This window comes from Lipophrys pholis (assembly GCF_963383615.2).
Source record: "Lipophrys pholis genome assembly, chromosome: 4".
In the NCBI taxonomy this organism is placed as follows: Eukaryota; Metazoa; Chordata; class Actinopteri; order Blenniiformes; family Blenniidae; genus Lipophrys; species Lipophrys pholis.
In genome coordinates, this window is record NC_137637.1 from 3,332,500 (window position 1) to 3,404,588 (window position 72,089).

The following is a 72,089-nucleotide window of genomic DNA, read 5'->3' on the forward strand; positions in this document are numbered from 1 at the left end:
AGTGAGAGGGTGAAGCGTGAATGTTAGGGTGAATAAGGAGTGAAAGGATGAATGTAGAGTAAGAGGGTGAATAGAGAATGTTAAGGTGAATAAGGAGTGAGAGGATGAATAAAGAGTGAGAGGGTGAATATAGAGTGTGGGTTTTAATAAAGAGTGAGCGGGTGAATAAAGAGTGAGAGGGTGATTGTAGAGTAAGAGGGTGAATGCAGAGTGAGAGGGTGAATAAGGAGTGTGATACTTTAGTGACAGGTTATATAAGAGCTGCTGTTGGCTCGGCGGTAAACACTGAGATATTTAAATGTTGTTCTGCTCTGCAGAGATCCGGAGCCTCGCTAACTTTCCTCCCTGTTCTTTCTTTCTCTCTCCGGACTCCACACCGCGGTCCCGGCTGCAGCGGCCAGGCTCGCCGGGCTCCGTGCAGTCACCAGGGGGCACGCACACAGCTTTCCCGGCGGTGTGAAGAGGAATGCGCTGAGGGAAGCCTCGCTCCGGCTCCTGCTCCGGCTCCAGCCGCTCCATCCTCCCTGCCCGCCCGCCGCGGACTGATGGAGCGCTGCGCTGCTTAGCTTCATGAGTCCGGCGGGACTGCCCCTGGCGTTTTTTCCTGGGGAACATCATATTGGATCATATTGTTTGCAGGACGCGGTTCCTCCTGCAGCCCCCCCTCCGCTCCATCCCGGCGTAGCTCTGAAGTGAACATGGCGACTGTACCAGTATATTGCATCTGCAGATTACCGTACGACGTGACCCAGTTTATGATCGAGTGCGATGCCTGCAAGGACTGGTTCCACGGCAGGTAAGTGTCGGGCCGGGCCGGGCCGGGCTCCCCGGCTCTGCCTGTGTGTGGCAGGGTTTTCGCAGTTGTGTGGGGAGGGGGGGGAAACAAACAAAAATGGCGAGGTCTCGGCTGCGTTTGACAGCTTTGTGGCTCTCGGATCGCCCGTCTACATCTGAGGAGAGGCCGGAGAAGAAGAAGGCGGAGTTTGAGGAAGATCGGAGCGGGCTTTGGGCTCCGTTTTGTCGCGATTAAACACATTTTATTCTTGTATGAAACATATGGGGCTTCACGGGACCATTACGCCGTGTGTTAGTGTCGTTTAATGGCTGTTAAACATCCCCGCATAGCTCCCCGGACCGCGGCTCGTCCTTCCCCGCTCCGAGAAGCGCACAGAGCGGCGGAAAGCCTCGGCTCACGCTGCTTCTCTCAGCCGCGTTCCAGCCGCCTGCCGCCCGCTAAAGGCTCCCCGCTCGGAGCGGCTCTGGCGGGCTTCTCCAGGCGGCGGTCCGCTCTCTCAGCGCGGCTGGAAATCACGACAGCAGCCCGGGGAGCAGGCGTCCTACCGGGCACTGGCTGTCGCTGACAATGACCCTTAAGCCCAAGCGGAGACACAAAGAGGCGGGTTGTTAAGAACCGAAGCCCGATTTATTTTGCTGCTTCTGGGGTTGTTTGTCGGTGCTTGAGCGGTGACGGTGGATCCGCCGCCGCTCATCACTTTCCCTCCGCACATCAGCGCTCATGATCCCGCTAGCATTGCCTTATTCGCCTCCCCCCCCACCCCCCTCCCCGGTGCCCCAGGTAGCTCGGCCCTCGGCCCCGGTACGTCGGCCGTGGTTCGTGGAAGTGTTTGGTGCTACCCGCCGTACGTCCCGGCGCTTCTCGGGCCAACAAGCCCTGGCCCCGGAACAGCGGAGAGTATTTACGCGCCTGAACGTTAACCCTTTCAGGGTGTCTGTCTGCCCACTCCCCCCCCCCCCCCCCCGGCACTCCCGGGCTGTCTGTGGCCCTGTCCGGGGATAAACCGTGACCTCGGGCCGCCAGCAGAACCGTGTGACCCGCAGCCAGCAGCCGGTCCTGTTCTGGTGCTCTGCAGGGTCTCATTAAAACCTGGACATGATCTGACTGTGTTCAATGAGCTGCCTGATGTGAATGAAACAAGTAGACAACATCACTCTTTCTCTGGATGGACCCAGTTTGTACAATGTTAGTTCTTCCTCTTCCTTTTGAGCACGTTTGTGGACTTGTGTTGTTTAAAGTCATCTTCTCCTTGACTTGTGTGATTTCTGCTCTGCAATGTTGAAATAATGCAGTGAAACTGGATTTGGAGCAGCACCAGTCAGACATGTCAAACCAAACATTTATTGCAAAATCAGTCTTTTGTGTTGTCAGTCATACATATGGGATGTATTTTGTAGCCCTGATATTCAATGACAAAAAGGAAATTGTCCTACTATTCCATACAAGTGAAAATCTCCCAATAATAATCAAATAGTAGTTGGTCCATTTTCCATTTTTCTGTTGAAGGCTGCATGGTGGAACAGTGGTTAGCACGCTCACCTCACAGACAAAAGGTTGTTGGTTCAAATACTGTGGAGTTTGTTCTCTGCTGGTTCCTTAGGGTTCCTCCCAAAGTCCAAAAACATGTGAGGTTGATTGGTGGTGCGTGTGTGTTCACAGCTTCCAGGGTCCATTCAGAACCACAGAAGTCTGTGATCATCACATGGGGACACTTCATGCACAATGTTTTGGATCAGAACGGCAAATTCAATCAATATTTACTCCGTCTTGTGACTTTTATCGACTGTTTGAAATCACTGTGTTTTATTACCACCATGTCTTATTAGCAGCACGTAATGACTACCTCCTTAGTTTTTAATTCATCCTGATTTTTCATCTTCAATTGGTGGTTACTGCTGGAAACCCATGAAGAAAAATACATTTCGTTGTTCGATGTGTCTGTTTAAGAAAAACAGTAACAAGTCTAAGGAAACACTGCTCTCAAACATAGAATTGTCTTTTCCTCTAGTCTAAATTAAGTCCAGGAGCTACTTTAGTCCAGCTAACAAATCATCTGCATTACTTCCTGCTAAAGCTGGATGCAGATCATGTGATCATGTCACAAAGCATTCTGGGATTGATCCACTGAGTGGGCGATATTCTGGGTGCAGATAAACAATCTGATCTCTCAGTCATGGAAACCAAGGTAAAGACACATGAAAGCAGACTTTATGTTTACAGCTCAAACTAACCCCGTGTGTGGCTACACGGCCCAAAAGAAACCCTTATAGCGCGGCATTATGTAATAATGGTGCAATATGTAATAATGTAATAAATTTTCAACTCATTATGTAATAACGCCACATTTTGTAATGAAATTCTTGAACATTTTCTATTAAACTTTGCCGCATTTCATAACAACTTGCTACATATTACAACAAGAAAATGTAATAATTTGGTGCATTGTGTAATAAATGTTTCCCTTTATCTGTAGACATGGTTCTATGTTTAATAATGAACAGAAATTCTGATTCAGTTGGACTAGAATTATATCTCACCTTTTGCTTTTGCTCATGTCCAACATGTGGTTAGGGTTTGGGTAATTGTAATTGTAATTCATTTCATTATTATTTCGAATTCCAAATTAATTGTTTAATATATTTTATGAGACTGACATAATTGAACTGTCTATCATTCCCTGTTAAAGCAGGAGGTGCCCCAAAGTTTCTGATGCATATCAGATTCCATTTTTATTCAAATAATTAATATCTACCTTAATTATTAATCATTATCGATAGCCAAACTGTCCAAAACCCAACCCAAAAGTAAGAAATCCCTACATAGTCCATATTGGTACTTTAATAGTTGCAGCCAATTCATTCATGTTTACAGCTTGTTGTTTTCTGCACACATGCCTGTGTGGTTGCACTACTAAAACAAGTGACAGCACCCTCCTGTGGCCTGGTAGACTAACTACATTGTTGTCGGCAGTGCTGCAGTGTAAATGCAAGTTTTTTTTTAATGAAATTAGGTGTTGTCATGTGTATATATATATATATATATATATATATATATATATATATATATATATATATATATATAAATACACACATATATAAAACCCTCTCTGCCCCCTTTCTGTTTGCTAACATATGTTATTTCTTAAATAATTGTAGTTTTTTTGATCAATATTTTTTTTTGATTTCTTAATACAACACCACAAAGTAAACAAACACAGAACATAAAACAAGAAAAAGAGAATAAAATAAATAAAATAAAAACAACTTAAAAAAATAATATATGAACCAGTCAATACTTAAAATATTAGGAACAATACAACAAAATGCCAACCCACAAGTGTCAAACCTTTGTATTTATACTTTTGGTAAATACTATACGTTGTGTGTATGTTATGAATCAATATAGATTAAGAAGAATTTTCAGGCAGTGTATTCAATAAAAATGAGTAAGTTCTTGAACTGTCCTATTCTGTTTCATCTGGAAGCCCGATACAAATCACATTTTTCCATTCCATTTTAAAGTATAAAGCGAGGGGAGACCAATTTGTTTCAAAGAATTTAAAGACCCTTTAAATACGTAGGACAGCCTTTCTAAAGGCTTTGCTGACGAGACGTTTTCACGCCACATCTGAAGATGTGGTGTTTCTTTATCTAACCATCTTTGTAAGATTGCATAACAGGCAGCAAAAAGTAGAATTCTCAAAATGTATTCATGTTTATGTGGAGTATTTGTTTCTAGCCCTAATACCAAGCACCAACGGTCAAAGGAATATTAATATCCAATACTTGATTAATCTCTGATTGGACAGAATGACAAAAATATTGACTCTAAGGGACAAACCACATTACGTGACTGTACGTTCCCATACTGGTTTTGCATTTTGGGCACAAGGGGGCGCTCTTTTTTATCATATTTCCTATGTGTCACTGGTGTCATCTGAAGTCTGTGAGTTTTCTTTTGTATTGGGTTTCGTATGATTTCTTTGAGCATGTGACTTTCTTCACATTTAAGGTATATATTTTTCCGTCTTGTTTCATCCAGGCGGGTGCCGAAGTCATCGTTCCAAAGATTTTTAGTTTTCATCGGGGTAGGTCTGAAAAACATGTTTTTATACAAGTAACTTAAAAATGTATTTTTCAGTTGAAGGGCTCTAAGTGACACGGTTTCCAATAAATTGAAATTCTGAGCCTTTTTCTATGTTGGAATAGACAGAATATAGCTTCTAATTTGTAATTAACAAGAGACGTGTGTCTGTGGAAGACCACATCCCGTCCAATGTTAGGAGAAGAACTTAAGGTTCTCACCTGAAAATACATCAAGGATCTTTGTTTTACCCGAATCACACCATATTTTAAAGCCTCATTGCGCGAGGGTAAAGAAATCAGGATTTTCATAGATGAGAGCCTGAAATGAAGGTTGTTCTATAATTCTATAACGTCTTTGCACTTATTTCCATGTTTTAAGAGTATTTTTGACAAGCACATTACATTTATTAGAGAAATCTTCTTTATAAATGGGAGAGCTGAGAGTCCTGTGTTTATTGCCTCAGATCCAAGATCTAAGTAAGGAGATGCACCATCACTTCTAATCATTTCCAAGACATATTTAATTTGAGCAGCCCAGAAATAGTGTTTAATATTTGGCAACACTAAGATGATCATAAATGGATCTGATGTCACTCCATTTAGGAAGGTTCTACAAACTGAGACTTCTGGAGTAGAGTATACTAATTTCACCCAATCCAAAGAAACTTCACCAAAAGAGAATTCCTTTAAGGTTTGAAACAGATAAGGCCATCAGATGTTATCAAATGCTTTCTCAGCATCTAATGTTACTATCAAAAAGCATTAGATTTTTTAAACGTAACACACCATAATATATTTAGTAATCTTCTGGTATTTCACTATGAGTTTCTATGAGCCACAAATCCTGTTTGATCATAATTCATGATTTTTGGTACGAAAGGTTTTATTCAGGTTGCAAGGAGTTTTGCAAAAATGTTACCATCTGCATTTTGAATGTTTATGGGCCTATAAGAGGCAGGATTATTTGGGTCCTTGTTCTATTAGATATTACTTTCATTAATGCCTGTTGAAGTGAAGTAGGGTTTGCTTGTTTTTTGACAGAGAAGGCATGTTTGTACATTTTAGCTATCAATGGCGCCAACGTTTCTTGAAAAATAAAAATAAAATTATATATATATAATATGATATATATATATATTTGGGAAGGCAGGCCATCAGGCCCACAAGTACCAATCACCTTCTCCACTTCTTCACAGGTTCTATCCTTCTCACGGCTCAGTTCATCTACTTCAGATATTTTTGGCAGGTTTAACAGTAAGGATGTCCCGATCACACTTTTTGGCCCCCGATACCAATCCGATTTTTCAGAAATGAGTATCGGCCGATACCGATACTTTCCCGATCCGATACTTACATTACTATTGCAAAGATACTCAATAGTCTATTTTTGGAGCAACTAAGACGTCTGAAGCTAAAAGCACTATTGGCAGAAGCTTTGTTTACCTAGAAATTATTGTAAAACTCATTTGTTGAATCAAAATTCTTCTCAGAATGACTTAAGAACTTATTTAAACTTTATTCAGTCATAACAACAGAAAAACAAATTACACTCTGCAGTCTTGTATCTCTTATTTATGTTAACTTAAACAACTTCACCTGGAGTTTGTAGCAAATACATTTTTTTTTAAATGAAACCCAGTGAATCAGTGTGACTAACATATAGACTATAAAAAACTACAACATAAACAGTATTCGGTAAAACCATTCAGAAGAACCCAATTCCCAATTGCCTTTAGGGGCGCTGTGACTCACCAAACACAACAAAAACGCAGAAGAAGACAGACCACATAGAAATGTAGAAGTAGACTTCAACACATAAACACATAAACCAATATCTATAACTCTAGTTGTATAGGTCTATGGCCCCGCTCCGCCTGCTTTTAGCTTCTGCAGCTCGACAGGAGCTTGTAGTCCGTGATTGTTGGGGTTGTTAGGGGACGTTACGGACCGCGGTGGAGGGGGGGGGGCGATTACGTCATCTTTTTTCCACGGATCATCGTCTTTGCCCCGCCGCATGTTTACTTTTTAGATGTCTTATCAAATTAGTTGTGTTAAACGAAGCTCTGGTGCTCCACCTCTCGGGACTGTGGCGAAGCAGATAGTACAACTGGCCGCTGGACTGGTTTGGTTGTCAACCTTAAAATACCTCCAGACCGCTGACGGCAGTTTACGGCAGGTCGCAAACGGGGCTCGCTTTACGGCAGCTTTTTTTTTTTTAGATGGGCGGGGTGATCGGCTCGGCTGTGATCAGTCACAAATCACCAATATCGACCCCGATCCGATATCTACCGATCTGATCGGGACATCCCTATTTAACAGATAAAAAAAGCGAGACATTATTTCTGAGTATTTGTTATATAGTATACAGAGATGAGTAATATTCATAAAAGACTCTTGTAATGTCATTGTTTGTATAACACGGCTTCCCATTTTGTCTTTAATTTGTGTTATTTCTTTTAGTCTTTATTATTTATGAGATTAGAAAGATATTTCTGTGTCCTATCGGCTTGTATAATCATTGTCATTTTCTGCAATGAAATGCAGAAGTTCAAATAACTAAATTCTGGGTCTGATAATTTGGACCAATTCCAATTCCATGTGCATCTATGTGAGTAATTTTTGATAAATTGTAGTTTTTTTCAGTGTTGACATACACATGGTCACATTTTAAATGACTCCACTATAATATAAATGTGTAAACATTGTATGAATCTCCTCAGTAAGATATTAACAGAGGACCAGTTCAAACAACATTTCTTTAGGGGTTTAAATTACTATTTGAAGTAGCTACTGAATGAATGGTTTTTCTATTTGATAGCCTACATCAATTTGAAAACTAAAATTAAAATCAAAGTTAGGTGCAGTCATAGCACACTCTGCCTTACCATTGTCAATGATGTTTTTATGTTTCATGTTTCGCTGCTTTCTCCTCTCGAGCCGCCTTCCTACTGTTCTATATGAAATTCACATTTTACACTATTTATTCTTTCTACCTGTCTTCTGCCATCTTCAGTTAAATGTTAAGTCAATGGAGGAATGATTTCAAACTGATGTGTTGACTCAGGCAGCAACTTCCTGCCAGTCCATCTGGGACCTTTACTGTGAAAGAACTGGGTTTTCAGTCTGGTACTTTAGTGTGAAATGACTTTACTGAGTTTTCAATCTGTTGCCATAGCGACCAGTGGTATTGGTGCTCCATTGCTGATGACTTTTTATTCTGGTTGTTTTTTCCATTACTCAAGGTTCACATACTCAGAGTTGATGCAACTAATTCAGATCAGCTGTTCTGGAACCAGAAACTCGAGTTTCAGTCTCAGAGTGAGTCGACTCAGAGTTGAGGGAGAGACTAAGAGGTTGTTCAACTCCCTTTCTGGAATACTCCCCTGAAGTCTGTTTGACATTTTTCACCTTGTTGCTCTTTTTCTCTCATTTGGGCTCTCCATTACACAAAGACCAAAAACTCGAACTATGAGGCCTCTGAAAATTGTAAAATCATAATCATTTCATAAGCCCCTCCCAAACAGGACGTAGCATCAGGAAGGAGGTGTGGCTTCCAAATCTTTAATACAGGATTAGTATCTGACAGAGGTCTGAATACATCACAGAAAAATGTAGGTATTACCCGTTTTCTGATGGAGAATCCACCAAATACTTCCATTTGTTAAATCTTTCCCTGCTAGAATCCCAGAGTCAGATCCCGCAGCACACCTTCACAGGTCTGATGTTTTGAAGCATCCGGGTTGATTTGGCTCTAGAAGGAGTCTGATATTCTGGCTGATCAGTGTCACTTTAACTATTTGATATTACTGCTGCTTTTCAGAACAGATTTGAGTTGTAATTCAACATTTGATTGTCCTGCTTCCAGTTTAACCCACGTATGGAAACTCTTTATACTGGAACCAATGTTCAACTCCTAGAAACTGAACCTGGGATGGATGATCGTCACCCCAGTACACCTTCCCACACAAATTCATGCTGAGATTAGAAAGTATTGTGTCATACTTTTGAATATACAGTGTTTACAGATTGATCCACGATTCAGTATTGATCTGGCTCCTGGCTTTGAATCTTACAAATGGCCCTTGGTGGAAAATGTTTTCAAATTACACTCACTAAATATGTGTCCACAGGGGTATCAGAGCATCAATAAGCTTTCCTAATGTGTTGTCTCCTTCTCGTCCTGGACAGCAGTTGGTCCAGGAAATTAAGAGTTCCTCAAGTTTCAGATTCTTTTACAACAATCACACCAGCTTCCGCTAATTGATTTGGCTTAAATCTAAGTCAGAGTTCCACTCCCACTCTGAGGTGTGAGTATGCTGGCAGATGCTCTGGATACAGACATTTTATCAGGGTCTGACCAATTGAAACGCCTGATTATAGCAGCTAGAGAATAATCGATAACCGACCATCAGTTAGCCCATTGATGCTGAAGTTAACTCGAGCTGATGTTAACTACGTAGTCCCTACATTTCACTATTTCTCACCTGCCTGCAGCAGGCTGCTCCCACGGCCCCGCCTACGACCTGCATGCTCGCACCGTGAACATCTCCCGTGTGCAGACAGGCACAACATAGCAATGTACAAAGACAATGTAGGAGTTGAAAAGGAGGAACTGCTGATTTCACTCAGTTCGAGCACGACAAATTCATTTCTCTATCTCCAGAGCTGTGCGCCTCCAGGAGGCAGCGTGTCGTTCATGTTTGCTGTCATTGTGCTCAGCTTTGCCTCAATCTGAACAATATTTTATACAACACAGATAAATATTAAATCTTGGGCAGGCTTCATTTATATATGAATTAATTCTAGGTATTCTGCCCCAGCTAGCGTAGCTTTGCAGAAACATAACAGTTTCACAAGAAAACTCTTATTCAGGATTGTCTGGTTGAAGTTTTACTCAAGAAGCAATGAAAACTGAACAAATTAATTGAGATTACTCTATGATATGTGATTCAAATTCAATTCATTCAACATGTTATACATTTACCGATGAACCAAAAATGATATATCGAACACGTGCTAGCTTGATGCTAATGTATATGGGAAATTTCTTTGATATGCGAGCCATCAACTTTTTAGTTGGAAGGCTTTTTTTATGTCACTGTTACAAAATAAGTTAAATTCAATTTGGCACTTTCCGCATTTCAGACAGACCATATAATGACGGCACTGGCTAAGCTACCAGCTGACTGTCGGTAACAGCTAAGAGCTGTTAGACGAGCCACTGGCGGAATAGTGACCCAGGTGAGGAACAATTCGTTCATACTCCAACATCACCAGAGAAATCAGGGTTAACATACTGTGAGTTTTCACATAACCCGCTTTCTGGAATACCCCCCAGATCTTCTCAGAGAAGGCATCTTGTTGGAGCATTTCTGATGGTAAGCTGATTTTGCTTGTGTCAGTTCCTCCAACTTGGTATTTGGATTTTAAATACAAGACCTTAAATTATGTATGAGTGACTGCAGCTTGACAGAAGGTTTTCCAATTGGAAAAGTGTTCAGATTTCTGTGAGCCAAGCAGGTGGTCGAAGACTTTTCTTACAAAGGCTGAGAGTCGTAGAGGCATTTCTGCATCAATATCAGGTTCTGCTAACTCAAAAGTTTCCTTCTTTGAACAAATGTCTCTGGATAAGAAGCTTTTACCTTCGAACCAGTTGGTTTGTTCTAACTGGATTGCCGGCTGCTGGTCTGCAAGATTGTTGTCTGTCCTGACTAAGTACCATTGCTCAGGTTTTGTTGATTTCCTGATGCCTGTAAATCTGTTTTTTACATACACATGATCCCTTCTGTTTGTGTTACTGATGTAGCCCAGTACAATCCAACTGTCAGTGTAGATTGTGACCTCATTGCAATATCAGTGTCCAGTGCATCTGTAATTAGATCATTTTAACTACCAATACGGCAGCACAAAGCTCCAGACGTGAAATGGTGTATGGGGGTGTGTGGATTTAACTTTAACTTACCCATGATGAACCCAATGTGGGTGTGACCTTCCATCTCCACTTTGTTTTAAATATGCCACTGCTGAAATGGCCACAGTGGAGGCATCAGAGAAAACAGAGTTCTCTGTGTTTGGTGGAGTGCAGAGAGACAGGAATATATGACCTTTCTATTTGAAGCTGTTCAAGTTATTTGACTGAGTCTGTCCACAGCCCCCATTGTTCTTCCTTCACAGCTGGTAGAGGGGCATCCCATTTCAAATTGATCAACAGACAGCTCTCAGATCTAGTCCTTTCCTTAAACTGTAAACAGCTGCGACAAACCCCAGTGGGTCGAAGAGGCCACCTTCTGGTGAACGACTTCTCTCTGGATACACAGCAGGTGAAAGTGCCAGACTGCAAGCTCCAGGTCAGTCCTCGATTGCACTCAAGTGGCAAGGGATTGATTGTAAGCTCCAGATTTACTAGGTATTTAGCTCCTTCTTCTGGGAGAACACATCCATCACAACATGGCTATTAGAGGTTATCTTGTGGATTTTGTTGTTTGACTTAGCTTGCATGCCTTTTATTCCTTTCAAGATAGAAATAGCTTTGTCGTGAGTTTGGACAGAGGCTAGAACGTCATCCACGTAGAAGTTCCTCATGATAAATTGCTTGGCTTCAGTGCCATGTTCGTCTTCCCCATGTGGAGCTGCCTTACTTAAGCCATAGCTGGTCACCGCTGGAGAAGGAGAATATCCAAATACATGAACCTTCATGCTGTATTTATTAAACATGCCACCACGCTTCTTTTTACCTGGCAGCAACATGTGTCCAGCAAGTTTTGTAGAGACTAGACCAACAGCCACCGAGTCAACAAACAGTGAACGCCCCATTGTTTACACTCGTGAACAGCTGTTAACTCTGTGTAGCGCAGGGAAGCTAAGTGGCTCCAGACCCAATGTCTCCCATGAGCTGAAGAGAAGGAGAAGAGGCTGCCACTCAGGGATATTGTGCCAGGATAAGAAAAAGCACTTTAAGCCCACCCACCCATCATCACCGGGAATGTGACATCCATCTTGAACAAGCCGGATGAGCTAACGATGCTAACATAGTATCAAAGGGAGTACAAAAACGTTGCCTGATACTGAATAACAGCGGATTCCAATGTTGCACTGGACGGATTTCAGCTTCTAGGGGCAGACAATACACGGTACAGTGGTAAGAAGAAAGAGAAAATGATAGATGGTGTAACTCTGTGAACATCACTATCAAGGAAAAAACTGTATAGTAGAGACATTGAACTGCTAGACAGCGGCCATATTATCTACCGAGGGAGCTCTCGCAGGTTATCGCGATAGTAGAGTTTGCTCTCCCTTGGCTAACTCCGCCTGTGATGTCCTCCACTTGTCTGTAAGAAGTCTGCAAACACAACATCCACAAGTCCTCCTCTAAATTACCGGAGACTTCAGCCATGCCTCTCCTCGCCTTTTGTGCACCTGGATCAGATCACGTCCAAGTAGAACGATGGACGCAGCTGGGTCTGTTGCTGGGGGTTTATTCCGTCAGGCACAGGAGATGATGATGTCTTGTTACCTCTGGTGACAGAATGTCAGATCTGGCCACTAGTCACATTCGATCATTGTGGGCAAAGAGATCCGGGTTTTGCCATCCGGAGACTCGCTAATGAAGTTGCTGGCAGGCCTGGCTGATGTCTCAAACACTCCTGAGTATTTCTTTAAAGTGTACGATAGAGCTGATCCTTGAAGGACAAAGTGTTCAAAGAATGTTGGCCTGCCTAAGGATTTGTTGCTCTGATCATCAGCGACAGTGTAGGTCTTCAGAGCTCTTTCTCTGTCCAGCCAGAACACTCACAAAATGACACAAATGAGTTGATGTAAATGTGATTTCCTTTGTAGAACGTCTGGAGTCATCAGACGGTGTTCAGTTACATGTGTGATGTTGTCTTTGATGTGACATGTGTAGGTTGTGAGTTAACAAGTTAGTCAAGCAAAGATTAGCATGCAGACCCTTTGTCTGTGTGGCAGAGCTAACGTCGGTTTACAGGTTGATAACCAGGGGTGACTGGTCAGTAGGGGCAGGTTGGGCTGAGCCCCACCTGGTGTCATCAGAAAGGACTGCATGCAAACTATGCTATTAATTCTTTAAGATTATCTTTAATATTTTCTTGTCTGTGAATAAAACTTCCTCCTATATAGCACATAATTACTGTGTGAGGACTGTGCTCCCTGGTTATTGGCCTCCTCTTGCGGTTTCAGGTTGTGTTTCCTCCTGATCCACACTGATGGTGCATTAGTGTAGCTCGCCCCTCTCTCACCATGCAGTGTGTATTACATGCAGTTAACTGTAAGTGTTAAGGATGTCCCGATCACACTTTTTGGCCCCCGATACCGATCCGATTTTTCAGAATTGAGTATCGGCTGATACCGATATTTTCCTGATCCGATACTTACATTGCTATTCCAAATATACTCAATAGTCTATTGTTGGAGCAACTAAGATGTCTGAAGCTAAAAGCACTATTGGCAGAAGCTTTGTTTAGCTAGAAATTATTGTAAAACTCACTTATTGAATCAAGATTCTTCTCAGAATGACAAGAACTTATTTAAACTTTATTAAGTCATAACAACAACAGAAAAACAAATTACACTCTGCAGTCTTGTATCTCTTATTTATGTTAACTTAAACAACTTCACCTGGATTTTGTGGCAAATGAAATTTTTTTTAAATGAAACCCAGTGAATCAGTTTGACTAACATATAAACTATAAAAAAAACTACAACATAAACAGTATTCAGTAAAACCAATCAGAAGAAACTAATTCCACTTCAAAGTGTCTTTGACTGGTTGGGTTGAAAATAAGTCCAAAACAAGTGCAAATACAATAATAAAAATAAATAAATAAATCTTAAACATAAATGCTCTTACGCTACAATGTACCTTCTTTGTGTATTATATTTCAGTTTACCTTAAAGCAGGATGAGAGGTTTGACCTGAATTGTCACAAAACATTTACATTTCAATGTGAATTATAAACACTTAATTCCACTTCAAAGTGGTAAAATCCGTTTGACAAAAGTAGTCTGAACATAGTTCTCTCAAAAACGTATTCAGAATATCCCAGACTCCCTTCAAACTAGTGTAACCTTCTGGGTTATTTTTTTCGCCATATCACTCCCCTGTGGGTACTTATCCTTTTTTTTAAAGTTGAGAGTTTGCTGCTTCGGTGCGGCTTTTTCTTTAGTTGTTGTAAACTGAGCGTACCCCGCCGCATGGTTACTTTTTAGATGTCTTATCAAATTAGTTGTGTTAAACGAAGCTCTGGTGCTCCACCTCTTGGGACTGTGGCGAAGCAGATAGTACAACTGGCCGCTGGACTGGTTTGGTTGTCAACATTAAAATACCTCCAGACTGCTGACATTTTATCCACTCAATGGCTTTAGGCTGCTAACGGCGAGGTTGCTATTTGTCAGTTTACGGCAGGTCGCAAACGGGGCTCGCTTTACGGCAGCTGACGTGAAAAAGTAATTTTCTTTGTTGGTTTTTTTAAGATCGGCGGGGTGATCGGCTGGATTTGCCGATTCCCGATCAGTCACAAATCACCAATATTGGTCCCGATCCAATATCGACCGATGTGATCGGGACATCCCTAGTAAGTGTTCATGCTCAGGCTGTGGCTCCATTCATTCAGTTCACGTGATTTTGATGCCTCGTGGGGCTTGACGCCCGAAGCCCCACTAACAACGTCATTTCGAAGCTCAGAGCTGATTGGCTGGCGCTGATTGAGGCGGAGCTTCACAGAACCGGAGCGAGTCGTCACAACTACCAGCTTGTTAGCAGCTAAGGCTAACAAACAGTTAAGAATCTAAATTAATTAGTTTGAAATGCTTACTTTAACGGAGAAAATTAAAGTAAGTAGTTGTAAACTGTGTGAGGCGGTGAGGAACACTTTTTAAGTATCTCATTAGTTTCTAGTTTTACTGGTGGTCGAGTGGCTGAGCTGTGTCTGTCAACCATTTTTTTTTTTTATTGAAAAAAAGTTTGTTTTTTTTGATCGGCTATTACCCAGGCTCACGCCTATATGGTTGTTATATTGTTGTGGCTAAAAGGTTGTGCACATACTTTACTTTGGAATTCAGTAGTGTCACCAGACCTGAAATAAAATCTTGCCCCACCAAATATTTACATCTAGAAACGCCACTGTTGATAACTACTAATATCATGATCAATACAACTCAATCACAAGTAATAGAATTAACACATCTTCACAAAAGTTAAAGAGTTCAGTGCATAGCATCATGTTTAACTAACCACCTCATGTAATGCCCAGTAGTTACGACATTGTCACTGAAGAAGGAGTTGTGGTTGTTGTCCAGGCCTGGGAAGCTGCTGGCTTCTGTGGCAGGTAACACCTCCTGAGAGCTCTGGTTGGCTGCGTTCTGCAGGCTGGGAGGAAGAAGAAGCTGAAGCGTGATGATTCAGGAGAGTCTGTGCAGCGTCCTGGTTGTTTCCTTTCCAGACCTAAGGATATGGTCACTTGGTCTGTGGTGACTTTCCCTGCCTTTGAGGGAAAAGCACAAAAGGTTCTGTGAGCCGTAGTTTCTCAGGTTGATGGGAGATCATATGCTGGGTGCTGGCCTCCGGTTCCGGGGAAGTTCTGACCCTCGTGGTTGTTCGGGAGAGAAGTTGAGGATTTGAGGCCTCCAGGTTTAGGCCTCTGGTGTTAGCAGGATGAGCTTGCCACTGGATGAACTGCTGCCAGCAGATCACCTCCTCAAAGAGCAGGAGCAAAGAAAGAGGGAGATAAATCACTCCAAAGGCTTTTGATAAGGTGGGGGCATTCCAAGTTGTAGAATCCGGGGGCTCCAACCAATCTATGACTGGCTGAGAGCATGGGGGCAGTCGGTGTCAGCAGTGTTTCATGGCCCACCTGCGGTGAGATGCTCAGTCACAAATGAAGATTGTCTGTGGTCTGCTGAGATCTCAACACCTTTTTGCAAATGTTAGGTTAGTAGTACAGTGCAGAGAATTTACTCAAGTACTACTTCATGGAAAGAAGTTTTCTCCAGTACTGAAGTGAAGCTGTAGTGAATCACTACTGAGTCACTGTAGTGAAGTGTTGTATTGAGTCACTGAACTGAATCCCTGTAGTTAGACAAAGTGGTGTTAGGGTTAGTCACTAGTAAATCAATTCCATATTTACACTTTTGTAATTTTCTTGGAGTGTTGCGCCTGTGACGCCTGTTTTCGTCTGCTGGAGTTCATCAGTCAGTGTTAAGTCTGATAAAGGTCATTCCCACCACTGCATGCATCATAGTCAATGTGTTTTAATCCTTAAAAAATATGCAACCTTTTTACTGCCATCTAGTGTTCAATATACTAACTAGTAACGAGTCACAAATCCACAGAGAAATTAGAACCTCAGCTGGTCATCGTTAATTTTCAAACCCTGAAAGCTTGTCTCCATGCCGGACCCTCACACTATATGTGTGTGTGTGTGTGTGTGTGTGTGTGTGTGTGTGTGTGTGTGTGTGTGTGTGTGTGTGTGTGTGTGTGTGTGTGTGTGTGTGTGTGTGTGTGTGTGTGTGTGTGTGTGTGTGTGTGTTTTGCAGCTGTGTGGAGGTGGATGAAGATGACGCTCCAGACATTGATATCTATCACTGTCCCAACTGTGAGAAGACCCACGGCAAATCCACCAGTGAGTAGTGTGTGTGTGTGTGTGTGTGTGTGTGTGTGTGTGTGTGTGTGTGTGTGTGTGTGTGTGTGTGTGTGTGTGTGTGTGTGTGTGTGTGTGTGTGTGTGTGTGTGTGTGTGTGTGTGTGTGCGTGTGTGCGTGTGTGTGTGTGAGAGTTTGCGTGTGTGTTGATGTGTGTGTTGACATGTGCTTTGCAGTGAAAAAGAAAAAGAACTGGAGTAAACACGATACGGGCCAAAGCACGGACATCAAGGCCGTGCAGAACGGCAGCCAGGTGTTCATCAAGGAGCTGCGCAGCAGGACGTTTCCCAGGTAACACACACACACACACACACACACACACACACACACACACACACACACACACCAGAGCATAAACACCGGTAGTATTACAGCTGTGACGTACTACGTTATTAATACAATTAGAAATGGAGTGCTGCACTTACTCCTTCACCACTGTGTTCACTACCTTACTGATGCCAATATTACTTCCATTAGCAGGTATTATGTTGCTGCCTGGAGCAGCGCAGTGGTGCAGTGGTTAGTACTTGTGGGAGTTTGCATGTTCTCCCCGTGGGTGCATGAGTTTCCTCTGGGTACTCCGGTTTCTTCCCACAGTCCAAAAACATCCCGTGAGGTTGATTGGTGATGATAAATTGCCCCTAGCTGTGAATGTGAGTGTGTGTGTGTGTGTGTGTGTGTGTGTGTGTGTGTGTGTGTGTGTGTGTGTGTGTGTGTGTGTGTGTGTGTGTGTGTGTGTGTGTGTGTGTGTGTGTGTGTGTGTGTGTGTGTGTGTGTGTGTGTGTGTGTGTGTGTGTGCTCTGCGATAGACTGACGACCTGTCCAGGTGAACCTGCCCTCGTCCACAAACCTCAATCAGGTTTTTTTATTTTGTTTATTTTAAGGATCCCCATTAGTCAATGCAGAGACTATGCTTCCTGGGGTCCATTCACAAAAAGAAAGAGAAATAAAGAAAACCATTTACACGATTAAAATAAAACTTTCAGCAATAAGAATTAGTACATCAACAGAGCTCATACAGTCAACTCCAACAAAACAAAAGCTAGACAATTAAACAACAACCAGAGCTCCACTAATTCAACATTATTTAGATTAGCTTTGAAAACAACATGAGTGCTCATTGACCTCATTTGAGGAGGCAGCACGTTCCAGTGTGAGATGCCTCGATATATAAAGGTATTTTTAGGAGCATTAGTTCTTGGCAAAGGCAAATAAAACATTGTATTGGAGGCTTGTCGCGTATTAATGCCATGTCTGTTACAGGTGGGTTGTAGTTTAGCGAAAAGGCTGAAAGGTCTGTGGGAGGTCCAGATTTGATGCAAAGACAACACAGAGCAACACGCCACTCTGTCCTTGACTTTCATCCACGACAGCTTCTGATGCATTGCATTAACATTAGTTGGAACAGGGCGGCGCAGAGCGAGCCTCGCTGCCCCTTTTTGTGCAATCTGAAGTTTGTGGAGATCTTTCTTAGCAGCACTGCCCACAGAGTGGGACGATAGTCCAAACGACATCAAACTAAAGACTCCAGTATGAGTTTTCTGGTTTCTAATGACGTAAAATGGGCATTGCATCTAATCAGTGAGACTTTCTACTCATTTTAGTCACAATATTGTTTATATGCCTTGTCCATGACATAGTTTGATCTAATGTGACCCCCAACAATTTAATCGCAGTCAGACTAATGATTGGTTCGGCAAAAAGATGTTCAACTTTGGGGTTCTCTCACAGAATATTTAGAGCCCAACACCATACACTTTGTTTTTGACACATTTGGTTTCAGCCTGTTCTCCACCACCCACTCATAAGTAGACATTAACTCCTGTTGTAGCATATTATTGACCTGATCTATTCTAGAAGCAGATGCATGTACAGTTGTATCATCTGCATATACTGTCATACATGCCTTACGTAACACATACGACATATTATTGACAAAAATATTATACAGTAGAGGGCCGTGGCAGCAGCCTTGAGGAATTCCGCATATTAAGGTTACAGAGTCTGAAAAGGATCCATTGAAAACAACACACTGTTTTCTGTCAGCCAAATAATTACTAAAGAAACATATGGCTGAGCCTTTAAAGCCATATGCTGATAGTTTCTCAAGTAGAAGTTTATGATCAACTTGATCAAAGGCTGCACTGAAGTCCAAAAATGCAACTCCTACCAATGCTTATTGTCGATTTGTTGCAGCCATTCATCAGTTAAACCTGTGAGTGCTGTGCTGGTTGAGTATCCTTCTTTATATGCATGTTGAGCATCAGACTGAAGATAATTCGCCTCAAAATACTTCTGAATCTGTTTAAACATAACCCCCCCATCAGTTTACTCAGGACCGGTAAGATGCTTACGGCTCTACTGTTATGCCCAGTCAGTAGGTCTTTTGAATTTTCAGCGAAAGGAAATACTTTTGATATTTTCCCCAAATTTGGATAAATGCATTCTTCAAAACATAGATTAAAAATATGACATAAAGGCTTTACAACTGATTTAGCTGCAATTTTTAGAAGTTTGCCATCCATATTATCAATTCCACAAGTTTTATCACAGTATATATTTTTAAGTATTCTTTGAATCTCATCATCCTCCACAAGTTTAACAATAAATGAACAATTCTTGCCAAACATAATGTTTTCTTTTATGATTGTTTCTGACAGTCTACCACTCACTTGGGGCATTTCATTTCTGAGACTTTTCACGTTGTCTTGGTAGTAATTATTGAAATAGTTTGCAATTTCAAAAGGTTTCTTAATAAATGTGCCATCCACCTCAATAAATGAAGACATTTTACTCATCTTGTTTCAACCCAAAAGTTCCTTAATTGTATTTCATATTTGTTTGCTATTTTTACGACATTCATTAAACTTATTTTGGAAGTAATGTTTTTTCTTTTGCCTTTTCATTTTTGTTACTTTGTTCCTCAATGGACCGATAAGCCCGCCAGTCAGAGTTGCCAGACATAACAGCAGTTTTTTTTCAATTGGTCCCTTTCTTCCATAACTTGCCTCAGATGACCACATCATTGATAAAGTCAGGTTCTGAAAAAAAAATTGTACATTCTTTTGTAAATGACTTTTGGTCCAATCCGTGGGATTTTTGTTTTAAATGCCAGAGCAATTATATTGTGATCACTGAAGCCAATAGGTTCTAAAATAATACTTGAGCACTTTTCAACACAATTTGTATAAATATGATCAATACATGTAGATGTTATTAATCCATCCCTGTTCGTTTTTACCCTTGTAGGTGAATTTGAACCTCCATCAGCTGGACTAGAAAATGGTCCAGGGTCCTGAAGCCGCTTCACTTTAGCTTCATTAAATAGAAATATTCACTGTAGAGACTGAGTCAGCTTCCCTACTGAACCTGGGAGCTGCTTCCTCATGGGAGGAGCCTGAGAGCTGAAACCTTTAATCCTGATGAAATGTTCCAGATCAATCTGGATCAATAGTATCAATGCAGCACTGATATCGAACAGAACCAGAACAGAGACCTTTTTATAGATTAACAAACTTTCTCTCCACTCTGTTTGAAATAGGTCTAATTGAGTTAGATGCCCCCAGTGGGGGGCAATGTTTCTCATGCCCCAGCAGGCTGCAGTGTTGCTCCAGCCCCAGAAGGTGGCAGTGTTGTGTAACTGGCTTTGCATTCCCTCAGTGCCGAGGATGTGCTGGTGAAGCTGGCCGGCCCTCAGCTGTGCATGGACTACCTGGAGGAGAACGGCTTCAACGAGCCCATCCTGGTGCAGAAGAAGGACGGTCTGGGAGTGTCCATGCCCGCTCCCACCTTCTACATCAGCGACGTGGAGAACTACGTCGGTGAGCAGTTCCCACTTCTTACCACTTCTACACCTCCACGAACTGAGTGCGCTGTAGCATCCACACATTTCTGTTCATCAGGGCAGGTTTTACAGTCAGTCAATAGTTCACTTTCTTCACCAGCCATCCAACATCTCATGTCCAACATTCACTACATTAAAGAAACACACTCTTGTCCAATAAAAAAACAAAAAACAAGTTAACTCCACCAGGAGGCCACCAGGAGGCAGCATTGTAACATCATTAAAGAACCAGAGCCATTTGCTCCACTGAAGAAGAAGAAGACGGCAAAGCGCACCCAGACCTAACTCTGTCACGCGGTCCCACCGCAGACAGTACGGTAATATGTAGGCGGGGTTTTGAACGAAGCGGGAATGTGTCAGGAAAACAACATGGAAGCGGCTGCCGGCTGCCATCGGAGTAAAAGCCTTGAGCCTCGTTCCCCGCTAAGTTTAAAAGGCAAGTTAAAGCTTAAACTTTCTCATTGTGAACAGCAGCCTTCAGCTCCTGCTGAATCTCCTCCTCTCCTGTTACTGAGAGGAGCGTCTGCACCTCGTTGTAAGACCGCGATGCTGTGGAGTGCCTACGTTTCAATAAACCGAGTCAACAAAACAACCAGTGAGCGCAAAGTGGCGTATGTAAACAATAACAGGAGGGTTTACAGCCGATGGAATATTTAAATGTTGCTGCTTGTCCAGAGTGACGATCGTCACTACCAATCAGCAGACGGCTGCGTTGTCGCTCTTCCTTATCAGAGCCATTCCCCAGCGCTAGGTACCTCAACGGAGGGGTGACGAAAAACTGTAACCAGTGGTTACGGGCTGCAGGAAAACCCATCCAACCTCGTTCCGCACAAACAGGCGGCGGGACCGCAGCTTTACGTAACTCCAGACCACTGACCTATTGGTCCTTGCCGGCGCTGCCATGGCAAGTAGGCGCTGACTTCCAGTAGTGGCAGAAAGCCAGCAGGGGGCAGCATTACAATGAGAGAAAGTTCAGCTTCAAAGAGTCTCTCCAACCATCTGGCTCTTGACAGCTTTGTTCATTCATCCAACATGAGCCATAGCTCAGGTTAAAGGTGTGAAGTGCAATTAGGATTCACACCTCTCAGTCTTTGTTGTCATAGTAACTGATATTTAACACATAAACACTGATAAAGGAACCTTTACTGATGAAACGTGACAACGCTGTTGACGTCACGCAGTCCCCCACATTCTCCAAATTGAACAAAAATAGTCTTGTTTGTTTGTGCTGAACAGTGTGTTAGAAGGGCGCCCCCTTCTGGCAGGTTTCCTGTGATGCCCTCAATACATGGCGCTCCTTCCTGCCCTCACACTGGTTTTCATCGTCTCATATTGAACTTGTTATATTTTAAAAACCAAGCCCGCACTTACGCAGGACAAACAACTGACATCATTTTTATTCATCTTGGACAAAGTTCGGAGCTGCTTGAACTTAGATGTTGATTTATTGTTGCCACTTGGGCACCCTTTAAAATATCATTTAATATCTTAAAAACCAAAACAGCACAAACAACCATTTTCTCGGCACAAACCAGCACAAGTGATTGGGACTATTGTGACTGAGTTTTGCTTGGGGTGGGGGGCCAGCTTCACTTCGGTGTGTTAGAATTTCGGGCCCCTGCTGAGTCCGATCCGTTTTGACTAATGAGTAGGTTTGACGTGGAGCGGTGTTGGTTCCATACCTGAGGGGCACAGCCCCTCCTGGGTCCCTCCAAATCTGGGACGTGGTCTTTGAGGTATTATGGTCTGTTTCATCCCTCTGAGTCAGTGTGACCCCAACATATGTCTATGGATCGTCAGCGCAAATGCACCATAGACATATAAAACTAGAGTCAGTGGATGTGTTTATATGCATTTGTATGTAGTATTGTAAATGTGGATTTGGACACATGAGTAGATCAGTGGCGGCTGGTGGGGCTCTTCAGTATTCCTCCATTTCATCCAGTATTAACAGTGTGTTTATAAACCACTTTATAACAATCTTGCCTTTTTTACATTGCGAGGTCAAACTTACTGAACTTTTAAACAGCTTGTGACTAGAGTAAACTCATTAACGCGACACTTTTATTAACATACTTGTAAACAAAGATGCTTCATTGGTCTCTTTGAGAACGTTCATGTGTTTTGGGGGCTTGTTTACTTGAAAGGAAAGTTGGTCTGAGTTTATTGAAACTAAATGAACTTCCGGTAGATTCTCACCCACCCAATCAATCTTTGAAAGTATTTTAGGATTGTGCCTCAACTTGCAACGTAAACTGTTTCTTTAGGCTCTTAGATTTTCACTCATTTTCACTCATTAGTAAATATGATCATATCTAAACACACGCACACACACATCCCATCCACTTAAAATGATCATTTGTGTGTGTGTGTGTGTGTGTGTGTGTGTGTGTGTGTGTGTGTGTGTGTGTGTGTGTGTGTGTATATGATCATTTTACACACATATACATACATATATATATATATATATATACACATACAGTACATATACACACACACACACACACACACACATATATATATATATATATATATATGATCATTTTAAGTGAACATATAAATCCTTACAAAAGCAAATACTAGGTTGATTCCAGGAGGATTTTGTATGTTGTATTTTGAGTGTTTTTATATGTTTATATGTCTGTTTATACTGAAATACTGCATGACAATAGTTGTGTTTATGTGAGCTGTCCAGGTTAGGATGCATCACGTATAAAGAGAACAAGAGCACAAGTTCTTCCTGCGACGTTCTGCCGCCTGTTTGGTGAATAGAGCAGTTAGTCTGCAGTGGTTTGTTCTGAGCCTGATGCCGTGGTTGCTCTCAGGTCCTGACGTGGGCGTGGACGTGGTGGACGTCACCAAACAGACCGACAGCAAGATGAAACTCAAAGAGTTTGTGGATTATTACTACAGCACAAACAGGAAGAAGGTGCTGAACGTCATCAACCTGGAGTTCTCCGACACCAGGTGACCTTGAGGAGCCCTGATGTGACGCCCAGGTCAGAAAGAAGAGGTCGTTCTAATGAGAGCTTTGGGCTGTGTGTGTGTGTGTGTGTGTGTGTGTGTGTGTGGCAGGATGAACAGCATCGTGGAGAGTCCACTCATTGTGCGGCAGCTGTCATGGGTAGGAAACTACTGGCCAGACGACGCTCTGCTGGGGAAGCCTAAAGTCACCAAATACTGTCTGATCTGCGTCAAAGACAGCTACACAGACTTCCACATCGAGTGCGGCGGCGCCTCCGTCTGGTACCACATCCTCAAGGTGCGCCTCACTCAAACACTTTATTTTTGCTCCACCACATATGGACGTCTTTGGGCTCGTTCACTGCAGGGAAATATGACCAAATTCAGATTTTTTTACACACAAGTGATTTATATCGGACCTGTTCTGTGCCCATGTGAAAGCTCCAGTTCTGATGTTTTCACACCAGACCCAGGCCTCGTTCCTATGTGGTACCAATTCGTATATTTTTCTACACGCAATGGCTTCGTCATTGACGTGTGACTGACATCACGGATAAGCGCTGGAGGAAGCGGCTCCACCAGAATAAAAGCTGTGCCCTTTTTTTTTCCTCATTCTCCTTCTTCTTCCCCTCGTCAGGTTGTCTAGATGTTGTCACATTCACAACAGGTCACATTTGAAACTTCAGAGGTTATGAAAGATGACATCAGCGTATCCTTTTCTGGATTTCCTGAAATCTATGTCCTTTTATGGATCATTGACGATGATGACGATGGTGATGATGGTGACGATGATAGTGATGATGATGATGGTGGTGATAATAATGAAGATGTTGATGGTATTGATGACGTTGATGGTGATGATGATGGTGATGATGATGAAAATGGTGATGGTATTGATGACGTTGATGGTGATGATGATGACAGTGATGGTGATGACGTTAACGACGATGATGTCTGTTTGCAGGGGGAAAAGATCTTCTTCCTCATTAAGCCCACCTCGGCCAACCTGTCCCTGTACGAGCGCTGGAGGTCGTCGTCCAATCACAGCGAGATGTTCTTCGCAGACCAAGTGGACAAATGTTACAAATGCACGCTGAAGCAAGGACAGACGCTCTTCATCCCCTCAGGTCCGACCACAGACACAGCTCACAAAACTGAACCACCATTAGAACCAAAAACAAAACACAGTAAAAATCCAACATTGAACTGTTGGATTTAAATCAAAGTATATTCAAATTCAGGGCTAAATACAGTGGAGTTTAAAATGCTGAAAAAGTACTGTTGCAGGGCAGGCCAACCAGTCAGACACCAAGAGCCACAAAAAATGATGGTGGCACGACAAAGAGCCACTTCATACAAACTGGTCTCACAAACAAACTCCCTCTCTCACACAGACACCAAATAACACAAAGTGAAAATACATACATAATGTATGATACATCTCCATATGGAATTACAAAAGTTAGACAACAGTTGACAAGGCATGGATTTACAACATTAACAAGAATAATTTCACCCTCAGCGACACTCATGTTCAGGGACCGTCTGCAAATTGTAAAATCGCTACAACAGCGAAGACAAACCATATATCACTGTCAGACTAAGTGTTGTAGTGTGATCGAGTGAAAGCTGCAGTGATTCTGGTGACACAGTGGACACCAGTCATGTTATTAGGTATTTTTGTGGTATCTGTTTTTAAATTGTTTTGCAGCGGTTTGTAATTTGCAGACGGTCCCTGCACTCTGGTCACAGCGGCTGCTCATAGAGAACAATGTTGTTTCTGCTGCTGCAAAGATGGAGACTTTGGACAAAATGAGCTGGTAGCATATTGCTGCCCTCACACTGATGGATAAGAGGCGTCGTTTGTGTGTTGATGATGTTTCATTAATGAGTTATTAATGCAGGAACTTTCCGGAGCTGCTCTCAGCAGGTGTGTCTGCGTCTGGGTCTAATCCACCAATTAATTCCAACTTCTTCATGGACCTGCTCTGAAGAGTCTCTGTACTGGAGCCTTGGTTTACTGGCCAGCGTAGCTCCAACTAGCCTCGCCTGCCAGATATAGTGTAGCAGCGGCTGTGGAGGGTGTTAATGCTGTGGAAGTGTGTGAACACAGTGGAGTGTGTTAATGTTGTGGAGTGTGTTAATGCTGTGGAGTGTGTTAACGCAGTGGAGTGTGTTAATGCTGTGCAGCGTGTTAATGCAGTGGAGTGTGTTAACGCTGTCGAGTGTGTTAACGCAGTGTAGTGTGTTAACGCTGTGGAGTGTGTTAATGCTGTGGAGTGTGTTAACGCAGTGGAGTGTGTTAACGCTGTGTAGTGTGTTAATGCCGTAGAGTGTGTGAACACAGTGGAGTGTGTTAGCGCAGTGGCATGCGTTAACGCAGTGAAGTGTGTTAGCGCAGTGGAGTGTGTGAACACAGTGGAGTGTGTTAGCGCAGTGGCGTGCGTTAACGCAGTGAAGTGTGTTAGCGCAGTGGAGTGTGTGAACACAGTGGAGTGTGTTAACGCAGTGGAGTGTGTTGATGCTGTGGAGTGTGTTAACGCAGTGGAGTGTGTTGATGCTGTGGAGTGTGTTAACCCAGTGGAGTGTGTTAACGCAGTGGAGTGTGTTAACGCTATGGAGTGTGTGAACCCATTGGAGTGTGTTAACGCAGTGCAGTGTGTTAACGCTGTGGAGTGTGTTGATGCTGTGGAGTGTGTTAACGCAGTGGAGTGTGTTAATGCTGTGGAGTGTGTTAACGTAGTGGAGTGTGTTAATGCTGTGGAGTGTGTTAACGCTGTGGAGTGTGTTGATGCTGTGGAGTGTGTGAACACAGTGGAGTGTGTTAACGCAGTGGAGTGTGTTAATGGTGTGGAGTCTGTTAATGCAGTGGAGTGTGTTAACGCTGTGGAGTGTGTGAACACAGTGAAGTGTGTTAACGCAGTGGAGTGTGTGAACACAGTGAAGTGTGTTAACACTGTGGTGTGTGAACACAGTGAAGTGTGTTAATGCTGGTAGAGGACAGTGCAGAGGATTATGAATGTTACTTCACGGGACTTTATTTCAATGTTAAACGTAGTTAAACCTAATAGTTCTGTATTTATATGAATTCCTCATCCTCTGTTATCGTTCCTTTATTGTTCTCCCATCGTTATCATCTTGTTCAGGCAGGTTTCGCGTTAAACTGAGACAACAAGTCGCGGTCATGGTGCTGTGCTCTGAGTGATGCGTTTGGGTGCGACTTAAGAAAATCCGAACTCTGAAGTTTACGCGATAACTATTTATAACTGTAAGAGCCGCACTGTGATGATTTCAGTTAATGGATCCAACACAGACAGGCAAAGAGCTGCGGGTTGGCCACCCCTGTACTCTTGTTTGCCAAAAGTAATCCAAATTAGTCACGTTAACTCAAAGTTAGCATTAAATCAAGTCACCGCTGATGGAAACAGAAAAAAACAGAGCTCACTCTAGTTGTCTAAATGTTAATGACTGGAAGTAGATCATAGTAAGTGAAGCATGAAAACACCTGAAATCCATAAACTAAATGATGACATACTTAGAATAATCATTTCATTAGCAGTTTAAAGCTGATCAAATATGGTAAAATATGGTAATAAAAGCTACTAAAATGACTCAATTATTAACATCATAACAAAATCATTAACTCAGAACTTATTATTCCAAACAGGACAATCTACGTGTAAAAGGAAAGAACAGTGCCAGACACACTTCACAATTTCCAGACCTGTTTCTTTTCTAACACATTCCTCAAAAATCCTAGAAAAGCTCTTCAATGACAGACAAATTACTATCCGTATGTATTCAGAACATCACCAGCATTGACTGAACTCATTGAAGAAATCACTAAATCCATATTCAATAAAAAAAAAATTCACAGCTGGAGTTTTCATTGATTAAACAAGCGTTTGATACGATCGATTATGACATATTAATCAGTAAACTTGATCAGTGTGGAATCAGGGGAGTTGTGTTGAACTCGATGAGAAGTTATTTGGAGAACAGGAAGCAGTTTGAGAAGATGGAGACGGTCACTCGGAGTATTTGGATATTGTGTGTGTGGAGTACCTCAGTGTTAGGACCTAAACTGTTCATAATCTACATCAATGACATTTGTATCTGAACTTGTAACATTTGTATTATTTATAGATGTCACAAATATTTTAGGGACTGGTGAAGACTTACAGCAACTATTAGACTTAATGACTTTAGAGATAAAGGAAATGAATTTATGGTTTAACAAAAGTTAGTTATCATTAAATCTCTGTATGACAAAAATCATGATTTGTGGAAAATGGTGGTTGTTGTGGCTGTGGTTCTGGTTGAGGTTATGGTTGAGGTTGAGGTTCTGGTTCTAGTTGAAGTTCTGGTTGAGATTGAGGTTGTGGTTGTAGTTGTGGTTCTGATTGTGGTTGTGGTTGTAGTTGTGGTTGAGATTGAAGTTGAGATTGAAGTTGAGATTGAGGTTGTGGCTGTGGTTGTGGTTGTGGTTGTGGTTGTGGTTGTGGCTGTGGTTGTGGCTGTGGTTGTGGTTGTGGTTGTGGCTGTGGTTGTGGTTGTGGTTGTGGCTGTGGTTGTGGCTGTGGTTGTGGTTGTGGCTGTGGTTGTGGCTGTGGTTGTGGTTGTGGCTGTGGCTGTGGCTGTGGTTGTGGTTGTGGCTGTGGTTGTGGCTGTGGTTGTGGCTGTGGTTGTGGTTGTGGTTGTGGTTGTGGTTCTTGTTGTGATTGTGGTTGTGACCACATGTTGCTGCTCTCTCCTCAGGGTGGATCAATGCCATCCTGACTCCGGTTGACTGTCTGGCGTTCTCCGGACACTTCGTCCACAACCTGAGTGTGGAGATGCAGATGAGGTGAGTCTTCTGGGGCCACACCATGTTGGCGTTCAGCTGCTGTGTGACGTCATAAGAAGCTCCTCCCCTTCCTCTCAGGGCGTACGAGATCGAGAAGCGGCTGAAGGTCAAAACTCTCACTCCTTTCCCCAACTTTGAGACGGCGTGCTGGTATGTAGGACGCCACCTGCTGGAACGCTTCAAAGGTGAGCTCCTCCTCCTCCTCCTCCTCCTCCTCCTATTCCTCCTCCTATTTCTCCTCCTCCTTTTCCTTCTCCTATTCCTCTTCCTCCTCCTAATCCTCCTCCTCCTGCTCCTCTTCCTCCTCCTGCTCCTATTTCTCCTCCTCTTACTCCTCCTCTTCCTTCTCCTATTCCTCCTGCTTTTATTCCTCCTCCTATTTACCTTCCTCTTGCTCTTGCTCTTCCTCTTCCTTCTCCTGCTCCTCTTCCTCTTCCCTCTCCTCCTCCTATTCCTCTTCCTCCTCCTCCTCTTCCTTCTCCTCCTCTTATCCCTCGTCTTCCTCCTATTCCACCTCTTCCTCCTCCTCCTGCTCTACCTCTACCTCCTCCTCCTCCTTCTTTTCCTCTTCCTGCTCCTTCTCTTCCTCTTCCTCTTCCTGCTCCTCCTCTTCCTCCTCCTGCTCCTGTGTTGAACATTGTCAGCAGGATGGGTTCATCCAGTCCTGCTCCTCCTCCTCCTCCTTCTCTTCCTCTTCCTGCTCCTCCTCCTCCTCTTCCTCCTCCTGCTCCTGTGTTGAACATTGTCAGCAGGATGGGTCCATCCAGTCCTGATCCTCCTCCTCCTCTTCCTCCTCCTCCTCTTCCTCCTCCTCCTTCTCTTCCTCTTCCTGCTCCTCCTCCTCCCCTCCTCCTCCTCCTCCTCCTCCTGCTCCTGTGTTGAACATTGTCAGCAGGATGGGTCCATCCAGTCCTGATCCTCCTCCTCCTCTTCCTCCTCCTCCTTCTCTTCCTCTTCCTGCTCCTCCTCCCCCCCCCCCCCTCCTCCTCCTCCTCCTCCTCCTCTTCCTCCTCCTGCTCCTGTGTTGAACATTGTCAGCAGGATGGGTCCATTCAGTCCTGATCCTCCTCCTCCTCTTCCTCCTCCTCCTTCTCTTCCTCTTCCTGCTCCTCCTCCTCCCCCTCCTCCTCCTCCCCCTCCTCCTCCTCCTCCTCCTCCTCCTCCTCCTCCTCCTCCTCTTCCTCCTCCTGCTCCTGTGTTGAACATTGTCAGCAGGATGGGTCCATTCAGTCCTGATCCTCCTCCTCCTCTTCCTCCTCCTCCTTCTCTTCCTCTTCCTGCTCCTCCTCCTCCCCCTCCTCCTCCTCCTCCTCCTCTTCCTCCTCCTGCTCCTGTGTTGAACATTGTCAGCAGGATGGGTCCATCCAGTCCTGATCCTCCTCCTCCTCCTCCTTCTCTTCCTCTTCCTGCTCCTCCTCCTCCCCCTCCTCCTCCTCCTCCTCCTCCTCCTGCTCCTGTGTTGAACATTGTCAGCAGGATGGGTCCATCCAGTCCTGCTCCTCCTCCACATTAATATTCCATTATTGTGTTTCAAGGAGAGAGAATCCCTCCAATGAGACTTTAATCTTGTGAACCAGCTCCAGTCTGTGTTTCACATCCTCTTCATTTCACTCACAATTTTTAAAAGTTCTCTCTTCTCCCGCTCCAGTGGACTCATAGTGCTCATAGTGCTCATAGTGGAATTAGTTGTACAAACTTAAGCTCAGTTCCCATCAGTGCTGTTTCGGCTTTCAGCCTGCGAGCTTCTTACATATCACACCTATTAACAGCTGTTTTCATTTCACACTTTTAATGTGAAACAAAAGCTTAAACTCATCTTTGAAGGAAAGGATTTGTGATTTTTTTTTTCAGGCAAATTATGTTTATAGATTATATTTTCACGACTCATATGTTCCTTCTATCTAGTTCCCCAGCTATATTTTCCAGACGGCAAGTCACTCCTGAGTTTACGTCCCACCAGTCAAGAAAATGCATCTATCTATCTATCTATCTATCTATCTATCTATCTATCTATCTATCTATCTATCTATCTATCTATCTATCTATCTATCTATCTCTCTGACCATACTGTTATTTATTATTTATCTGTTTATCAAGTTTGTTTAAAATTTCAACCATTTGAAGTTACTGTATTTGTTTTAAGTCTTTTTTCAATATTCTTAATGAATGCAGCTGTTTTATCTCATTTAGTTTTTTTACTTGTCCAGGTGGTTTCAGCTCCTTCCTGTAACTCTGCAGCTTCACAGCCATAATTCATTCATTCATTCATTTGGTCTTCTGCAGGTTTACATAAAGCCAATAAGCAGCCGGCTCCTTACCTGATCCACGGTGCCAAAATTATCAACGGGGCCTTCCGAGCGTGGACGAAGAAACAGGTAGGAACAGGTTCCGGGTGCTGTGGGTGTCTCTTCTGCAGCCAGTCTGTCTTCATGGCATTGTTTGTTCCAGGCCCTGCTGGAGCATGAAGACGAGCTTCCAGAGAACATGAAGCCGTCGCAGCTCATTAAGGATCTTGCCAAAGAGATCAGACTGTCAGAGGTAACCGCGATCTATTAATGGGGCTTTTAGAAAGACTTTAATGTAGTGAATGTAGAAAGGTGGTAAATATGACCTATTTCCATCTTCAGTCTTTGTGGTTTGGTTCTTAATTGTTTTAATCTATCGGTTGTTGGCTAGCTCAATGCATTAATGCAGTCACTTCCTGTCTGACCACAGGGTCAGTTTTCTGTCAGTTGGTCCCGTTTACATGAGCCCTGAGTAAAGGGATCAGATAAATGTCATCCCCTCCAGTCAGTGGATCAATCCCACAATGCTTTGCATGACGTTGGCCCCACAGGAAGTGTAGACGTTTTGTTGGCCTGACTAATCGACATTGTTCCTTTTGAACCTCCTGGTCAGAATGCAACTAAAGCCATTAAGAGCGAGCCCAGCTTGAAGGTACCGGTGGAGGAGGCCCCGTCCACCCACTCCGAGCCCGAAGAGCCCGTCTCCCCGGCTCTCGTCGCCTCGCCCAGCCGGGACAAGTCCCGGAAGAAGACTTCCAAACCTCCCAAAACCCCCAAACCCCCCAAGATGCCCAAGGTGCCCAAACCTCCCAAGATGCCAAAGGTGAAGGAAGGTGGAAAGAAGAAGGCCAAGAAGACAAAAGAGTTGTCACCGCCTCCTAAACCCTCCAGCTTTGCAGCCCTGGAGTCTCACGCAAAGGACATCCTGAGCAAAATGGAGCAGCCAAAGAAGACCAAGGTCAGTCCGACTTCACTAAAACCAGAGCTTTTGTTCTTCAAGGGGAAGATTCACAGTTTGAACTCAGGATTTGTGGACTTATTTGGAAGCTATTTGGAAAAAACACATTTCCAAGCACAAAGACATTAACATGTTTATTTCTCACAAATCCTATTGTTATTGCATGTTGACTCTATGTGATGCAGCTCTGCTTTGAATAGTCACAGAAAGCTGTGAAGTCACTGTCTGTCTGTTTTCAGGCTGTGAAGAACATCCTGAGCATGTCTGAGAAAGAATCGTCGAAGCAGAATAACATGGAGAAGTTTGAAATGAGAGAGCAGAATAAAAACAAGACCGAGGCCAAGTGGAAGTACAAGGTAAGACTGCAGGCCCAGATCACATGGAATCATGTGTCTGTGATGGGAGGAACCCGGAGGATGACCCTGCACAGGGAGAACATGCAAACTGCAAACCACCATTTCTATTGCAGTCTCACTTTTAGTCCTGGTTTAGTCACACCTGTTAGTTTGTCTCACATTTAGTCGGCTTCGTCCCGTTTAAGGTGACTGAGAGTCCACCATCCACCACCATCCAACACATCCATCATCATCCATCCAACATCATCCACCACCATCCATCATCATCCATCCAACATCATCCAACATCATCCACCACCATCCAACACCACCATCCGCCCACATCCACCCACCATCAAACACCATCCAACACCATCCACCAATCATCCACCACCATTCAACACCATCCACCACCATCCACCCACCGTCCACTCACCATTCAACACCCTCCACCCACCATCCACCACCATCTGCCCACCATCCAACACCATCCACTCACCATTCAACACCACCCACCCACTATCCACAACCACCATCCACTCACCATTCAACATCATCCACCCACCATCTACCCACCATCCACTCACCATTCAACACCATCCACCCACCATCTAGCCACCATCCACTCACCATTTAATACCACCCACCCACCATCCACTCACCATTTGACATCATCTATCAACCATCCAACACCATCCATCCACCACCATCCACCCATTATCAAACACCATCCAACAACAATCCACCCATCATCCACCACCATCCACCTACCATCCACCCTAGAAATGACTGTGTTGTATGTGGTGCTATATAAATAATGTAGAATAGAATTGAAATGAATCCACCACCACCCACCACCATGCTGAAGGTTTGCATTAGTGTAGCATTCCTGTAGCTTTTTACTAATATGTGGTTTCCTTGTTCCAGAACAGTAAACCCGACTCGCTGCTCAAGATGGAGGAGGAGTGTAAGTTTGACAGGACGCCACTGTCAGGAAACAAAGACCGCTTCAGTTTCACCATGTCCCACAGGAAAACGCTGGGGTAAGAAACAACGCTGCCATGTTAGCATGTTAGCATGTTAGCATGTTAGCACGTTAGCGTGTAGCTGCCGCCTCACTGTCCCGTTGTTTCCTTCCAGCTCCAAGACGCTCAAACCTCAAACCAACTCCAGTGTCTTTGGATCGTTACAAAACCTGAAGGAGGACAAACCCAAGCCGGTGAGAGACGAGTACGAGTACGTGTCGGACGAAGGCGAGCTGAAGATCGACGAATTCCCTATCAGGAGGAAAAAGAACGCGGTGAAGAGGGATCTGTCCTGTGAGTGACGGAACCTCCACACGTCTAACGTCCCCAGCAATCGACCCGTGGCTAACACCACAGTCTGTTCTTATCCACAATCTTGTAGCACTAAAATATGTTTTTCAGATAAATTCCATCTGTAGCCACAAAACATTTTAATCTTTAAATGAAGATTACACACTTCACAAAGTTTAGTTTTCCTTTATTATTCTCTACTAAATTTGGATTTATGTTGAATTCAGAGAACCGTTTTTAAAACCTGTTGACATTTTATTACAGTTTCATTTTAGCATTTAGTTTTTTACATTTTTATCCGTTTTAGCCATTTTAGCCATTTTAGCAAGTTGGCACATTTTAATAGTTTTACGTGTTTTTATTTAGCAATTTCTCAAAATTTAGTTTGACTATTTTTTGTGGTTTTAGGTCCTTTAAAGATTTGTTTTTTAATATATTAAGCAATATTATGTACTTTTATCATTTTGTTAACATTTGTTTTTTTGAATCCCTTTTGGAAGTCTTTTTGTTTTTTGTTGCTATTTTGGCATTTTTAGTGGTAATAGTTTCAGCTGTTGAAAAACTGAAAAAGTTTATTAATTTTACTATTTTTAGCAATTAGCTTGTCTCTTTTTTTGGGACAGTTATACTTAATTTTCAGTACTTGTAGCTATTTTAGTTTATTTAACCACTCAGATCTATTTACATTTTTTCACTTGTTTAAGACTTTTAGACTAATTTGAGCCATTTTGGTCATTTTTGTTGACACGTCCATTGCAGCCTTTTGTTCCTCAGTTTCTCTCCATACATCAACAGGTAAATCTTATACTGACATTTAAAAGGATTAACGAGTTTCTCAGTATAATAACTGACCACATATCAAAGCAAAACAACCTTTGAGAAAATACATACAATTTCTAGATCAGCTGTGTGATGCTGTTACTCGTTGATAATTGAAGTTTTTCCTCCTCAGTTTTGTCCGACATCAGAGAACCCATTCAGCCAGCCAAAAAACCAAAGCTTCAACCCCTGGTGTCCAAGGTACGTATCACACCTGTGTACCGATTCTAAAGCAAGCGATCTCCGCCAGGGCCGGTGACCTTCAACACTCAGAGCAGTTTGGACCCGTTTACCACTGAACACACTGAACACAACACACTGGAGCCACAAAACCCTTACCACATTTCTACGCTGCGCTTGAAAAACTACCGTGAGCACCCACTGTGGGTAGCCAACAATAAAAGAAGAAGTAGGTGAAGATGAAGATGAAGAAGAAGGTGAAGAAGACAAAGAAGAAGGGGAAGAAGAAGAAGCTTGGACTGTGGCGGAAACCGGAGCACGCTGTGGAAACTCATGCACACACGTGGAGAACATGCAGACTCCCCACAGAAAGGCCCCAAGAAAACCATGTCTTTGAAATGTCTTGAAAAACCTGTTGTCTTAGAAGAAATCGACCCCTTTTCCACCGAGCTGGTTCTAGGTCCAGTTCAGAGCCAGAGCCGGACTCAGCACCAGTTCTTTACTAGTCCAGAGGAAAGCCCCGACACAGCAGCAGCTGGGGGTGGGGTTATCCCGACCGCTGGGGGCGTGGTTATCCAGACTGCCCGAGGCGGAGTTATCCAGACCACTGTGGGCGCGGTAATCCAGATTTTAGGTGTGGGGTTATCCAGACCGCTGGGGGCGGAGTTATCCAGACGGCCGGGGGCAGAGTTGACTTTTAGGGTGGGGTTATCCAGATTGCTGGGGTTGGGGTGATCCAGACCGCTGTGGGCGGGGTCATCCATACTGCTGGGGGTGGCGTTATCCAGAATGCTGCAAACGCACAGTGGTCATGTTGGAAACAGCAGGGGGTGCAGATACATTTCACACTATACATAGACACTAAAATTAACCAGTTAAGAAGTTATGAAGGACTGTAGACTCGTTATCCGGTAGTTACAGGACCAACAGGATATGAAGACGATAACGGCTCGTAAACCCTCTTGGTGGAAAGTTTGAGTAAGAAAAGCCAGAACATTCGACCGACATAAAGTATTACACTCACTCTGCAAGAAGTTTTCTTTTCACAGAACCACTTCAGATTAAAATCCCATATTAACATGAAGATAACGTTAGTCTGGATTTTGCTTTCAGCAGCAGCACTGTAAGGAAGAAGCGGTCCGCTCTCCTCTCGGACAACGTCAACTAGTTATATGGCTAAATCGTCAAATTGAGGTTGAGCAGCAGTCAGACTTTTCAAAATAAAAGCAGGAGCAGGTTCCAAGTCTGCTGTGGATCTGAGAAGATTCTAGCAGCCCTGTGGTCATTGGACGCGGTAGCGCCCCCCCATGTTGAATAAGAGCAGGGAAATGGGACGTGGCCCACCGGAGCTGCAGAGCGCCATAGACTGATGACATTGTGAGCCGAGGAGGAACAGGGGCTCCTGAAGTCACTGGAAACAAGTCTCAGAGCCACTTAATCCACATTCTGCCACGTTGTTACACACTGATCAGTGTGAGCGTTTCCTCGTTGTATATTTACTGGTTTCCTGTCACAGGTCTTGAATTAAAAACTGTAAAATCACAACAAAAAAAAGATTTTCTGCACAATCGAACGGAATTTCAGCACATCCAGTTGCCAGCCAAAGAGAAGACCTCCACAATTGAAATAAAGAGAAGAAATTTAAGTTGTTTGTATTTTCAGACGAAGTGTCTTCACTGCTCCAGAACAATGATAATAAACACTTTGAACCATCAATTTTGAGGAAAAGAAAAACCACTGAAAACGACTTCAGGCCCACTTTTATGTGATTATTTATGGTTGTAATTATAATAATAATCATAATTATAACTATAATAATAGACTTAATTTTAGAATAAAGCCATCTATAACATTTTGAAAGTTTTCAGTGACACGCTGTACTGACCAGCATGAGGTGAAAGGGAAGAAAAACCTCTGTCTTCTCTGCACCTTCTCTCCAGAGCGTGGAGTCCTCCGACGAGGAGACACTGCACATAGACACAGAGGCCAAACCAGAGGTCAAAGGTCGCAACTCCAAGGTGAAGAAGAAAAGCGGCAGCGCGGCGGGGATCCTGGACCTGCTGCAGGCCAGCAAGCAAGTGGGTGGGATGGACTACAGCACCAACAGGTAGGACACGCTCACGACTTCCTGCCCCCCCTCCGCCCCCCCACTAACACAAACACAGCTCTTTCTCCGTCCCTCCCTCCGCTGTCCGCGGCTCCTCCTCACTGAAACAAGCAGGGCTCACCCGGTCCAGCCTTTCGTCACTCATTCCTCTCTTTCTCTTCACCCTGCAGCGCGCTGACCCTCCGTGTAATGGCTGTGTTGTTGTGTATTTCTGATTGACGTACTTACAGTCAGCCACCTGCGTCTCCCAGCACACAGGAGGCCATTCAGGGCATGCTGTCCATGGCCAACCTGTCGTCTTCAGAGAGCTTGCAGCAGCCGTGGGGCAACAGCCAGGCCAGGGGCAACTCGCACGGCGCGCAAGGGGGCAAGAAGGCCGGCGGGGGAGGAGGGGGAGGAGGAGCCAACAGCAGCAAGCGGCCCACCAAACGCCTCCCAAAGAAGCCGCGGAAAAGCAGCAGTGTGGAGAGCCTGGACTACGACGACGAGCAGGACCACATGGACGCCTGCTTCAAGGACTCCGACTACGGTGAGCAGAACCACACCTCATCAAGACTGTTCAACACTGTAGTGCTGGTGCTCGTCCTGTAGAGGCGCTGTGACCTTTGAGGAGCTCAAGACCAGAGATCTATGTGTAAAACGACCCCAGCTAAACACTCTAGGGGTCTATACTCTGACCTGGGCTAAACACACTATGGGTCTAGGACCGGGGCTAAACACACCAGAGAAGAGTTAAAGTTGAGTAAGTGCTGTTCGCAATGAGAAATTTATGCTGTGTCATGGAGAAAAGAGGCTCAAGGCTTTGACTTGGATGTCCGGCCGCTTCCGCGTTCTTTGCCCGACACATACCCACGTCGTTCACAACCCTGCGTACATAGTGTATTCTAGTTGTTGATGTCCATCTCTAATATGTTGTCAATACCTTTCTGAAGGAAATTTGTCTTTACGCTCAGACAAACACATATTTTAAGTGTTTAAATTTTGCAGAACATCCCCTGGTTTGTTGACATCTTAGCGTCACGGAAACTTCCCGAGGCGATTTAGACAAGATCCTGTTTGTTCGCCCGATCTCGTGATCCCTCGATTTACACTGGTAAAACAATCGGCGATCAGTTTCACAACATTTCAGTCTCTTCTCATGGCTTGAAGACTTTTTCTTTGAGAAAGTCTGCCTTTTTTTCACCCTGAATCAGTCAAATATTGATATTTTGGCTTGAGCTCTCGCAACACATTCTTTGATATCCCAGAAACCCTTGCAGCAGGTTTCCCAAGATGACATGAAGATTTTTTCTGGTAGATTAATTTTAAGTTTTAGTTGACAAAATTAACACTGCCGTGACGGCATGATTTGTTGTTTGGTCCACAATTTCACGTTTCTGCAGCTCTGTCAGCGGGATCATTATTTTTAAAGACCTTACGAAACCAAGACATTTTTGAAAAAAAGCAATAAAAGATTTTAAGTGTTTTCATAATAGAACATTTTTGTCATACTTCCATCATACGCTAGTAAACAGCTACGAAAAAACAAGTTAGATTGAGTCGTGATTCTCGATTGCCGCAGAGCGAGCTTTCTGAACCGCCTCCGTCTTTTTGTGACATCACAGGAGTAACAGTTGCAAGTTAATGGAGAATATAAACCAGAGTTAATCCTTGGATTTAATTCATTAGAGAAATCTAGAGTTAATCCTGAAATTAAACCAGAAGAAAAAGCCAGAGTTAATCCAGAAGTTACACCAGAAGAGAAAGCCAGAGTTTATCGAGAAGTGAAACAAGAAAAGAAATCCAGAGTTAATCCTGAAGTTAATCCAGAAGAGAAAACCAGTTAATCCTTGTAATTAGAGTGTAATTAGCTGCTGGTTGGCTCCTCTCACCCACCAGCAGCTCCTCTGAACATTTATTCCGATCTTGATGGTCCCATCACGAGCCGTGAAGAGAGATCATTGGATGATTGTGTGTTTTCTTTCAGTTTACCCGTCCTTGGAGTCTGAAGAAGATAATCCCGTGTTCAAGTCCAGATCGAAGAAGAGGAAAAGCAGTGACGACACCCCGTACAGCCCCACAGGTAACGAGTGTCCCACTCACTCACACTTCCACTTTCCAGCTCCATTGACACTAGCGAGGGATGGAAATTGATAAGGTCCTAACGATTCCGATTCCATTTTTGATTCTGCTTAAAGGATCCGGTTCCTTATCGATTCTCTGATTGATACGTGCTGCCGGTTGAGAATCACTCTGGAACGGATCCAAAACGCCACATTCATTCAAAGTTCTCGCCGCTGTGTGAGAATGTTTCTGCATGTTGGTCCTAAATCCTCCTTTTGACAAGCTGACCTGACTGCAGGACCTCCAGTGTCAGTACAGGAAAATTCAGCGTGTGCAAATAGTCACCAACGTAACAATAAATACTAATAATTTCCTGAATGTAGAATACATTTTTCGATGTAGCACTTGTGGCCTAACATCGGTATTCATACAATCATTTATGCTGATACGTGATCGTATATCATACATTCAGTAATGGTATCTTCCAAGCAGTATTGATTTTGAATACGGCCCATACAGTCTTACAATATAAATTAATACACAATCAGAGCTCGAGACTTGAACAGTTTATGATTACAATGTGAAGAATCTATTCTCTGGCATTTTCAACTTGAATTCAGTATAAATTTCATTTTTTGTTTTGATCATGCACAAGGTCAAATATACAGTAGCAGCAGAACAATATAATGTGGTTAGATGTCTGAAAAGCAGCGTGAAGAAGAACATGTGGACATTTTGTGAGAACCACGTGTCTCTACAACGTTCACGAGCTGAGAAAAACTGGTTTTCTACTTCATTGGAAAGCCGCTTGCAACACACTTTGCACACTCTTTAACCCAGCGGATATACGAAGAATTACTTTACGTTATGTTCTGAAGAAAGTTAATCCTTCCAGTGGTCCTGCAGTGGGAGTAGCTTCAAGGTGGAGGTCCTGCAGTGGAAGTAGCCTCGTGGTGGAGGTCCTGCAGTGGAAGTAGCCTCGTGGTGGAGGTTGCCTTCTTTTTTTCTTTCTCCTGACATGGAACCAAACCTTGGAGCTTTTGTGCCACTTGACCGCCAAATTTGCCAAACGATTCCATGGAATTGAAGCACTGGGAACCGGTTCTCAGCATGGTGGAGTTAAGGTGTGATTCCTCTGCAGCTCGTGTTGGACCTTCGGTTCCTCGACAGGAGCGACCGGCCAGAGACGGAGCCCGAGTGGCCTCCATCGAGACGGGCCTGGCAGCAGCCGCCGCAAAGCTTTCCCATCAGGTAGGCTGCAACACAACGTGACAAGATGTACTGCACATACACATACATACACACACACACACACACACACACACACACACACACACAGACGTTTTCCTACAAACACTAATGTGTCAGCTTTAATGGAAAGTATACAAACGAACTGCTGATGAAGTTTGTTCATTGAAGACTAAACTATGTAGTAGTGGTATGTCGTCGTTTGTACCTATTTTCATCTTACTGTAAAGAGTACAAACTACCAGTATGAAATGTATTAGAAAGTACTATTATATACAGTAGATGGGCTTGATCTCCTCACAAACATGTTGTAAAAAGTACAAAGTACCAATCTGTGAGGTCTTAGTTTTTTCAATCGTGTTGAAAAGAGAACTACCAGTACTTAGTTCTAGTACAAACCACTGAATCCAAACTACAAACACTAATATGTATCAAACTAAACTTCAAAATAAAGACAGTTTATTCTTTTAAAATAATATAAAAAAGAAATACATGGAGATGACTGTGAACTGCAATCATCTATAAGTGAAATAATTGTATTCCTGAGTACAAACGTCTGGACGTGCAGGACGATGTTCGACCCAAACAGTAACGCCTACTGCTGCTGCTAATACTCTGAAGTTCAATTCAACAGGACAGTTCAGACAGACAATAAACTTTCTATTACACATTTCAACAGCAGGAGCTTGTGTTCGAACTTCAGTTAAATCTAACTTTATCTAGGACATTTAAAAAAAACCTTTCAGTGTTGAATCATCTGTGAAACGTAGATCAGCACTGAGAAGGGAGCCGACTTTGACCTGATGGACACAAGTTCAACTCCTGAACCAGGGAGGAGAGGGCTGGTGGAGGAGAGGGCTGGTGGAGGAGAGGGCTGGTGGAGGAGGAGCTGCGTGTGGACATGAATCTGAAGTATAAAGTGCTGGAAAATATGACAACAGCAATGAGGGATGTATTTCAGTGTGTAACAGTAGAACTCAAGATGGAAAGAAAAAGAATGTAATTATGAGCTGCATCTACAGACCTCCGGGTTCTAACAGACATCTTCATGGAATGAGTGGAGGAAACATATACAGCTTCAACTCAGAAGGTCTTGTTTATCTGAGGATTTTAACATTGATCTGATAAACCCAAATAATCACAAACCAACAAGAGTTTACTGATACGGTGTGCAGTCTCAGCCTAAAATCACCAGACCAGTAGAATCACGTCTCATGGTGCCACATTAAAAGAGAACATATTTACAAACCTGATAGACAATAAAACAGTAAGTGCATTATTAATTAATGATTAATAATTATTAAGTGACCATCTACCAGTTTTTGTAATATTTGACAGCTACTACAGGAAACAAGAATGGATTACAGGACAACAATTTAAAAGAGGGAAGACAGAAGATATAATAAATTAATTGAAAGAAGATCTGTGTAAACAGAACTGGGAGTCAACTTTAAGCGAAGATAATATTTACAAAGCCTATGAAACATTTATATATACCTTCAATATTATTATACAATAGAAACTGTCCAAAAAAGAAATACACTAAAAGAAATAAGTATTTAGACAAACCATGGATCACAAAGGGATTACAAAATGCCTGTAAAAAAAGAAAAAAGAACACAGTCTGTAGAGAATTCATTGATTCTAGAACAGAAGCAGCAGACAACAAATACAAAAATATAAAAATAAATTAACAATTATTTTAGGGATGTCTCAACAAGAACACTATAGCAAATTATTAGATAAGAATAAGAACAACATGAATATCATTTGGAATATGTAGAATAGTGTCATTAGAAACAGCTCAAAACAAAGAACTTATCCTCCATATTTTACAGGTAATGATAAAAACATTGATATATAAACGATGTGGTTAATGACTTCAACAGGTATTTTAAATGTTGGACTGAATCTGGCAGAAAAAAAATCCAGAATTCCGATCAGATGATGGATAAAAAGAACAATTATTTGATAGAAATATAAACTCAATGTTTTTCAGGGCAGTGGAGGAGAGCGACATCATAGATATTGCAAATAAATGTAAAAATAAGACATGAACTGACTGTGATGGTATGGATATGACAATAGTCAAAAAAGTTATTGAAGGAATTATTCAGCCTGATAAACATCTACAATCTGTCTCTTCCAAACTGGTAAATTCTCAAAAGAAATGAAAACTGATAAAGTCATCCCATATTATATAACTGGTGACGATTCAATCATTACAGGCCCGTTTCTCTACTGCCACAATTCTCCGGAATCTTAGAGAAACTTTTCACTCACAGATTGAACAAATGTATTGATAAACCCAAACTGCTGTCTGAAAGCCAATACGGATTCAGATCACTAAGGTCCACCTCAATGGCATTGATAGAAGAAGAGCTGTACTTTATGAATCCCCTCGGGGAAACGTCTTTACCAAAGAAACGTCTTTACCAAAGAAACGTCTTTACCAAAGAAACGTCTTTACCAAAGAAACGTCTTTACCCACAACCTTCTCACTGAGGCGAGAGCACAAACACTGTGCCACCATGCCGCCCGTAGAATCGATAGAAGAAATCAGCAGCTCCACAGACAAAAAGAAATGTGCAGTGCCCGTGTTCATTCACAACAGCATTTGACACAATAAATCATGAATTAATCAAGAAAGTGGAGCTGGTATTGGGACCAAAACTATTTATTCTATGCATGAGTGACATATGTAAAATCTGTAAAATACTGTATTTTGTTTTGTTTGCTGATGACACAAATATCCTCTGTACAGTGGAGAACCTGGAACGGCTCACAGAGGAATTCACCTTAGAATTAAACAAAATAAATAAGTGGTTTGATATCAATAAATCTGGACTAAACAAAACGTATGTTGTTTGGTAATTATAAATGGAATAATGATGTAAACGTTATAATAGTGAGTGTAAAAGTAGAGACGATGAAAGGAATTAAGTTTCTGGGTCTGATGATGGACCGAACATCTGCTGGAAACTTCAAATTAAACACGTTCAAACCAAAATCCTAAACTGTTTCAGTCCTCAGCAAAGCAAAATACTTTTTAAACAACAAAGCACTGTTATACTGTTCATTAATATTGATCACTAATATTATCATATTTGAGTTACTGTGTGGAAATTTCTGTCAACACCAGCAAATCCTCACTGTATGTATGTATATAAGTATGTGTGGGTATATTTAAATATAGAAGATCCATTTTGTCTAAATATATTTTCATAAAATTCAAATTTCATGAATTATATTATCGTCAAGGGGTTTGTATATGGATATGTACATGTATGTGTATATATGGGTTATATGGATATACTTGCATCAGTGTATATATGTGATTGCACAGGTTTTCATATTTATGAAATTAATTAATAAATAAAGTAGTTTGTGAAACTTTTAATTGTATTGAAAAGAGTACCAACAATTATATCTGTAGTGTAGACTACTGCAGAGTGAAAACTACTTTATGTAGATGTACAGCAGTGTGTTCTCCTTTCCAACATCTGGAAAAAGTACAAACTAACAATACATAGAGATTTTTCCGGGGCGCAGGAGACAGAACTGAGTTTCTTCAGGTGATTTTTATTAAAAGATCCCACGTGATGCGAGTCTGAAGCAGAGCTGAGAGAGCGGCGAGCTCAGCTGCAGAATCTCAGGAACGAGGCAGAACGTGAGTTCAGGCGGGACCTCCAGGACGGGTCTGCAGCTCCGAGTGTTTGCAGACGGGCCTGAATCTTTGTCTTCGCCTACACGAGCCAAAACAATCTTTTTTTCTCTACAAAAAAAAAAATTCTGTCCACACGTCACTATGAACACGGCTCAACACTAAGGGCATGTAGTACATATGCCAGGGCTTTAGGGGCGCTGTGACTCAACAAATACACCAAAAACACAGAAGAAGACATGGAGCACATGCTCCTGCTCCTCCTCCCGCTCTATCAGTAGCTTCTGCAGCGCCACCTGGAGCATGTAGTTCGCCATTGTTGTGGTTATTAGGTGACATCGCACACCGCGGTGGGCAGGAGAGGTGGGGAGACTACGTCATCTTTTATCCACAGATGATCGTCTTTGCCGTCCACACCTCACAGCCGAGCCGAGGTTTTAAAATCTCCCCACTCTGGGACCCGTGTTTACAAAAAAATGTTTTGGGGTTTCTAATACGCTGCCTCGTGTGGATGATCGGCCAAAAACGGTGTGTTTATGTGAACTGGCGTTCCCGTGTGGACGGCTCCCTTGTGATGGAATCGTGGAGGTGAGAGACTCTCCAGGTGAGGACTTGCAGGTGGGTAGACTGGATTGTGGGGAGCAGAGCTGGATGATTGGAGTCGGATCACAGATGGAGTCTGGAGTCCTGGTCAGAGAGCTGATTTGAGCTGAGCAGGTTGGATCTTCACACTGAAGGCAGAAACAAGCAGAATCTGTCAGGAGCATTCAAACGACAAAAAAACTGAATGAGTACCACGGTCTGGCGCCCAGTGGAGTCTGAAGCCCAGTTAGGTAGTGTGGTCATCAGGTGAGTGGAATCAGATTGTTCTCCAGCCAGCGCTCTGCTCCCACAGCCACAGCTGGACACGCCCACCTGCTGGCGACTGGAGAAGGAAAGGGAGAAAAACCAAAAGCGAGGAAACAGTGGCCCCATGTGGCAGTCGAGGTACAGAGCGCGACAGATATGTAGTTTGAACTCTTTTGGATCATATTGTTTGTCCTGTGATGGACTGGAGACCTGTCCAGGTGGACCTGGATGATGGATGGATATTGTGATATAAAATACTTTCAATCTAACTGGAAAGACTACAAACAGCAGTATGCAGGTTCAAATCCTTTCCATCATATTAGAAATAGTACAAATGATAAAGACGTGGGAGGGTTTTTTTTTCCATACTTTGAGTCGTACTTCAGTGAATCCTCACTACAAACATGAATACGGAAGGGAATCCAATTGGGTAGGTTGATGTGGACTAATGCTGATGAAACTGTTTGAACAGGAGGAACAACAGAAAAGCAAGAAGAAGAAGAAAGGCAGCAGAAAGAAGGTTCTGGTGCTGGAGGAGCCCGTGAAACTCTCTCAGGACAGCAGCTCTCCAGAGCACAATGTGGACTCGCAGGACGGCAGCTTGACCGACCACGAGTTCACGGCGGGATCGGTCAAGTCACCGGGGGGGCCGACGCCCATGGCGCCAGGAGTCTTCCTCAGCCACAGACGGCCGTCCATGTCCTCTCCCAACAACAGCACCAACTCTACGAGCACCAACAGCAGCAGCAGCATGGCCAAAGGAGACCGCACGGCCACCGCCGACGCTAAAGGTAAAGCCAGAAGCTGCTCGTCTGCGCCGTGGCCTCAGACACACTGCAGGGTTTCAGTTAGCTTGCATTGTACAGGTAGTCATGCAGTGGACTGACCTTTAACCCCGAATCAATGGTAGGAATGATGTGTGGTGTAGCTGTGAAGCTTGACTTCCAGTCTGGTGTCTTGACTTCCTGTCTGGTGTCTTGACTTCCTGTCTGGTGTATTGACTTCCTGTTGGTTGTATTGACTTCCTGTTGGTTGTATTGACTTCCTGTCTGATGTATTGACTTCCTGTTGGTTGTATTGACTTCCTGTTGGTTGTATTGACTTCCTGTCTGATGTATTGACTTCCTGTTGGTTGTATTGACGTCCTGTTGGTTGTATTGACTTCCTGTCTTGTCTCCACAGCGAAGCGGCTAAAGAAAGGCATGGCCACGGCCAAACAGAGACTGGGAAAGATTTTAAAGATCCATCGCAACGGGAAGCTCCTGTTGTAGCAAGCAGCACGCTGTTGTAGGACTGACAACTTATGAGCTGGGTCCATCCTGACATTACCCCCTTCTGCCCCCTCCTGCCCCCTGCTGCCCTCTCCTGCCCCCTGCTGCCCTCTGCTGCTCCCTAACCTGCTCATTGGTTAACACCAAGGACGAGATGTAAAAAGAAAAAACAAACTGAAGCAAGAAGAAAATCCTACTTTTTTTTTTTTTCGATTTGTAAGAAGAACATGAGTCACATAGGTTTTTGCCTCTACTTCTACTTTATAACTTTCAGATATTAAAGTGTACAGAAGCTACGATAAATATTTTTTAAGAGAACATGTCTCATTTTACTACAGCGTTTATCAGGGTGAAGTAGAAGTACATTGCAGTCATTCCAACATCTGTGAAAGTATCCCCTGCATGTATTCGGTTGCATGTCCGCTTGTTAGTGGTGGGTGGGGGTAGGGGTGGAGGGGAAAGGGGGGGTGGGGGGGGGGGGGGGGTCCTATTATATGGATGCAGCTTATCATTGAGTTGAATTGGTTAACACTTAGCTTTCTGCAGAGCACTATCAGTGGAATAAGTTATTTATTGGTAATGGGAATTCAGGAGCAACCGTAAAGCACAAACCATGTCAATTGTGGGGGGGGGGGGGGGGGGGGGTGATAAGCCTCATCCATGTCGGGTCTGCAGTTACATGGGGATACTTTCTCTCTTCTTTTGCTTTCGCAGGCGGCACCGACACAGACTCATCTCTTTCTTTCTGCTCCTTCAGCTCCAGATAGAGAATGTAGCCTGTACGTAGCCACGTAGCGTACTCCTCAAACTACCACGTCACCAGGGTGGAGGATTTAACACTCAGTACATTTCCAAATGTTGTCCAACCCTCATCAAGACCAGCTGCTGTCCGTCACACCTCTGTTAGCCTCACGCCTCTGTTAGCTTCACCCCTCTGTTAGCATTACGCCTCTGTTAGCATCATGTCTCTGTTAGCATCACGTCTCTGTTCGCATTACGCTTCTGTTAGCATTACGCTTCTGTTAGCATCATATCTCTGTTAGCATCATGTCTCTGTTAGCATCATGTCTCCATTAGCATTGAGCTAATTGTCCAGACCGGGTGTGTTAGCATCAGGTGTGTTAGCATGGAGCTAATCATTCAGGTCTAAAAAGAAAGTCATTGTGGTTTGATTAGATTGAAATGTGATAAAGAAGAATAAAGTCCAAAATTCACAATTATAGCAAAAAAAAAAAGAAAAAAAGAGTGAAATATAAATTAAAATTAAATAAAAGGTTGATTATTTGGGCATTTTGAAAGAAACTTTTGTGGTTTGCAAGATATATTTTTAAATAAGCATGAATAATGTTTTGATGTAAATTAATAGTAAAGATTGAAAAAGATGAGAATAAACGGAAAGTATCAAGTTGAATTTTGAAGAAGTGAAAATATGGCGATAATATCTCAAAGTTTGCCGCAAACCTTCAGAAAGACAACACGTAAACTAGAATTACAGTGATTGATTAAATCACAAGTTGATGCCTCATTTGCTTTTTATTCAGGTTCAGGGATGACGGATGGTAGTGTCTGATAGTGACTGACAGGTATAAGGGCGGGAGGGTACGCTGCGGCAAAGCGCACCCAGACCCAACTCTGTCGCACGGTCCCACCGCAGACAGTACACTTAAAATGTAGACGGGGCTGTGGAAGAAGAACGCAGCTCCGCAGCCGTCCAAGTAAAATGAGCCTCAATGATAGTGACTGATGTCTCATACCACCAAGTCAGTCTCACCCGTTAGACTGTAGTGGCCCTCCGAGCTACAACAACATGCATCCATCCATCTTCTGTCCCACCTGTCCTGTTCATGGCGCTGGAGCCGATCCCAGCGCACAGTGGACGAGGACAGGTTCACCTGGACAGGTCGTCAGTCTGTCACAATGCACACACACACATAGACAAACAACCACACACACACACTCACATTCACACTTTCTCTTATTTTCATTAAATTTTCTAAAGGACTTTTGTCTCTTGGCTAAAATAAATAGACTTAAAAAGGGACAATAACTAAAAAGGGGATGGAAAACAAATGCCAAACCACAGGAAATGGGAATAAATGCTAAAACCGCTTATAAAACAAACAAAAATGACAAAAAATTAGTGAAGGAATAAAAGCCAGAAAATACAACAAAGAAAGAAAACATACCAAACTTCATAAAAGAGTCAAACGAGTTAAAACTGCAAAAATGTCCAAATGTATGGAAATGTTAATGTAATGAAATGTTTCCCTCCATAGTTCAAACTTCATGAATGCAGCATAAAAGAGAGTTTTTACTAAACCTTCTATGAAACTTATTTTAAAGGTTAAATTAAAAATGTATTTGGTCGTAACGGTTGCAGACTTCTGAGTGAAACTATTAACTTTACCAACAAATATCGAACATATTTTAACAACATTTATTTCCGTCGATATTTCTGTGATCAGCAGCAGTAAAATACTCAAACTGACTGTGACTTCCTGGAGGAGGGGTGGAGGAGAGGTGGTGGTGGAGGAGAGGTGGCGGTGTTCTCTTCAGTAGAAATCCATCCAAGACCGATTGATTCCAGTGTAAAATCCTCCACAGCAGTTGTTCCTGGTGAAAGATGGAAGAATAGATATAAAACCAGTAAAGAGTTTTTCTTCTGGTCGTCGGTTTGACGGTGCTGCCTGCAAAACAAGAGAAGATTTACTACATCTTATTGTCATATGGCCTTACGTACACAACGCTAACTGTATTGTGATTCTGTTTGAACAAGAGACGAAGCTTTGAGGGGAAAATGGATATAAGATAAATAAAATGATATAAAAAAAAAAAAAAGCTACATAAAAATACTTAAAAAACAACAAAAAAAAAACAACAACCACTTAAAGTTTCTCTGACCAGCCTCTTGTTCACTTCTAGTAACCTGAAGGGTTCGGGACTTTTAGCACCTTGTGAAGTGTTTCTGTGTCAGTGATGTAATTTATTAATGTTTGTAGCTTTTTTATACTTGTACAATTCTTCAAGGTTTTGTTTGTTTTGGTTTGAGCCCTGGAAGTGTTGGTTTGGCGGACTGGGTGGAGGCTTCTAGGTTCTGCCTCACGTCTCCGTTCGTACAAGTCGTGCTTTAGTTCCGTCTGTCCGTCTGTCCGACATATTAAAGTCGTCGCTGTGCCGGGACAGTGAGACTCTGTTGTAGCTGTCTTCCCTACTGTTCTTTACAGTACTAGTAAGTATTTACAATCCTTTTTGAGCTGAATCTATATTTTTCTGTATTTAGAGGATTTTCTGTTTGAGGTCATGGCTCACTTTTTTAAAGACGTGGTCTCCAAGGAACAAACATATTGTTGTTGAATGATATGATTGTCCGCCTTGTTTACTTTTGCAATACAGTAAATGTTGAAAACGTGGACTTTCTTTTTTTTATTATTCCTGTCACGTGTTCCAATCCAGCAGCACAATCAAGTCAGAGTTTTCAAACTTCTGTGATTCTTCCACACACCAACACACTCCAGCCTGAAGCTACAAGGCTTCAAATGCTCCTCACGATAACATTCGGTACACACAATATATCAGCAGTTTGAAGTCGTCCTGATCATTTCTTCATTGATCGGGTTTCATTAAAAGATCAATAAGAACTAACAGGAAACATCTATCGATTGTTGTGTAATTACTGCTTCATGTGTCCCGTTCTCTGATTAAACGATGATTTTAACGCTGCACTTTGTACATTTTAGCACGTTGGCGCAGGAGTCGGCTCCAGGGAGTCCGCCATTTTCATTCTTGCTAATGCTAGCTGGTTAGCATGCTGGCTTCTGCATCTTTTACTCAAAAGCGAAATACTGTGGACAACAACAATTTAAAATGTGAACTTACAAATAAGCTGCATTACTACAACAAAGTCCTGGATAGAGAGTAAAGGACAAGATGGTGAAAAACAAATCCATTAGGGAGCGTGAGGTGAGACGAGCGTGAGACGAGCGTGAGACGAGCCAGCGGCTACGTTGATCCGCCTCTTGTATCCAGGTAACGTGGACTGGCCAGGTCTAACCTCTATTGGCACTATTGGCACTAGTTCCTCTTCAGCCTTATGCCACTTGACTCGACTCGCCTTCGACGCTTTTCCGTTACGCGTTAGTCCTGCTACCAGCTACCAGCTACTTCAGGGCTCACAGAGAGGACGCTGTCTGATCGCCGCGTCTCCAGTCAAGAGTTTTGTAAACTCTCTGCTTATCAGCAAGATATTCACTTTCACAGAAAAACTTTGGACCTTCGACAGTTTTAAAAAAAATTTTTTAAATGATTCACGCGGGTTTGAGTGGTGCTTCTACGTTCCTGTGGCGACGCCGCTCACTAACCTTGCTCAGTCTACCAACTGCAAGTTTATCGACTGCATGGGAGCAGAACCTCCATTCTATCCTTCAGGTCCGCCAGTCGCAGCACCGCCACTGTTGGAATGAATGCACCTGGAAACACCTCCACACTGCTGCATGCTGAGTGGGACAGAAAACCTGCAGTGGATTCCAGGCTGCTCAAGCCTCTTCAAAGATCCTACAACATCTCTCACATCAAATTGGAACTTTTTAAAACACAATCACTGATGAATCAATCCTAATCCAAGCTTAAATCAGCATGTTCACACCCCCACCCACACCAAGGGACACATCCTGGACCTGGTTACCTCGGATTTTACCTCCATAACAAACCTTCAAGTATACGACCTCGGTGTCTCAGACCATAAAGTAATTTCCTTTGAAGTACCATTTCTGCCCCTCTTCTCCAAGCCTAAACGCCAAATCCATTTTCACAATGTTAAAAATATCAGTCCCGATATTTTTTTCATCAGAGCTCCTGCATCTAGCCTCTGCCAGCTTGTCTTCAATCAATGAATCAGTGGACTACTACCGTAAACCTCTCTGGATCTTAAAACCAGAACTGTGTCTTTTTCACGCTCAGTGCCCTGGTACTCTAGACGTCACCACCTTCATCTCCTCCAGGATGGACTACTGTCCTCCTTGTCCAGACCTTAATCTCCTCAAGTTAGTCCACCTAGTCCCAGTTAGTCCACCTAGTCTACCTAGTCCCACTGAGTCCCAGTTAGTCCACCAGGTCTACCTTGTCCCAGTTAGTCCCAGTTAGAAATAAATTCGTTCACATTTTCAAACATTTTCTTCTGTGTTTTTCTCTAAAGGTTTTAAATATCTGCAGACTGAAGCTGATCTGGTTCTTGGTTCTGGTTCTGCACAGGTCCGATTTTCTGCGTGATTTGTTTCTGCTTAATATCATTTTTTATTTTTTATTTTTTTGGTTTCAGGGGTAAAACAAACAAATTCAATTAAAGCTGCAAGCAGCTTTGATCAGGACCTCGCGCTCTGGACTCTGGCCCGTCTGGGTTGGCCCAGCCATGGCCTCTGGCCCAATCATAGCTTCTGGCCAAGCCATGGCCTCTGGCCCAATCATAGCTTCTGGCCCAATCATGGCCTCTGGCCCTTTTAAGTGTTGATAAAATATTAATTTTTCAAGGTTTTAACAAAAAAGGACTTTTACTTTGAAAATTTTCGGGGCTTTTATTTTGAAAGCCAACTAAACTCTATTGTAGCTCAACTCTAAATATCAATTTTTGAGATTTTTGGGTGTCATTTTAAAAAAAAACATGGACTTTCATTTTGAAGGAGTTTTGGGCTTTTATTTTGAATGCCAGCTCACCCCTAGTCTAGCTAACAACATAACATGAATTGCTAAGATTTTGAATGTCATTTTAATAAAGAAGGACTTTTATTTTGAAAACAATTGGGGTTGTGGCTGTCGGGGGTAATGACACACTGCTCCACTAGATGGCGGCAGAAGCTCAAAAACTTTCACCTTCGACACGCCAGAATCACCACAAGGGTCTCAAACTGCACAAGCGTTGAATGGTGATGGATGAATGCTGACCTTTGACCCGACCCTCTGGTTTGACACCTTTTCAGAGATTGAAAATCACTTCTGGTGTTGGAGGTGCTCGGCCTCATTTCCTAAAGTCATGACACAAGATGGAGCGAGAAAGAGGAACATTGGCGTTGTGACAAGGTGAAACGTCTATCTGGACTTTTTGTTTGGACATCGTCTTTGCATTTTATGACTTTGTGCTCAGAAGACAAGACGTGAGCCTGAGAAGTGGGGACAGTTTTTTTGGCTCCAGTCCGGAGAAGAACCCAGAATGTAGAGCGTGAGCTGATGAGGATATTGTGGCTTTGTGTTTTTGGAAGGAAGTGGATGTTTTGTAGTTTCTTCATGCTGCTGCACATGTTTGTGAACGAGCTTCACCTCAATCATCTACTTTGGTTTCTCTTGAAGTGGAAGTCATTTTCCAGATGTTTCTTAGCAAATTAACATGCACCTCCACCCAGCTTCACCCAGCTTCACCCACCTCCATTCACCTTCACCCACATCCATTCACCTCCACCCAACTTCACCCACTTCAATTCACCTGAGAACAGCAGTAGCAGTACAGTACGATATAGTACGCTCTGTGGTAGAACCGTGCAACTGAGTCACTTTGGGTCCATTTTGTATTCCTGTACCGTCCCATTCCAGCAGTGGAATCGCAGCTTTAGTTCCCCTGTATAACAGGGTCCAGTATCAGGTACCGGTAACGGGGTCCAGTATCGGGTACCGGTATCAGGGTGCCGATAACGATGTCTAGTATCGAGTACCAGTATTGGGGTCCAGTATCGGGTACTGGAAACGGGGTCCAGTATCGGGTACCAGTATCGGAGTCCAGTATCGGGTACCGGTATCAGGGTCCAGTATTGGGTCCCGGTATCAGGGTCCAGTATCGGGTCAAGTATCTGGGACAAAGCTTGCTGTCTTCAGTGACGGTTTCTTTGGTGCTCCATAGTTCAAGTGGGATCACAATTTAACCGTCAGTGTTCCAAACAGAGCCTGCAGAGTGTTTCCGTCTCACTGCCATGCAGATGTGCCCTGAGGGGGGGGGGGGGGGGGGGGGGGGGGGGGCAGTCTGCTGGAACGTGCCTTGTGAGAGGTCTGTTAATTACACAGGAATGTCAGTTTAGGCTGTGGACATGTGGACTCTTCAAACTATCTAAAGTGTTAATTATGCATGATTTACTCCTAAGAATCTTTTACTGCTGCAATTAAGTCTGTTCCCTCTTTATTTTTCTACAATTGCTGCATAAATCTATTTTTCAAATTTAAAAGTTAAATAATTACATTTTAATTCATACATTGAAAGTAAATAATTATATTTAAGTTTTTCGCAATAAATTTAAACACAACACAACAAAAGTTTAACAAAATATTTATTAATCTTTTCCTAATTTTTAATGAAACAATACCTTTTAACTTCATGAATTGTAAAGGAATACATTATTGTGAAAGGCCAAATTGTCATTTTTTGTATTTGTACTGTAGGAAATAATCCTTCAACAGAAGCGGGTCCTCATCCAATATGGCGTCCAAACACAACACATCTGAGCGCCAGGGCCACAGAAAAATCAGAAATGGAGTAAATACGAGATCATCTGCAGAACTTATTATTATCTTTTTTTTTTATATATATTTTCTAATTTTTTGGGGCGAAATTTAATGCAACACATGATATGATGCTAACGGTTTAGGCCAAAACCAACTGAATCAACGCTCCTCATTCTGCTTTAAAAAGCCTCCAAAAACCTTAAAAAAACGGAACAAACGTATGATTGTGGTAAAGTGTTTTTAGATTGAAGGTGAAGAAGTCATATTTCAAGTAAAAATACTCAGTCTGGACTCAGCCATGCAGTAATCAACCTCTGGTGCTGATTATTTTATTTTGCTGGGGAGCCTGAGGGTCCCACTTCCTGCCGCCCGTCACCAGAAAACTCCTCAGAAACTTAAGAAAACACGTCCGCGGCTCGACGCTGCCCAGTTTCTTTAACCTTTGGCAGGAATCAAACACTCCTCTGTCAGGAGTGAAGCTGAAGCCCACACACACACACACACACACACACACACACACACACACACACACACACCCACACACACACACACACACACACACACACACACACACACACACACACATTCTAAGTATGTACATATTTGCTATAAATTCCACATCATGACGTGTGTCTGTCCCCACCTGCTCCATACCACCACCACCACTAATAAATAATCTATTTGAATTATGTTCTTTATGTTTGTTTTTTGTGTGCGTATCGCAGACTGCTAATAGGAAAGAAAAACAAGTGAATAAAATAAAAAGTTGATTGCTGATGTGTCTGAATGTTTGTCAGAAATAAAGACATATATTATATTTGAAGAATTGAAACATGCTGGCTGAGCTGTTCTTCTCCGCGGCCTGCGGCTCCCGAGACAAAGTGATCTCTCAACAACTAAAAGGACCGAATCACTTCAGAGACGATCCATGAGTACAGACGGCGCTGAGCTCTAGCGCTCACAGAAAGTCCTCCAGGAACTGTGTGGGAGATGTTTGTGGATCTACGGAAGAGTTTTAGGGCCACTGAAGAAAAAAGAATTCAGAGGCTACAAAAAAAAAAGAAAACCTTCGAGGCCCCAGAAAAAGTCGAAAATCAAAGTCGAGATTTTTTTTTTTCACGGTGGAAATAAAAAGTCCGTCCATCCACATTCTTCCAAATGCATCAGGCGGTTTAATGAAGTGATGAAAACACGGTGCAGTTATCATCAGTATCAGGACCAGAAGAGACGGAGCAGCCTGCTGCCTGGTTCCGTCGCGGAAGTTCGTCGAGTACGAAGGACAAAGGCTCGGATCCTGGGCTGCTTATTTAAATGTTCTTATTAATCAAGGAAATCCTGTGTAAAATCACACGTCCATAAGCAGTAAGCAACCCGATATAGTCACAATTAAGTGATTTAATGTGAATTCACATCTACAGGCAAATGATGAGGGAGAGATAGACGTCTCTCCGTGAAAAAAATAAATCTGGACTTTGATTTTTGACTTTTTCTGGGGCCACAAAGGTTTTTTTTTTTTATTTTAGCCTCCGAATTTTTTTTTTTTCTTCAGTGGCCCTCAAACTCTTCCGTAGTGGATCAACTTATTCCTTCTTAACAGAACTTGTTTTCTGACACTTTACATTGAAACTGAAAACTACCGTTATTCATGAGATTTCAATTCCTCTGAGAGGCTGACGTGTCACTTTCAATGATTATGATGTTATTATTTTCAGGAGTTATCTGATTTCTTTAAAATAATTAAAGCTCTTGAGTTTCAAAGAAAAGCTGATGACTCACAAAACAAGCGCTTCAAGATATGAAATTATAAATCCTTGTTGTGACATGACTGATGATATTTTCCTATAATTATGATTTTGCTCAGTGTTCCGCCTCATAGACAAGACGTCTGCGTTCTGAGCGGCTCTGACCTTCTGATGGACTTTAAATGTGTTGACTGAGAGATTAAATTCAAAATGTGAGGACGACAGACATGAAGCAGAAATGACATTTTTGAAAAATGACGTGAGCTTAATTCTGCACACATGTTTCATGTGAGGTATTTTTAAAGCTGCAGCACATTAGGTACTTCACTTCCTTCCTCATCATGATGAGCCTCAGACCGCCAGACTGCTCCATCAGGTCACATGCAAAGAATGTGAAGATCCCAGCTGAAGGAGAGGAAGGAGCTGATGAAACTGATGGGGATGATGGAGATGGAGATGATGGAGCTGATGGAGATTATGAAGATGATGGAGATGATGATGATGGAGATGACAGAGATGATGAAGATGATGGAGATGATGGAGATGATGGAGATGATGAAGATGGAGATGATGGAGATGATAGAGATGATGGAGCTGATGGAAATGATGAAGATGATGGAGATGATGATGATGGAGATGACAGAGATGATGAAGATGATGGAGATGATGAAGATGGAGATGATAGAGATGATGGAAATGATGAAGATGATGAAGATGGAGATGATGATGATGAAGATGACAGAGATGATCAAGATGATGGAGATGATGGAGATGATTGAGCTGATGGAGATGATGAAGATGATGGAGATGATGAAGATGGAGATGATGGAGATGATAGAGATGATGGAGCTGATGGAAATGATGAAGATGGAGATGATGAAGATGATGGAGATGATAGAGATTATGAAGTCGATGAAGATGGAGATAATGGAGCTGATGGAGATGATGGAGATGATGAAGATGGAGGTGATGGAGAAGGAGATGATGAAGATGATAGAGATGATTAAGCTGATGGAGCTGATGAAAATGATGAAGATGGAGATAATAGATCTGATGGAGCTGATAGAGATGATGAAGATTAACTTGAAAGGTTTTGTGGTGCTTGGCAGAGAAAAGCCGTTTTTCCATAAAACATCTGGATCACTGAGAAAACATCTGGATCACAGAAGAAACATCTGCATCACTGAGAAAACATCTGGATCACAGAATAAACATCTGGATCACAGAGAAAACATCTGGATCGCAGAAGAAACATCTGGATCACAGAGAAAACATCTGGATCGCAGAAGAAACATCTGGATCACAGAGAAAACATCTGGATCGCAGAAGAAACATCTGGATCACAGAGAAGACATCACGATCGCTGCGGAAACATCTGGATCAATGAGGAAACATCTGGATCACAGAGAAAACATCTGGATCACAGAAGAAACATCTGCATCACTGAGAAAACATCTGGATCACAGAATAAACATCTGGATCACAGAGAAAATATCTGGATCACAGAAGAAACATCTGGATCACAGAGAAAACATCTGGATCACAGAGAAAACATCTGGATCGCAGAAGAAACATCTGGATCGCAGAAGAAACATCTGGATCACAGAGAAGACATCACGATCGCTGAGGAAACATCTGGATCACTGAGCAAACATCTGGATCAACGAGGAAACATCTGGATCACTGAATACACACTAATATATTCTCAAAATGCAAAAGAACACCTCCACCTCCACAGAGGGTGGAGCTCATTACACCTCCACCCCCACAGAGTGTGGAGCACATTACATCTGACCTCCACCTCTGCTCTGAGTCAGTATGGACTTCAAAATCTGACTTCTGGTCTCCGAAGCTTTGCGAGGGAACGTAAGCTGCGTTTACACAGAACGACAACTCGTCAGGAATAACGGGAATCTCAATTCCTGACCGTGGATCATAATTTGAACCTGAATTATGTTGATGATTCAGGGCCGAGGCGTCACGCGTCGTCACGGACAGCCGCAACCTGTTATCATGCATTTACAAGTAAGAGCAGGAAACAGTGGCGGGTCATCACGAGTCATTACACATCATCACTTTCTCTCACCAATCTGTCAGGAATGTGACGAATCGGGAGAATTTGGTATAAACAGTGGTGAATTCTGCTATGAGCGATGTGAGCATCCGCCCAGGGCACAATCTGTGAAGGAGCGCGAGGGAGGAAAAGAGAATCACCGTCTCAGATGCGTCTCATGGAGGCGCTGGTGTTCCCCCAGAGCATAAATCAAGCCAGGTCCGCCACTGGGTATATATGGCTCCACACACACACACACACACACACACACACACACACACACACACACACACACACACACACACACACACACACACACACACACACACACACACACACACACACACACACACACACACACACACACACACACATAGTTGATCAGAGAGGAAGACGCTGCAGGGGAGCGAATGCTGTCACACTCTATTGTGCATCAACACACATCACAACTAATCCACATGCTCAGTTATGAATTCATGTATTGAGGTGAGTCTTGTTATTCATGGAAGATTTTCTGGCAGCCAAAAACATGTTTCAGTAATATCAGGAATGTCACGCAGCAATACGTCCATTTAAGAACCTTATTCAGATGCATTATGTCACATAAAGAATGTCAGGAATGATGGGAAAATGATATTAGTTCCTCATTGTGCCGATCCGTAAACACACCTGTAGGAGGTTTTATAAAAGTATTTCCTACATATTTCTACAAAAGGCTTGAGATTAAGATTGCTTGCTTTAATGTGTTTCTTGTATGTCTTTTTAAAGTGTTGTGAATTGCCTTGTTTCTGAGCGGTAATTTACAAATAGATTTGCCTTACTGCTGGTCCATCCAGACCTGCTGATCTCCTACTGCTGGTCCATCCAGACCTGCTGACCTCCTACTGCTGGTCCATCCAGACCTGCTGACCTCCTACTGCTGGTCCATCCAGACCTGCTGACCTTCTACTGCTGGTCCATCCAGACCTGCTGAAAGATTGTATCACCATCTGGTGGGGGCAGTACTGAGGCAGACTGGAGGAGACTACAGAAGCTAATCACCGCTTAGACCCTGGTTTCCACTGGTGTGACCTGTTGCCCTCTGACAGGTACTTGAGGTGCATCAAAACAAAAAGTTTCTTTACCAGAACCATAACAGCATAAATTCATACATTCGCTGAGTCACACACATGCTGCACTTCACAACAACTGAATCATGTACTGTTAACTACAAAAAGATCTATTGCATATTGCACTATTCTGTTGTGTTGCACTATACTATTACATTGTACTATTCATTTATATTGCACTATCTTGTTATGTTAGACTGTACTGTTATATTGCACTATTCTGTTGTGTTGCACTATACTGTTATATTGCCTTCGTCAACACCGCATTCTAGCATGTTAGCTGTTAGCTCATATTGATGCTAATGTTGGGCCTTAGGATTCCATTCGACTCCTCCAAGCAGTTTCTCTGACAGGAGAAACACCAGGAACAATGAACAGGCCATAAAACAGCAGGGAAGAGGCCAAAGACCCCAGGAAGTCTCCAACCCCAGGTTGGCGGCCAATGGCAATAGTCGAACCCAACCCGGACACCGCAGGGGTCCAAAAGTCAACTTGGTGAAACTCCTTTCCAACCAACTGTCCTCTGCTTCTCATCCCAGCCACCGAGAGGGACACATGTCTCTGCTACCTCGGGATGGTAAAGAGAGCACCAAGTGGACCCAAGGCACTGAACCAATGTCAACCCGCTGGACGAGCAGGACACAGTTTGGGCTACTTCTTCTCTTTTCCTTTTTCCTTTTTTTGGGGATTCTGGAGACCCGACCCAGTGTCTCCTCTCCCCATTTCAGCTGCCTCGCTGTCCACTCCTGCAGCTGAAGCCAGGCCTCTGAATTTAGGACGCTGACAGAACTGTCAATGCCTCACAGAACTGCACAGCACCACGGACAGTGCTGTCCAGTACAGCGCCACCGGACGATGAGAGAGCTTTGTCTGGGCAGAAATTGTTAGACTAGCGTGAAGCTAGCATGCAATGTGTTTCAATGTGCCGCTGATAAAGCCATCGCGGCCCATATGTTTGTGTACGCACGTTCACGCGCACCAAGCAAGTCCAGGATTCGGGTTTCCCACCTCATAAACAGAGAATCAAGTGAGCTCCAGGCCCACTGTGAGCTCTGTGTGGAGGAACCAGGGTTCAGAACCGAACTTCGCCAGAATTCTCTGTCTTTTTTTCATCCCCCTTCTGTCACTAACCCGCAGCCCTGCACTCGTCTTATCTGAACAAGATAAGCTCACACACACAGCCACATTTAGCAACCAAACTGCTATCTGGTGCTGCTAAAACCACCTCTGCATCGATCACCAGAGTTCTAACTGCATGTCCCGACATCCACTTAGAACTCCGGCGCTCAGAACCGGGCCAACGGAATCGGCCGTTCATTTTACAGTAGGTAAGACCGCTCCGCTTCGCCGTGCGACGGACGTGTTGTTTATCTGCCCCCTAAGCAACCGCTGCGTCCCCAGAAAGAGCGAGTCAAACGCCTCTAGTGGTCACGTAGGTCATCGCAATCCATCTTGATGTCCACCTGGTAGACGCATGAAGTCATTGCACTCTCCCTCTGCGCACCGCCACATGCCCCTAGTGGTCGTCACGGTCACCACACTGACCTGCCAACGTCTGCCTCCACCTGGTGGATGTTCGAGGTCATTACACCCATTCCACTCATCACTCCAGACCACACACACACACACACACACACACACACACACACACACTCTTTGTACATAGTGTTTGCTGTTTAATAGATTAGATCTCCGTGTTAGATGTCGTTTGCTACTTGAATGTGTTGATTTATGAGATGATTTCAGAATTATTTATGAATTAATACATTTTGTTAATAAACGGCTGTTAGCTGAATTGAACGCTTCTTGGTGATTATTGTGTATTTATTGTTGACAATTCACTGGTTTGTAACAGTCTGTGCTCGGATCTCACATCTTCTCCTTTATTTAAGATTGTTCTATTTTTACACAGAAATATTAACTAACTTAAATAAACCTTTTACAAACGAGACTGATATTTTGGCATTAGCTATTTCCAGTTTATCTGGTGGTGCCCTAATTTATTCTTGATAGATAAAAAACAAATTTATTCAAATTAATACTTTTTCATTAATAAATTATTTTTGATAATTCATTAACTTTTAAGTAATTACTTAGTTACTTTAGAAGTTGTTAATGAGTAAATGAACGTTTACTTCATTAGTAATTAAAAGAATTTCATAAATTACTTCCAGTGATTTATTACTTTCAGTAATCTATTACTTACAGTAATTTAACGCTAATAACCAACCATAAATCCCAACACTAACCTCCATGTCAGATTGCAACATCACTGTGAAACACTGAGCGGAGCACACAGATAAACCACTGCCCAAGTCAATACGCTCACTGTTTCTGGATACTTGCAGAACCGAGATATAAACTGGAGAGTCTCCATGACAACAGACATTGATCTCCTTTGAAGTCCTCCATGAGGTGCCTCTCCCATCCGCTTGTATGGGATTTTCCAGTTTTTCTGCATATATTCAGAAATGGTTTTGCTATTGATGTCCCAAAAGCTAATGGATTGGTCCTTAGATGATGACAAATCATCCCTAAAGATTTCATGCAATTCCGTTAATAGTTTTTGCGAAAAGTAGTAAAATACATACATACACGCATACATGCATACACACACACACACACACACACACACACACACACACACACACACACACACACACACACACACACACACACACACACACACACACACACACACACACACATACATACATACAAACCAATTAATGTATACACAGAGACAAAAACATAACCTTTGCCCCAACTTTTGTTGGCGAAGTTAATCTATTCTATTCTATTCTATTCTATTCTATTTGACACTTTAGCAAGAAGCTATCTCACCTGTTGTCTCCTTTTGAGCACTTATAGCCACGTTAGCAGTTTTAGCTGAGGAACATCAGTTTGTTACCTCACAGAGGGAAACAAAATCTTTACTAAAAGAGAAAGGCCTCTTTTACAAGGTGCAAGTGAAGAGCACACACACACACACACACACACACACACACACACACACACACACACACACACAGGGTCTGCCGTTCATCTGTGTGTAATTATTAGAACCACCCTCCCGCCCCCCCAACCAGCGCCTTCACTCCAGCTTCTGCTCGTTCTCTGCTCTTTCTCCACTTCCAAATTGCAGAAGATCGTCTTTCTCCGGCTGTGTAACAGATACCATCTAAATCATTAGAGCTCGTTGAGCACCATGTGACCCCGGGGTCAAGCGGCCTGGACCCTCCTGACCCCCAGCACTTCCTCCCCATATTAACGCAGTAGTTATGTCGTCAAAAGCCCTGATACAGAACATGGCTTCATTAGGGTGAAGTGTGCTGGTCTGCTCAGGTTGGCAGAGGAAGCGTGGAGGCGAGGATCACTGGCACCACACCAGCCAGGCTCTTCAGCCACACAGGAATCTGGAACAAGTTTCCAGGCCTCACTCACTCTCAGATATTAAAGCCAATTTGTAAACAAACACACTATCAGTTTTCTTTGTTTCAACTACACAGTTTAATTCAATGTTTTCATATTGAGTAGAAAATGACATCAACAATTTTGATTACTTCATTGGATTACATGAGATCAGACTTTATTGATAAATTCAAACTTCAGACTTTTACATACATTTTTATCTCAAGAGTGATCTGTGACTGGGTTTTTTTTCTGAATGAGAAAAGAAAGAAGCTCAGTGTAGGTCCTCCATCAGCCTGAACCTCCATCAATATGAACCTCCATCAGTCTGAACCTCCATCACTCTGAACCTCCATCAGCCTGAACCTCCATCAGTCTGAACCTTCATCAGTCTGAACCTCCATCAGACTGAACCTGCATCTGTCTAAGCCTCCATCAGTCTGAACCTCCATACCGAGATAGTACCTCCCTCTGTACCTTGGTCCTCTAATACAGAGAAGAGGTCCTCAAATACAGAGAGAAGTTTCCTCAAGTACAGAGAGAAGGTCCTCAAGTACAGCGAGAAGGTCCTCGAATACAGAGAGGAGGTCCTCAAGTACAGAGAGGAGGTCTTGACCTGCAGAAAGGAGGTTCTCAATTTGCCAGCCCAGTGTTCAACTATCAATCTGGCCCTAAACACCACAAAAACCAAAAAGACCATAGTGGACGTCAGGAAACAGACCAGACCGCTCCAGTAGATCAGTGTGTGGAGAAAGTCCTCAAGTCTGCTGATCTCACCTGGTCATGCAACACATGAACACTGAAGACCTTCAGGAAGAACATCCTGTCCACAGAACTACTGCTGACCTCCTATTGTTGGTCCATCCAGACCTGATGACAACCTCCTGCTGGTCCATCCAGACCTGCTGACCTTCTACTGCTGGTCCATCCAGACCTGCTGACCTCCTACTGCTGGTCCATCCAGACCTGATGACAACCTCCCGCTGGTCCATCCAGACCTGCTGACCTCCTACTGCTGGTCCATCCAGACCTGCTGACCTTCCAGACCTGCTGACCTTCGACTGCTGGTCCATCCAGACCTGCTGACCTCCTACTGCTGGTCCATCCAGACCTGCTGACCTTCTTCCGCTGGTCCAGCCAGACGTGCTGACCTTCTACTGCTGGTCCATCCAGACCTGCTGACCTAGTGCTCGTATTAGTGCTAGGTCTAAACTGTGTGTGTACCCAGTGTGTGTACCCAGTGTGTGTACCCAGTGTGTGTACCCTGAGCTAACCTTTTGTAAAGCTCTCCGACCTCGAGTTCATAAATACTCTGCGAGGAATCATGGCCGCTGCTGATGACACACTAACAGACTCACACTGTAACACACTCACACACTAACAGACACACAAAGTCTAAACTGGCGATTCAAGGGAAACAAATGAGCTGTCAGAGCAGCAGGTATTTACAAGCTGCACATTTGAAGTGATTAGAAGTGAATTAGTTGCATTTCTGGGTAAGTGGTAGCAGAGCGAGCTCTGACAGGGGGGCAGTGGTGTGTGACGGGCTGATTAGCGGCCCCCCGCTCTGTGTAAAGAAAAACGCCCACAGTGACCACGTCTCAACAGGGAGGAAGGTTCAAGTCATCCGCAGGGTCATTACACGCACCGAGCCTCTGGTTAGCCGCCTTTGTTTGCCTGTTTGTTCGTGATCTTTTCCGCCGGGGGGATTTTTCCTTAAAAGAAGAGAAAATAAGAGAGTTTAGAGAGAGGCGCAGCTCATCTGAAATGAGAGCGATCTCAGTGTTTGTGTGCCAGATGATTTACCGACAATCATGTGATGATTTACAGTCTGCTGGGCTCCTTCATGTGGCAGAGCCACAAGGATTTCAGCGTTGATTACAGAGCGCCGTGAAAACAATGCCGAGAGAAACTCCTTATAATCACAAACTATTTTTATCCTCACTGAGCTCTTTCATTTGAAGGAACTGGGCTGTTTATCTGGAGCCTGGTTTATCTGGAGCAACACCAAGAGGCAACTCCTTCATCACCTCCTGGTCCTCCTCCATCACCTCCTGGTCCTCCTCCATCACCTCCTGGTCCATCTCCATCGCCTCCTGTACCTTCTTCATTACTTCCTGGTCCTCCTCCATTACCTCCTCATCCTCAGCCATCACTTCCTGATCCTCCTCCATCACCTCCTGGACCTTTTTCATCACTTCTCGGTCCTCCTCCATTACCTTCTCATCCTTCGCCATCACTTCCTGATCCTCCTCCATCACCTCCTGCTCCTCCTCCATCACCTCCATCACTTCCTGGACCTTCTTCATCACTTCTAGGTCCTCTTCCATCACCTCCTGGACCTTCTTCACCAAACCCTGGTCCTTCTCCATCAAACCCTGGTCCTCCGCCATCTCCCCCTGGTCCTCCTCCATCACCTCTTCATCCTCCTCCATCACTTCCTGATCCTCCTCCATCACCTCCTGGTCCTCCTCCATCACCTCCTGGAACAGGAACTGTTTGGCTGTGGACAGGAAGGCCATCCACAGAGGATATCGACGCCAGTCGATCACTCCACCCACCAAGCAGACTCTTTAGGCTCCTCCCATGAGGAAAAAGACTCCGCCCACGCCCACCCGACCTGGTCCTTCTCCATCGCCTCCTGTACCTTCTTCATTTCCTCCTGGTTCTCCTCCATTACCTCCTCATCCTCAGCCATCACTTCCTGATCCTCCTCCATCACCTCCTGGTCTTCCTCCATCACCTCCTGGACCTTTTTCATCACTTCTAGGTCCTCCTCCATCACCTCCTGGTCCTCCTCCATTACCTTCTCATCCTTCGCCATCACTTCCTGATCCTCCTCCATCACCTCCTGGTCCACCTCCATCACCTCCATCACTTCCTGGACCTTCTTCATCACTTTTAGGTCCTCTTCCATCACCTCCTGGACCTTCTTCACCAAACCCTGGTCCTTCTCCATCAAACCCTGGTCCTCCGCCATCACCCCCTGGTCCTCCTCCATTACTTCCTGATCCTCCTCCATCACCCCCTGGTCCTCCTCCATCTCCCCATGGTCCTCCTCCATTACCTCTTTATCCTCTGCCATCACTTCCTGATCCTCCTCCATCACCTCCTAGTCCTCTTCCATCACCTCCATCACTTCCTGTACCTTCTTCATCACTTCTAGGTCCTCTTCCATCACCTCCTGGACCTTCTTCACCAAACCCTGGTCCTTCTCCATCAAACCCTGGTCCTCCGCCATCACCCCCTGGTCCTCCTCCATTACTTCCTGATCCTCCTCCATCACCTCCTGGTCCTCCTCCATCACCTCCTGGAACAGGAACTGTTTGGCTGTGGACAGGAAGGCCATCCACAGAGGATATCGACGCCAGTCGATCACTCCACCCACCTAGCAGACTCTTTAGGCTCCTCCCATGAGGAAAAAGACTCCGCCCACGCATTTAACAGACTCTTTAACAATAACAAAGTTTGTTTGCATGTGTCATAGAAATGACAATAAAGAGCTTGAACCTTGAAATACATGTACAAGGAGCTATTTGAAGGCTTGGATCACATTCTTTTATAAATAAAGCTCAAATTGTTAATAATGATAAAAGGCCAACAACAATAAAAAAGTTAAAACAACTACAAATGTAAAGAAATGTTATATATGCAATATTATTGAAAAAGCTAAAAATATTTTGCCCCCGGGAAACTGAAAAGGCTTAAATTGCTCAATCATCGCTCATCGCTTGGATTATGTTATTTTTTTTATTTTTTGTAACAAAATTCTTTTTTAATTTCTGATTCCAAGTAAACAAACAGGAATTAAACCATTTCCAGCAGATTAGAAATGTATAAAGCACTAAAACGTCTGCTAGAAATACTGGCGTTTGTGCATATCACTCATGCTGTTATTTTGATTCAATCACCTGCAAAATAAAACTAGAACTGGCACTGGGTAGAGCGCATACTTTCGCCAATGCCACATTTGTCACCATGGAAACCAATGGATTACAAGGTTATTTGATGAACCACGCCACTGCTTCCATCATTTGTCGTGGTTGTTTGATTTGCTTCATGTTGTTGCAATGTTAAGGTTCAATGATATTCTGTTGATTCCCATTCTCTTGTGTTGAACGTTATGTTAGCGTGAGCTGGCCTGTGATTGGCTGAGAGTGGAGAAGGGGGGCCGGGAGAGGAGTTAGCAGCATGCTAGCAGAAAGCTAATAGCGGAGCTCCAGTGTGTCGACAATGGAGGAAATGTCTTCCCTTCCCAGGAGCTGATCGATCCCAGAATCAATTGGATTGATCCTTGATGATGACAAACCGTTCATGCAAAATGAGATAGTTTTTCAGAAAGTTACCAAAATACATACATACAAACCAATAAATAAATAAATACACACGGACAAAAGTATAACCTTCGCTCCACCTGTCATTAAAAGTAAAAAGTGCAGTCTGGTTGCGTTAGCATCCAAGGTAGACAGGATTGGCTTTTTATAGTCAGCTTCACCTTCATGTAAACATGGCCACTTGACCGTGTGTGTGTGTGTATGTGTGTGTGTGTGTGTGTGTGTGTGTGTGTGTGTGTGTGTGTGCGTGCGTGCGTGCGTGCGTGCGTGCGTGCGTGCGTGCGTGCGTGCGTGCGGGAGTTGTCTTTACAGGGAGCGGTGTGTTTATTTCTGGTGTCTCTGGTTTCAAAGCGTGGGCTGAACCAGCTGCACGGGAACCCATGATGATTCCAATGAAAGCGTCCCGCGGTCCAAACATTTGCTCCTTTTCTGGAGGTTTTAACGAGCTGCTGGGACGGACGTGTTGCAGGAAATGCACTTCGGGAGCAGGCGGCTCCTCTAGCCTCCATGTGACACACACCAAGACCAGCAGCTGACGTGAAGAGTCGGAGCGCTGCGAGTCAGCGAGGCCACACACCGGAGGAAACCTCGCTCATGGAGCAAGATGGAGGGGCGGAGCCCCGGCGTGGCCCTGATTGCAGCCATCTTGAACCAATCAGGCGGGCTCGGGCCTGACCGCAGGGCCGCTTTGGGTTTCCATGAATGAGTGCCGTGATAGCTGTAAGGAAATCCTCTGCAGACCCCCGCGCAGCTGAGGGCTCCGCACACTGCAGCCAGTATGTTTGCAGCTCTTTAATCCTAATGCAAACAGTCAAATGGGCCTCGGTTAACACATTTCACAAACTATCCTATGTTAGCGGGATTAATTGCTCATGCAGACGTTAATCATCAAACAGCACTCCTGCTCCCCCGGCTGACAGAAGGGCCTCTTTGTGCTCCGTCTCCACTGGGATGAAGCTGTGGGACAGGTGTGCGCATGCAGTCAGAGCCTGTTGGTAAACAGTCTGCTCTTTCTCAGAGGGTGGAGGAAGTCACCACGGTGCAGACTGACCTCGTTCAGCTCGTCGCTCCGCTCGGGCTCGTCGCTCAGGCCCTTTCTCTCAATCTCGTACACTGGGCTTGGCCTTGTGCGCTCGACTGGGACGCAGCGATCAATGATGGAGTGAAATGAAGCCTGAGCTCTGTTGTGTTTGTTCCTGAAGACGATTATCTGCAAGGATCTCAAACAGCCCGGATCTGTTTACACCAGCTCTATCATTAAATTGCTCTTTCATTAGAAACGGATTAGCCCCCATTAATTCTCTTTCAGAGCAATTGTGCTGAAGTGAAGCGTGCATGGGAACAGATGCAGTGGATTGGTTTGATTATTGGAATTATTGTTGATTTGTACAACAAGCAGCGAGCGTAATCTGTTCTTACTGTCGGTGGGCAGGATGAAGGATGACGTACGCTCAGAAGCTGCAGCCTGTTGTTTTCCACTGGGGAGGGTTTGCAGATGTGCACGTCTGTGTGAGTGCATGGCTGCTTTGGAGAACCATTTGAGAAACATCCACAAAATTCAAGCAGTCAACCAGATGTTCAAACTTAAGACTGGATGGTGTAAACCTTCAGGTTAAATGAGCTGCTTCTTACCTCTTCAAGCTATTCTAAATAGTCCTTTTTTTAACAATAAACTAAAATGGGATGAGATGGGGTTAGATCAGGGGTCAATCTTTATTATAAAGTCGCTCCGTAAAGCTTTTAATTGATTATCGGAAAATAATGTATTTTTTATCTGGTGGACATTTTTTAAAGGAACGTTTAGAGAATAAGGAACCAGGGAACCATATCTCAAAAGAGAGTTCAAATAAATAAAATCCTTTTGTGTGTGTGTGTGTGTGTGTGTGTGTGTGTGTGTGTGTGTGTGTGTGTGTGTGTGTGTGTGTGTGTGTGTACACTATATATATATATATATTGTATTTGCCTTTTCCTATTATGGATGCCATTTTGGGAGTTTCATAACTTTAAGCCACTTAAAGCTTTTTTTATTTTAGTTTATCAATCTAGTTTCTAGGTTTTGTTTTTAATGTTTGTGCCATTTTAACCACTTTAGCAATTTTTGTTGTTTTTATCTATTTTAATCAATGTTGTTGAACCTCCTTAGCTCTTTTATGGGTTTTTCCATTTTGTCAGTTGTTAAATGTTTTCTATTTAATTTTATTTTTATCAGGATACAAGAGTCCTGGAAAATGATGACAGTTTATAGATCTCTGAATAAACAAGTTACTGCTGACAAATAAGTCCCCAAAAACAATGTAAGAGAGTTTTCTTTTCAGTCTCGAGGCAAACTCTGTGAAAAACCTTTGTTGAGACGACATTTTTGCCTTCTGGGTAAATTTATTCTTCTTGGGATTCAGAATTCTTCACAGTGAGCAATATGTAACCTCATAGAAACAGTGAGGTTTGGAGTAAGGATCTTATTTGTGATGTGAGTGATTAATATAAAGTGACTAATATAAAGTACAAAGAAATACGTTTTTTCACCATGTGCTGTGTGTGGGAGTGTGCTCGTCTTCATACCTCACAAAGACCTGCCTTCTTTCAGTGCCTTTGTGAGGACATTTACACTTCAGAGCAAAGAAACATGTCCACACACACACACACACACACACACACACACACACACACACACACACACACACACACACACACACACACACACACACACACACACACGTCTGCTCTGTGTGTGTGTGTGTGTGTGTGTGTGTGTGTGTGTGTGTGTGTGTGTGTGTGTGTGTGTGTGTGTGTGTGTGTGTGTGTATGCACAGGTCGAGCAGGACTCGCCTGTCAACGCCGATGCTTTATGAACATTTCCTGCGCCGCTGTGTGCCATCACCTCGCTGTGGTAGACACTTCCAGCTGCCTACTAACAGCCTCTGCTGTCAACACACACACACACACACACACACACACACACACACACACACACACACACACACACACACACACGCACACACGCACACACGCACACGCACACACACGAAGGCACTTTGTTTGTTTTACTCTGTTGTAACACCCACTCCCAGATAACCCCGAGGAAAACGGTGGATTGCAAACATCTCCGCCTCTGACAGCTTTTCAGCGCCTTAATTTAACTCCTCAGTCCTGAAGTCACACTCATTTTTCAGCACTTGTACAGAGTGAGTGTGTGTCATCTTGACTGATCAGTACACTGCGCCTGACTCCTCACTAATGTGGGTGTGTTCAAACAAAGGCTCCCACCTCAACATAGTTATTTTATTCATTAATGACGTCTCAGTTTAGGTAAAATTGTGGCGTAGATATAAACAAAATATGGACAAAGCGTTTAAACATCACCAAGTAATGCAACTCTTTGTATCACATCAATATCAATACTACTGTGTCATCTGAAGTACACAAAATCTGGGGCTTCAGAAGCTTTGACAAAATCAATAAATAATAAGATAATTTGAACAGAGAAGAAAAAAATATAAATTATCAAGCTCTACTTTTTTTTTTTCTTTTATAGCTTAATCCTTCAAATAGAACTAATCGAAATATTTTCCAATTCATTATCTTTTTCTTAGGTATTTCTAATGTATTTTCTTTTAGCTTTGTAACAATTTAAAATCAGCATATTTAAGCACTAAGAGTGTAACCTTTTTTAAATATATTAAAATATGTTGAAAAGTGAAAAAAATGACCAGAAATGGCTTTGTATTTCACAACTTCTAGTATTAACAAAAAATCTCTAAATGTGGTGAAAATCTCACTGGATGTCCTAAAAACTGATTTCACAATACGATTGTCTCATCCTGTACTTTACATGGCGCTAGTTTAATTTTCAGAATATCTTTGTTTTTATGTAATTATGAATTTCTATGTATAATTTGAAATAAACTAGAAATAATCTGAAATGTCCAAATCTGTTGATTTGTGTGATAAACAGTTGAAATGTGACAGCACAACGACTTCACGTACAGTTTGAATTATGTTAAAATTGGCAAGAATACAAGTGGTTTTGAAGGATGAATGTGTAGTTTGTGTACTTTGTAGTATATGTGTCCAGTGTTACTTTTGTGCGTTGGGTGGCAGTACGGAGTTCTTAGAGTTTTGAAAAGATTTCACTCAACAAGTTTCTTGTTTTTCCTTTTATAAGAATATTTGTCTGTTTTCCTATTAAATTAAAAAAAAAATATTGGTTGAATGCCACACTGCACCATCTTGACGCGGGTATTGCAGTTTCTTCCCTCAGAGGATGGGAACGGCCACACAGCTCAGTGGGTTTTACCTTCGTGAGTAAAGTACACAGTGTAGAATCAAACTGAAGCTAACATGTGGTGTTATTATGTGTTCGGGTGGATCCAGAACAAAAGGAGGGCAGATGATTCATGTGGAGGACGGAGTGAGCCGGCAGCCCCTCACCCCCCCACCCCCACCCCCACCCCCCCCCGCCCCCCCTCCACCCCCGGGGACTTGCTGTTTAGAGGGGTGTGATAAATTGGCTGCGTACTTTAACCCAAAGGCCGGCAAATTAACAGTTAATGACTTGATAAACGACAGACGGGCAGCGGCCCTCCGCCACCGCCGAGGCAAGTGTTTATGTGCTGGTAACAAGTGTCGGAGCAGACTGTTATGTCTGCCTTTTGTCACACGGGGCGATTGCTTTCAGATGTACCCCCTCTGTCTGCAGCCAACCAGCCACCCACTCAACCTACCCCGACCTCCCCCGCTCTTGCCCCCCCCCCATCCTACGCCTGCAGACCGCTCCAGTCCACCCCATAACCCCACTTTCAACCTCAAGAAGTAAAAAAAACACATGTCAAAAGGTACAGATGTTTTTATGAAACAATCAACTTATGTATTCTTTTACAATGTTTATTATCTTAGAGCATCAAAATGTTCCCAGAGTCGAGTTTTTAAAGGACTCTCATCAAAAATGTAATCAATAATTTTAATTTCCATTCTGGCCTGTGATCAGAGGATTATTCAAGACTTCAAGAGCTCAAACGCATCCTTATGTGCCGTATATATGAAAGACAATTGGTTGAACACAATTCACCATTTCTTGGTTTGAAAATACAGTCGTTTATATATATTTCTTGCAGGATTCCTGAATAGAATAGAAAAAATTACCCCTGCACTGACTGAGAGCAGGTTTAGAGAAGAAGACAAAACAAGAGAGCAGCAAAACGTTCAAACTATTTCATCATGTTTTCTCTGATTGTTGATTAATTCACAAGAAACAGAAGGAATGCAGAAGTTACTGAATATGTCTGATAAAGAGTTAAAGAGACAAAGCAGTCACGGTGGTCCCACACAGGAGAACTTCCAGAACCTGAAGGATCTTTGGTGTTCGATATCACAGCACCAAACTTCAGAGGTCTGGAGGAGTCTGTGACTCGAGGGGTCAGGGCTGCTTTGGCAGCGAAAGGGGGACTGACAATTTAAAGCAGGTGGTCATAATGTTATGGCTGATTGTCCTGCAACACTCATCATGAAAGGGTTAATCAAAACAAACAAAGGACTTACAAAATAACTTGCAACACTAATTATTATGGTTAGTAAAAGCATAACACCAGCAATACATGAAACAAGATTTCATGGAACATTTTGAACATTAATGGCACTCAAATACAAAGAGACGCCCTCTGGTGGACGGCAGTCGTACAACAAGAGCAACCAAGGAAAACCAAAACCTTTTGCAAAAAACAAAACAAACCACAGTGCTTAAAGAAATAAAAATGTGTTGAATCGACGTTATTTATGTACAGAAATTAGACACGTTGTTTTTAAAATCTGATGAATTTCATCCAATCAAGTTTCTAAGTTCGCAGGGTTAACAAAAGGTATGTAAAAATATGTTCTTAAGAACAACTTTTGCTAGAAAATTAAAAAAAAAAGTTTGAAGAAAAAATTCTGCCATTTTCAAAGATTATATATTTTTTTAAAAACTTAAATACTTTCTCTTGAATACTTAATGTTTTCTCTCATTGGTGCCATTCAAGCTCAAAGAAAATTATTTTAGTTTTGGAAAATGTCCTGATATTCACTGGTTTTAAAGCAAAATGAGAACATATCTAATCCCTGAAAACAAATTTACAGTTTTTATGATTGCTGTGTGTTTATACATTTAATTGATTCCATTAATTTATTCATAGTTTTTTTTTTTTATGTTTTTTTTTTTTTTACTGTTAAAAAGTTTGTGGAATTAATGGTGGGTCCAAATAAATAAATAAATAAATAAATATGAAGAATTGCAATTTCTAAAATATTTAATTTGATACAAATAACATTTATTGAATTTTATTCTGAATTGCAAATTTTCAAGTAAATGAAATGAATAGCCTTTAATTGCGCCAATGGGAGAAACCATTACTTTAAACTATTTCAGTGTGCTGTAAAAAATTAAGCAAATTTTTATTAAATTTTTTGTAAATAAAAATAAGACAGAATAAATCTTTTTCAATTGACTAATGTTTCTATTGTGGAAAAATGTATGTGTACAGTACGTGTAAATTTTACAATGAAAAATAAATGATCTGTGGGTTTAAAACTACTCAGAATGATTCAAAAGAGTTTAAGGAGGGAGAGAATCATATTTATCCCGCTGGATCCAGTTCCCACCACAACTGAAGGAAGCAGGTATTTAGGCCTGTAATGATGGCGCGTGTGTGTGTGTGTGTGTGTGTGTGTG

The 72,089-nt window shown here is 43.1% G+C and overlaps 1 protein-coding gene across 2 annotated transcripts; it reads left to right on the forward strand.

Annotated features, from left to right (window-relative positions):
- Nucleotides 1–408: 408 nt before the first annotated feature.
- Nucleotides 409–46,566, forward strand: phf2 (PHD finger protein 2). Of its 2 annotated transcripts, none has more exons than XM_080461318.1 (22): nucleotides 409–796; nucleotides 16,432–16,517; nucleotides 16,712–16,826; nucleotides 20,196–20,356; nucleotides 23,205–23,346; nucleotides 23,455–23,641; nucleotides 24,308–24,470; nucleotides 28,102–28,189; nucleotides 28,268–28,374; nucleotides 30,473–30,564; nucleotides 30,638–30,727; nucleotides 31,088–31,432; nucleotides 31,672–31,788; nucleotides 32,695–32,810; nucleotides 32,908–33,086; nucleotides 34,036–34,103; nucleotides 36,023–36,189; nucleotides 36,420–36,718; nucleotides 38,156–38,251; nucleotides 39,374–39,483; nucleotides 44,466–44,784; nucleotides 45,176–46,566. In XM_080461318.1, the coding sequence occupies exons 1-22, from the start codon at nucleotides 699–701 to the stop codon at nucleotides 45,262–45,264; spliced, it is 3,234 nt and encodes a 1,077-aa protein (XP_080317444.1). In that variant the 5' UTR covers nucleotides 409–698; the 3' UTR covers nucleotides 45,265–46,566. The 2 variants fall into 2 exon arrangements, with proteins under 2 accessions (XP_080317444.1, XP_080317445.1); XM_080461319.1 differs by having other exon boundaries at nucleotides 440–796; nucleotides 36,441–36,718.
- Nucleotides 46,567–72,089: the final 25,523 nt, after the last annotated feature.

Coding starts and splice junctions, on each gene's coding strand:
- phf2 (XM_080461318.1), top strand. CDS start 699: ATGGCGACTGTACCAGTATATTGCATCTGCAGATTACCGTACGACGTG. Junction 797..16,431: donor AAGGACTGGTTCCACGGCAG/GTAAGTGTCGGG, acceptor TGTGTTTTGCAG/CTGTGTGGAGGTGGATGAAG. Junction 32,811..32,907: donor TCCCACAGGAAAACGCTGGG/GTAAGAAACAAC, acceptor GTTTCCTTCCAG/CTCCAAGACGCTCAAACCTC.